At 41.7% G+C, this 60,948-nt stretch overlaps 1 protein-coding gene across 2 annotated transcripts; it reads left to right on the forward strand.

The window, feature by feature from the left end:
- Window positions 1-10,858: 10,858 nt before the first annotated feature.
- mlf1 (myeloid leukemia factor 1) lies at window positions 10,859-58,900 on the forward strand. 2 transcript variants are annotated; one of them, XM_078563746.1, is made up of 6 exons: window positions 10,859-11,002; window positions 26,853-26,939; window positions 27,099-27,227; window positions 42,555-42,714; window positions 52,729-52,840; window positions 57,563-58,900. In XM_078563746.1, exons 1-6 carry the CDS (start codon window positions 10,895-10,897, stop codon window positions 57,678-57,680), a joined length of 714 nt encoding a protein of 237 aa, XP_078419872.1. In that variant the 5' UTR covers window positions 10,859-10,894; the 3' UTR covers window positions 57,681-58,900. The 2 variants fall into 2 exon arrangements, with proteins under 2 accessions (XP_078419872.1, XP_078419873.1); XM_078563747.1 differs by lacking the exons at window positions 52,729-52,840; window positions 57,563-58,900 and adding an exon at window positions 44,546-44,999.
- The last annotated feature ends 2,048 nt before the right edge of the window (window positions 58,901-60,948 follow it).

The following is a 60,948-nucleotide window of genomic DNA, read 5'->3' on the forward strand; positions in this document are numbered from 1 at the left end:
GAGGTGTAGTGCCGAAGGAGGCTCCGTCTTTCGAGGGAGACCGTGATCTCCATCTGTCAGATGATCGGCCCTGAGATCAGCTCTAACTGTGTGGGTGGACACCCCATGCCAGTGGCGTTGAAGGTCACAGCTGCCCTCAACTTCTGTGCCTCCAGCTCTTTCCAGGGGTCGGTGGGTATTCTGTGCAGAGTCTTCCAGTCAGCTGTCCACAGCCGTGTCAAGCTCGTGACCGATGCACTGTTCAGGCATGCATTGACTTTTATTCACTACTGCTTGGATGAGGCCAGCCAGGCGGAGCGAGCCAGAGACTTCGCAGCAATTGCTGGGTTCCCCTGCGTACAGGGTGCAATTGACTGCACACATGTGGCCATCAAGTCGCCAGTGTGTGAGCCAGGTGCCTTTGTCAACAGGAAGGGCTTCCACTCCTTGAACGTGCCGATAGTGTGTGACCACAGGTTGCAGATTCTGCAAGTATGTGCAAGGTACCCAGGCAACTCCCATGACGCTTACATCCTAAGAGACTCCCAAGTGCCAAGGCTGTTCAGTGCTCCAGCCCGGCTTGATGGTTGGCTGCTGAGTGACAAGCGCTATCCCCTCAGAAGGTGGCTCATGATGCCCCTCCACCATCCAAAAATAGAGGCTGAGCAGCTGTACAATAGGAGCCACCCTCCACAAGGGCTGCGATAGAGAGAACCATCGGTCTTCTCAAGATGTGCTTCCGATGCCTGGACTGTTTAGGGGGCGCACTGCAATACCCCCCAGATCGTGTGTCACTGATAGTGCGCTCTCCACAATCTGGCGCTGGAAAGGGGAGACGCAGTGGAGGAAGAAGATGGAGAAGCAGATGCTCTGGCTACAGGCAATGAGTCCAGGAGTGAGCCCGAGGACGAGCACGGTCAGGAGAACACTGAGGGGATAGACGCTGACCTGGGCAACCTCCTTGGAGGCAGGGACACTCCGGAGGCTTTGATCCAACGATCCTTCAGCTAGCCCACAACAGATGGACCTCCAACACATGCCAGGGCTGCAGGCTCCATACTCGATACCTGAGAGCAACATCTGCCTGGTTAGGAACATTAACTATGTGCCTTGTCAATAAAGCTCAATGACAAACAAGTCACTCATAACATCATGGGTTCCCATACACCTGCAGAAATAATGAAGCACCTAGAGGCTTGTTGAGAACTAAAACATTTAATGATCGCATACTACAAACCAGAAATGAAAGTGCATTAAAAGGTGTTGAGCTGCACACCGAATGAGAAGCAACTAATACGGGGGTAACAGAAATCCATCAGTGGTAAGCCCGTGGTGTGCATCAGGTGATATACGCTTACGTTTGCAGCTGCTACACCTAAATGCTCCCCCCTCACTGGCATTGGAGACAGCCTGCTCACTCTGCTGTCCTGTTGGCCTTGATGACCTTGGTGGGCATCCTCTGGCCCGTGGAGCCTGTGCTGGCCCTGCCTGGGAGGGAGCGGGCAGTGGCACGGCTGGCATTTTCCCAGTCGCTGCAGCCTCATCGGATGCCATGGTCACTGGCAGAGGGGCGGAGGAGCTGCCGTCCTCATCCGGAGCGCCCTGAGAGGAGCCCACAGAGACGACAGCACGCTTCGGACCTCCCTACTTACCATTGATGGATGGGCACCTAGCTGGGATACTGGGTGCCCAGTTCGTCTCTCACACTGACACTGACCAGCTGAGGTCAATGCCGCTGTGAGGGCTTGCAGGTCCGAGCACATCCCCAGGAAGCCCTGATTGTTCTCCTGGAGGAGCCTCTCCATGAGAGTCACCACTCTCTCCATGGAGGAGACATTGCGCTCGGCCATGAGGGTCATTGCATTGCTGATGCTGCACATGGACTCCTCCATCACGGAGACCATGGCATGCATTGTTTCATGTATCTCCGCCAGATCCTCTCGCAGACCCTGCTGGATTTCCAGCGTCTGCTACCTCAGGGACGACCCCAGAGGCACATCATCAGCCACCGACTGAGCATGTTCCTGGTCCCCAGCAGCCCTCCAAATGCCGGCGCTGTGGGCACTCACCTCAGGCGAGTGTGAAGTGCCCTCACCACTGTGCCCCGGAACACTAGCTGACGACCTTATCCCCACTGAGGTGCTGGTATCTGAGCTGGTGCCTGCCTAGCTGAGTTGGTGCGTGTATATCTTCAGGGTCCTCAGGTGTCAGTGATCCTGGAGCCGCCATACACTCTCTCCAAGCAGCCAGGGCTGACCTCCTTGCCCAGATGCTGCCTCCATCACATTTGCCATTCACGCTGTATGACCTTCCAAAGCAAGGAGCACTACCACCTGGAAGGACAAGGGCAGCAGATGGATGGTTGACCCACCACCTGGAAGCTCCCCTCCAAGTTATTCAGCATCCTGACTTTAAAACGTTTTGGCATTCCAGCACTGCGCCTAGGTCCAGATCCTGGATGTTGCACCCAAAATAATACTGTGGGTGTAAGTGTACCACATGGAGTGGATGTAGAAGGCAGTTCAGCACCACCCTCTCAGTGGTAACTAGGCATGGGCAATAAATGCTGGCCCACCCAGCGAAGGCCACATGCCGTGAATGAATGAATGCAGAAACAAAATTCCGAGTTTGGGGGCTGGGGAGGGACAACCTAACTGCTGTGCTAAGTGATCCATGCCAACACGGTACTCACCTTTCCTGATCGCAAGAGGTTATTGAACCCAGGTGCGTCGCACCACATCGTGGGAGCTGACCCCTTCTCTCACCTCCTCCCAGGCACATTTCATCATGTGTGGAGGGGGGCCTCCTCCTCCCATCCCTTGGCATTATGATGTTGTGCCGTGCTGCCACCTCCTCGAGGAGGGCAGCAAGGCACTCATCTGAAAATGTCAGGGCACAATGCCCCACTAACCTTGCTTCCTGCCTGGCTTGCTCTCTGAGAGCGCCCTCAGACATCCTTCTGTGCGCAGCCTTTGGAAGGTTGCTTGCACCATTTTTAAACAGGCCACCGGGTCGCCATTTGACCCAGCAGTCATTGGACTCCCGCCGCCGTCCTCCCCTTCCTACTGTTCTCGGGAGGTGTGATTCATGCTAGGCAGGCCTTAATTGGCCCACCCGGGTAAAATGGCGGCACAGAGCCGATCGCGGGTAGCAATCGGCTCCGCGCCCATCGCGCCTACTCCCACCCAGCCCTCCCAACATAGGTAAGATTCTGCTGGTCTGCTTTTATGAAAGAAAACTTATTTATTCTTTTCAAACTTTATGTATACATTGTATTTTTGATACTTTATTTCATGTACTCTGATTCATTGAATTTGGCCTAGGATAGGCTACCTAATTTAATTGTCTAAAATCCGAGAACATTAGAAACTCAGCACTGCCTTTGGTACTGCGGGTGCTGGATTTTGGACATCCAACCTGTATTACTGAAATGGACACAGAAAATGCTGGAAAAACTCAGCAGACCTGACAGCATCTGTGGAGAGAAAAACAAAGCTGATGTTTCAAGTTCGTATGACCCTTCTTTAGAGCTGTATTACTGATACATGGCTTAGAAAGGGGCAGGTATGGTAGCTTAGTGTTCCTGGTTAGAGGGTTTTCAGATGAGATAGGGGATTAAAAAGGAAAGTGGGTTGGCAGCAGTTAGAAGGGGTGATATATTTGAGGGTTCATCAAATGAGGCTATATGGGTTGAACGAAGGAACACTGTTGGGAGAATGTACCACAGACCTCCTAACAGCCCAAGGGCAGTAGATAGTAGTCAAATTTCTGACATGCAAAACCAATAAGGGAGTGATAGTGGAGGATTTCAATTACCCTAATATTAACTGAGATACAGTCAAGGTAAAAAAGTACAGAGGGCACAGAATTCTTCAATTGCATTCAGGAGAACATATTTAGCCAGTATGTGGCAAGCCCAACAGAGTGGGTGTGGTGGGTGTGGCAATTCTGGCTTCAGTTTTAGGGAATTAATCAAGGATGGCGGAGGAAGGAGCATCAGTGGGAGGAGAGCACTTTTGTGGTAGTGATCATTATTCAGTTAGGCTTAGCACAGTCATGGAAAAGGACAAAGATAAAGAAGGGTTAGAAGTTCTAAATTGGGGGAAGGTCAATTTTACTAGGTGTGGAAATGATTTAGCAAAAATGAACTGGAAACAGCTACTTGAAGGTAAATCAGTTTCCAATCCTTAGGAGCTACACAAAGAGGAGATTCTAGGGGTTCAAGCTAAACATGTTCCCACAAAGGAAAAGGGTGAGCCACATCTGGAGCCTCCTGGAATTTAAGGTGCGTAGAGGGTAAGGTGAGGCAAAAAAGGGAAGCTTATATCAGACACCAAGATTAATACTGCAGAAAGCCTGGAAGTGTACAGAAAATGTAAGGATGAAATTAGAAGGGAAATTAGAAAGCCGAGAAATGGCATGAAAAAGTACTGGCAAATAAAATCAAGGAAAATCCAAAGATGGCAGGGAAAGCTAAAACAATTGAGGACCAGGTTCCAGTATACAAGCACACATAATGTTGCCCCTAACACCCCCTATCCTGGGGATGTGCAGTACAGCTAGCTTGTGGGTCAATGTTGAGGGAGATAATCCAAGTCTGAACCTGCCCTCATGATGTCATAAAAAGCAACAGGATAACTACAGAAAGAGCAGTGCCTTTTAGAGACCAAAAAGGTAACCTCTGTATGGAGGCGGAGGATGTGGGTAAGGCTTTTTATGAATACTTTAAGGCTGTCTTCCTGGAAAAGGGGCCAATAATGATGTCATAATTAAGGAGGAAAAATGTGAACTATTGGACGAGATAAACATTATAAGAAAGGAAGTATTAAAGGATTTGACTTCTTTGAAAGTAGATAAATTGACAGGCCCAGATGAAATACCTCCCTGGTTGTTAAAAGAAGCAAGGGTAGACATTCTGATGGCTTTGACCATCATTTTAAAGTCTCCCTGGCTACACGAGCAATGACAGAGGATTGGAAGTTGGCAACATTGTTGTTTTTAAAAAAGGAGGGAGGGACAATCCAAGTAATTATAAGCCAGTTATGGGGAAATTGTTGGGATCAATTCTGAGGGATAGGATAAACCTTTGTTTAGAAAGGCAAAGATTAACAAGGAAAGTCAGTATACAATTCTAGCATAATCTTCCTGCAGTTATATTCTACCACAGCTGGAGGACAGTTTATAGTTCTGGCCACCATGTAGGTTTGTTAAGGGAAGGTCATGCCTGAATAACTTGATTGAATTTTTTGAGGTGATAGCATGTAGTTTTGATGGGGGCAGTGTGGTGGATGTGGTCTACATGGCTTTCAGCAAGGTTTTAAAAAATATCCCATTGGCAAGCTGTTCAAAAGCGTGAAAGCCCTTGAAATCCAAGAGAGAATGGCAAATTGGATCCAAAATTAGTATAGTGGCAGGAAGCAAAAGGTAATGGTTGATAGGTGTTTTTGTGACTGGAAGGTTATTACCAGTGAGGTCCTGCGTTTTTGATTGTTTACATTAATGATTTGGACTCAAATGTAAGAGCATGATAAAGATATTTGTACTGATATATAAATTGGGCATGTGGGTGACAGTGAGGAAGAAATCTTTCGACCTCAGGAAAATTTAGATAGCTGGTCAATTGGACAAAAAAACTGGAAAATGGATTGCAATCTGGAGAAGTATGAAGTGATGCATTTTGGGATGTATAACAAGGCAAGGGAATACACAATAAATGGGAGGATATTGAGTGGTGTGGAGGAACAGAGGAGCCTTAGAGTGCATGTTCACAGATCCTTAAAGGTATCTGGACAGATTGATAAAGTAGTTATGAAGACATATGGTATGTTTTCCTGTATTATCCAAGGCATAGAATATAACTGCAGGAAGGTTATGCTAGGGTTGTATCCAACACTAGTTAGACCACAGCCCAAGTACTGTTTATAGTTCTGGTCACCACATTGCAGAAAAGATGTGATTGCACTGGAGAGGATGTAGAGGAGATTTACAAGGATATTGCAGGACTGGAAATGCTTAGGTATGATGAAAGATTGAACTGAATGTGGTTGTTTTCCTATAGATTGAGGAGGCTAATGGGTAACTTAATTGAGGTGTAAAATATTATGAGGGGCCTAGAGAGAGTAAATAAGGATGACCTACTTACCTCAGCAAAGGGATCAAAAACCTGGGGAAATAGATTTAAAGTAATAGCTAGAAGGATTAGTGGGGAGATGACAAAATAGTTTTTTTCACCCTGAGGGTTTTGAAACCTGAAAACTCATTGTCTGAAAGGATGGTAGAGGCAGAATCTCATCACACTTAAAAAGTATTTGGATACCTACTTGAAGATTGTTTGGTTGCATAGAACTTGAGTATTGCTGAAAAAGTGACGTGTTGAAGCTTTTCACCTTGCCTTCATTAGGACACTTCGTTTTTCACATACAAGGTGAAGGATTCCTTTACATTTGCTAAGTCCATACAGGACTTGCATATCAATAGCAATACTGTGTCCATGTGCTCATTTGACATAGCTAGCCTATTCACCATTGTTCCACTTAAGGAAGCCAAGGATATTTGAGCTGCAGCACTATATCATGGCAATCTAGACCTGCTGCCAATGTGTGAATCAGTATTCATTGAACTTATGAACTTGGCAACTCGTGCAGTTGAGTTCAGTTTTAATGATACCATGTATGCCCAAATAGATAGTGTTGCCATGGGATTGCCTCTAGGTCCAGCTCTCGCAAACACCTTTTTTGGGTACCGTGAGAAACGCGTCTTTGGTGGAATGACACCTCACCTCCTGTCCCTCGCATATTTCCGATATTTGGATGATACACTTGCAATATGTAAATCTGCAACTGCATGTAATAATCTCCTTACATGTCTTAATGGGCTCCATCTTGCGCTCAAATTCACTTTTGAAATGAAGCAGTCAAGTGAGCTCCCCTTCCTTGGTGCACTAGTTGAGAAATCTGCCAGGGGGTTCTCTCCCACAGTCTACTGTAAGCCTACCTTAACGGCAAACTTGTAAATAGGGCCTGAGCTATTTGTTCGCCATGCAAGCTTGATTCTGAAATAGGATGCATTAAAGACATCCTGTGGGATAATGGCTACCCTGATCAGATCATTTCACACTGCATATCACACAAACTCATGAATGGGCCTAAGGCCAAGCCCCCAGTCTACCTCAGATTTCCCTGGAAGGGCAAGGAATTTCAGAAATTTGAGCAACAGGTGAAGCTAGCTGTTTCACGCTGCTACTATGCAGTGGCAACATGAGTGGCTTTCGCCACTAACAGGATGCTGCCTTCAAGCCAAAAAGATGTTCTGTTTATCACACAAATGAGTAATGTGGTTAATGGATTGCAGTGCCTCGGCATGTAGGCCGTACGTCCCAAAGACTAGCACCGGATTGTATCAAACAGTGTGTCCCAGCTGCTGTTCGCAATGGGCAAGGTACAGACTTGCGCTTGCAAAACTCAAAACGCAGCGTCCAACATTAGATGTGATTCTGCGATTGGACAGCATTTGCTAAATATCCTCAGTGTGCTAAGAATTACGCTGACAAGATTGTCAGTTGGGCTCAGTGTAGTGCATTTGCCTATACTGGAAGCTACCTATATTAATACATAATGCCCTGTTCTTTGCAAACAGAAAGAACATGTACACACATTGTGCCTGTTTCAGCTAAACAAAATAAGTGACAGTCATTTGCTGACTCATTGGTCAAGGCATTGCCCTGAGGAATCAGGGTCAAGCTGCCTGGTTCAAATTTCAAACAATGCTTGGCAGTTAACTGTCGGTCGCCATCAGTGGTGCATTCTCCATGGCAACACCTCTACCAATCAGAGTCCACTTGGCAACCAGTCTGTTTTCATACAGTCTAAATTGTTGTTTTCCCCTTATATTGATATTCTTGTGAAGTGTCCTGATGGGTGCAAGAAGAAAAGCTTCGACTTGTCCCTTTTTTTCAGCAATACTTGAAGATCCATCACCTGAAAGGCTGTGGACCGACTGCATGGAGGTAGGATTAGACTGGGTAGCTCTTCCTCGACTGGTATAAACAGGATTGTAAGAAGTTCAGAGACCAGACAATAAATTACAGAAATGGAGACACTTGATGCAGTGGTGCGAGGACAATTTAATAAGCAACTAAAATTATACTTAACAAAGACTAAAGGTAACCTTGTTCAGATGTTTCTTGCTTCCCACCTACCATAGTGGCTACAGATGGCTCGTAACTCTGTCTTCCTTTCTCTCTTGAAATCTGCAACAAACTTCCTGTGCTGTTGTGTTCTGATCGTGTTATCTGTCTGTCAATACTTAGATTAACTCATCAACTGTGATTGCGACCCTTGGTCACAACCCGCAGTGTAGACCCAAACAGCATATCCTTAATGCACGAACAATCCATCCATACGCCCGGTTCTGATTAACTCGGGCCATGCAGGCAGCACTCAGTCGAACACACATCTAAAATTACTAATAATGAGAATGGGGGACTCTAATTATCTTATGATAGACTGTGATGATAATAGTGGAAAGGGCAGAGAGGTAGAAGAGTTTCTGAAGTGTGTTGAGGAGAATTTTTTTGGCCAGTATGTTTCTGGTCCTACTAGAAGGAGGTATTGTTGCGTCTGGTTCTGCAGAATGCGGGTCAAGTGTAAGTAGGAGAATATTTATGGAACAGTGGTCATAGGATGATAAATTTTAGATTAGCTTTGGAAAAGGACAAGGAGCAATCGGGAATAAAAATGCTTAATTGGAGGAAGGCCGTTTCATTGGGGCTTTGGATTGGAGGAAGGTCTGCAGTGGGGTTCCTGAGGGGTAAATATGTACATATATTAATGACTCAGACTTGGGTATACAGGGCACAATTTCAAAATTTACAGTTGACAAAAAACATGAAAATATTGTGAAGAGAATAGAGATAGACTTCAAGAGAATGTGGTGGAATATTGGACATGTGGTAGATGAAATTTAATGCAGAGAAGTGTCAAGTGACACACTTTGGTAGGAAGGATGAGGAAAGTCAATATAAACTAAAGGACATAATTCAAAAGGGTCTGCAGGAACAGAGAGACCCTGGGGGTTATGTGTGTAAATTGTTGGAGATAGCAGAGTGGGTTGAGAATTAATAAGATGTGCGGGATGCAGATCTTTATGAATAGAGGCATAGAAAATAAAAGTAAGGGAATTCAGGAACTCCAGTTATGAAGCTAGATTGGAGAAGTTGAGACTCTTTTCCTTGGAGAAGAGATTGCTGAGTGGAAAACATTTGCTAAATATCACTTCTCTGACGATTGTAATTTTCCTGAGTTCTTCCCTATCTTCCATTACCTGACTTACAGCTATTTCCGGGTTTTACTCATATCCTCTGTAGTGAAAACCGATGCAAAATACCTGTTAAATTCATCTGCCATCTCATTACTTTCCATTATTAATTCCCCAGACTCACTTTCTATAGGACCAACGTACACTTTGTTAACTCTTTTCTTATTTAAATGTCTATAGAAACTCTTACTATCCGTCTTTATATTTCCAGCTAGCTTTCTCTCATACTCTAATTTTTATCTCCTTATTAATTTTTTATCATTTGCTATTCTTTTCATCTGTCCAATTTTCTGACCTGCCACCCATCTTTATGCAATTATATGCTCTTTCTTTAAGTTTGACGCTGTCTTTAACTTCTTTAATTATGAACATGAACTCCTCATCTAGGCTACCTTTACCCATCTGATTTCTCCAGTTTACCTATAGATTAAAATTCCCCATGATTATCGCTGTACCTTTCTGACAAGCTCCCATTATCTCTTCCTTTATACTCTGTCCTACTGTATAGTTCCAGTTAGGAGACCTGCACACCACTCCCACAAGTGACTTGATTGTTTCTCGTCTCAACCACAGACATGGGGTGGAGTTTTGATGCAGCTTCTGAAGAACTTTAAATTTTTTTCTATGTTAAAGTTGCTACATCACTGCAACTTGTTGGAATGGTGCTGATGGTGTTTGGACACAAAATGGTAGAGATAACTTCGAGGAGACTGGGGGAAAATTGGAGATTTTTCTATCTTTTAAGTAAGTGAACTGATGACCTGGCAAGGCATGTTATGCAATCACAAAATGTTCAAATCTAATATTCCTAGCATACTGGCTTCCTATTGTGCATTGAAACCTCCCTTTCCCATGGACCTATTGTCATGCACAGTCCAGTATTACTTTAATTTAAGAGCACAGTGGTATCTGTCCTTCATATAGTTGCAGGTTTTCATGAGATCCAACTTGAGCAAGAACATACATATGTTTTTAGATTTAAGTTAAAGAAAAATAAAAAGCTAGCGATTAATCTAAAATGAGATATAAGCATTTTCTTTGTTCTTTAATCCAAGTTGAAATTATCATGTAGATCAATTTAGGCATGGTCATCATCAAATTCAAGACCTTATAACTAAATTGGTTGGAACTGAATTGCAGCTGCATTATTTATGATGATATGTTTCTTTTAAACAGATTGTGGCAGTGAAATTGGTCTTTGCCAGCAGCACGAAACTGGCTCAGTCATTCAGCAGCTGACTTTTCACCCTGCTAGTTTTTTTATTTTCCATTGGTTTTTCATGCAAACCAAATAAAAAGCACACAGAAACTGGGTATACAGTCTTCAAAAAAGGTTTGAACTATTGTGTGTGAGCTTTATTGGAAGGAAGATTGTGCACCGTGAAAAATTGGCTGTTGATTCGCTATGAGCCTGTTTTGTGTTGCTGGTATAGACCAGTTGCTCTCTCTGTCTATTTGCTTTACATAACTGACATGAGATATTGAATGAGGTTATTATAATTTAAAACAGTTTGTTTCCTCCCCCGAACCCCCCCCCCCCCCCCCCCGCCACTGCCATTTTAGGGAACCTTTCCATTCTCACCATGAACATCTCCGTCAGATGATGGCCAATGTCCCAAGTTTTATGGGACAGGACTTCATGTCAAATATGTCAGCTGGCAGAAACCCCGAACAGAGATCCTCATGCCAACAAGCAACAAGAAATGAGGTATTCAACTTAATATTTCCTTTGTCTAGTTGAAATACAAGGGTTTTGGATTTCAGGGAAATGATATTCATGACTTTAGCCTTAAATATCCATTAAAAAAAACATTTTGTTTTGGCATTGCCATGATAATGTAATATGTTAAAACGAAAACTTATTAAGTTGAACTGTGAACCTGGAAGTGTAAGAAATATTTGTTTAATGGATCATACATATTCTAATTAAATTGTTGTTGCTGAAATTGATCCAGCTTAAAGATGTTTAAAATTCTTTTTTGTGCTGTCTTCATATCAGCAAGGCTGAGGCTCCAGGCCTTGGCTGAAAGTAACTAGCAGGTTGCAGTTTTAAGACCCTTGTTAACACCTAGTACAAGTGGACCTTTATTCATATGCAAGCCTAGATGGTGTTTGGTTAGCATTGATTCCTTCATAGTCTGTGTGATATGTATTATCCACTCCTCATATTGCTCATTTACATCCTGCTCTTTGGTGACTTGATCCACACCGTGCTGTCAGGAAGGTATAAATAATTCTCATAATGTTATTGGAATTTATCGTAGAGTAAAAGTGGGGCCTGTGTCTATGGGTCTATGTCTGTATGTGACTTAATTGAATTAAAGGCAGCTGGTCTGAAGGCTTTGATGTATTAGACAATCTAGGTTTGAAATGTTAAGTTGGTAAACATAGGGGTAAAGGGAGCTGGGAGTTAGATTAATTAGGGGGTGTAGAAGTTATCATAGTAGTAATTTGTAGATCTATTAATGTATTTAAAATCATTTCTTCTATTAATAAAGGTTTAATTTAGTTTTATAAGACTTGATGGTCTTATTACTACTGAACTGAAGTGGGGAGATGTTTACATTTGTACAAGCTCTTCAAAATTTTGAGGAAAGAGATGTGGAAACATTCTTTATTTCATCTGAGAAGATAGCTAAACAGATGAAATGGCCACAGGAAAACTGGACATTGTCGTTACAATCTAAATTGGTGGGTAGAGCACATGGGGGAGAATTTTCTCCCCTTCGGGGGGTTGGGCAGGAGCGGGTGGGTGCACAGCCGATCGCCACCCGCGATCGGCTGTGTGCCACCATTTTACGTAGGTGGGCCAATTAAGGCCCACCCAGCGTGACGTGCACCCGGAAGCACTGACAGCTCCCTGTGCGGGTTAAGTTGGGGCCTGCACGCTTTCACACATGCGCGCGAAAGAGCGTAGAAATCTCCCTGAGGCACAGAGCTGCCTGAGGGAGATTAGTTTGAATTTGAAAATTTTAAATAAAGAAAAAGAATTTTAAGACGTGTCCCCTTATGTGACAGTGTCCATGACTTTTATTAAAAATTTTTGTTAAATTTTAAAAACCTTCGTGAAACCTCATCCCGCCCATGGATGAGGTTTCATGGTAAATGTGAAGACCACCTGGGCTCTTCGCCTGCCCGCCAACCTTAAGGTTGGACGGGCAGCTCCGTTAATTAGTTAATTAATAGGCCTTTGACAGGTTGGCGGGTGTGCAGCCGACTCTGGTGCGTGCCCGCTGAACTGAGGATCAGAATGACGCGCGGTGACATCAGGGTGCACGCCCGACATCACCATGTGTCATTTTACACGTCGGAGGGCAGGGCCCACCTCTGCACACCGACCCGAAGATTCTGGCCATGAGATTAATGCTTCACTGTCAGAAGAAGTATCAATGAACTATGATGTGAAAAAACAGGCTATTTTGAGTGCATATGAGTTGCTTCCTGAGTTATACAGGCAGAAATTTAGGTATTTGAGAAAACAGCCTGGGCAAACTTATATTGAGTTTGAAAAAGTAAAACAAAGTAATTTTGACTGGAGGATACAGGAATTTAAAGATAAAGGCAACATATGCAGCTCTTAGGTAATTCTTTTGGAAAAATTTAAAGATTCAATTCCTTTGGTAGTGAGAACTCATTTGGAGGAACAGAAGGTTCAAACGGTAAGACAAGCAGCAGAGATAGCTGATGATTATGAGTTAGTTCATAGAGCTAAACCTTTTTTCATCACCCTTTAAAATGAGAAAAAGATAGAAAGTTTGAAGGTGAAAGGAAGGTGGGTCGTCAGGAAAGAGGAGTAGGTGGAAATTTGCAGGAAGTTTTTTCTCAGAATAAAAAGGTGCTGAGGGTGGCAGTGACGTTCGAAAATTGAGGTGTTTTCATTGTAATAAAGTTGGACATACGAAATCTGTGTGCTGCAGATTGCAGGGAAAATCTGTAGGAATTATAGGGGTGCAGAATAGTTCTGGAAGTAAGAGTACTATGGGTTCTGAGGTTCAGGCACAGGAAAAACCAGTTGTTTGTGGTACAGGTAAAACAGGAAGAATCCGTGATAGGTAAAGAAGTGGGAATGTGTTCGCAATTTACCCAAGAGAATTCTGAGGAGCAAGTTGCAGAAATGTTTAAAGATTTTGTATGTGAAGGGAAAGCCTTTCCATGTGTACAGGGTGGAGTAGTTAAAGATGTTAAAATTTTAAGAGATGCAGGGGTTAGTTAATCCTTAATGCTGTGGGATAGTGACATTTGTTGTTCAGAAGGAGTATCACAGGAACAGATGATAATAAGTGGGGTTCGTGGAGATGGTGAACCTATTCAATTGTGGAAGGTAAAGTTTAGAGCAAATGGAAAGGTGAGGTGATTGTTGGAATAGTGGAAAGATTGCCCCTTGCATGTGAGTTGGCTAGGAAACATTTAAAGATATCACAGCAAGTGATGAAAATGAAAGCAGACAGGAAAGTTACAGCTCGTAGTTTTGTCGCTGGGGAGAAAGTGTTAGTTCTGTTCCCAGTACTTGGTGACTCATTAAAGGCAACGTTTAATGGGCCTTACAGGATTGAAAAGTAGCTGGGTGAAGTAAATTATTTAGTAAATATTCCAGGTAGAAGAAAGAAGCAGAGTGTGTCATGTAAATATGCTTAAAAAGTACTTTGACAGGGAAGAGGACCAAAAGGAGGTATTATTGGTGGTAGATAATGAGAAAGAAGTAGAAATGCAGGATTCTGAAATTGATTTTCCTCCAATCAAACTGGATAATGAGGGAGTACTTGAAAATTTAAATGTAATATTGAGTTACCTTCCAGACAAGTGTCAAAGTGATTTGGAGAAGCTATTGCAGTCACACAAATCTATTTGTGGAAGTAAGTCGGGGAGGGCAAATTTAACCGTACATGATGTGTCTGTAAAAGTTTCACCTTCACTAAGGATTAAATCCAGCAAAGTTATCACAAGTACAGAAAGAAATTGAATTCATGCTTCAAAATGATATCATTGAGTCTAGTTGCAGTAACTGGAGTTCGCCTATTGTGCTGGTACCGAAACCGGATGGGATACAAAGAATGTGTGTGGACTATTGAAAGGTGAATGCAGTGACAAAAGCGAATTCATATCCTATACCACTGTTGGAATGTTGTATTGAGAAAGTGGGACGATCAAAATTTATCACAAATATTGACTTACTGAAAGGATATTGGCAAGTACCTTTATCAGAGACAGCAAAGGAGAATCGGCTTTTATGACGTGAGATGGACTATATCAGTTTAAAATCATGCCGTTTGGTATGAAAAATGCACCTGCAACATTTCAAAGAATGACAAACAAAGTAATTGCAGGCCTGGGCAATTGAGCTGTTTATATTGACAACTTGATAGTTTTCAGTCAGAAGTGGCAGGAGCATTTACAACATCTGGAAGAATTATTTACTTGGTTACAGGAAGCTAATTTGGTGATGAACTTTATTTAAAGTGAATTTGCAGAAGCGGCAAGTTAGGCCATACCATTGGACATGGTAAGGTGGCTCCAAGAGATATGAAAGTCAAGGCTATCATGGATTTCCCTGTGCCTACAACAAAACAAGAAGTTTTGAGATTTCTGGGCATGAGTGGGTTTTATCGGAAATTTGTACCACATTTTAGCAGTGTGGTTGATCCGTTGACTGAACTGTTAAAAAAGAACAGGAAGCTTTAATGGACACAGGAATGTCAGAAGGCATTTGACAGTTTGAAAACTGTGTTGGCTACGACACTAGCTTTGGCCATACCCAATTATGCCAAGCAATTTAAGTTGGCCAATGACGCAAGTGATATAGGCATTGGGCCCATACTGTTACAAGATAATGATGCTGGAATTGAAAAACCGATAGGATATTTTTCACAGAATTTGAATGTGCAGTAGAGAAGATATTCAAAGATCGAAAAGGAGACTTTGGGTTTGGTGTTAGCAGTGCAGCATTTTGAGATTTATATTGCAAACAATTCATCAGAAACAATTGTTTATACAGATCACAATCCTTTAAAGTTTCTGGACAAATTTCAATACAAAAATGGAAGGCTATTCAGATGGAGTTTATTCCTGCAACCATTTGATCTAGAGATACATGTAGTGGAACAAGAAAATAGATTGCAGATGCATTGTCAAGAGTTTGAAGCTTAAAGTGAAAATTGGACATTTAAAATCTGGACACTGGATTAGAATGATTTCTGTTGATACCATTGACTTTTGTATATATTTTTATGTTAATGCACACATCTGGTAATGTAATAGTGTAATAAGTTTAGGAGGTAATAATGTAAGATGAGTTCAGAAAATGAAGCTGTCTTTTTAAATTATGAAGGGTATTTTTTTATAAGGAGGGGGATGTCACGAAGATATATTAATTCTCATAATGTTATTGGAATTTATTGTAAAGTAGAGTAATAGTGGGGTCTGTGTCTATGGGTCTATGTCTGTGTGTGGGTGTGTGTGTCGTAATTGAATTAAAGGCAGCTGGTCTGAAGGCTTTGTTATATTAGAAGATAAGCTGGGTTTGAAATGTTAAGTAGGTAAACATAGGGGTAAAGGGAACATTTACATTTTTAAGTATACCAGGCTGGATTGATTTCAAAGGAAGGGGTGAAATGTGTCACCTAGTCAGGAGAAGTTAAGAAACAGCGTGTTTATTTTTCCCAAAGATTACTGTTAAAATTTGTACTATGAGAGATTTTTATTATCAGAGAGATAAAACCCGAAGACATAGTGAAACAATGGGAATTTGCATTCAAAGGGGAAAATATGTATCAAGGAGTGAAGGCTGTGTGTAAGGGTAAGAATTCTAAGATCTAACAAGTGAGAAACCCTCCAGCATCTAAGCTTCAAGTTGCTGTCTACAAAGAACTGAAGTTAAGAAAACTCACTTTGAATTGGATTGTTCGGGCTATCATGTTTCTTTGCCTGGGTCTTTTAAAATCTGTGTGTCTTACTGTTGCCTTAACGAAAGTGTAACTGGGAGTTAGATTAATTAGGGGATTTTGAAGGTATAGTAGTAATTTGTAGATCTATGTATTTAAAATCATTTCTTCTATTAATAAAGGTTTAATTTAGTTTTGTAAGAAACCTATAAGACTTGGTGGTCTTACTACTGAATTCAAGGCACGCACCTCAAAATTTATACAAATTGCAAAACAAGTTGTGGCAGTTGTTTCAAGTTTCCATCTGGGATTTGAGCAGCTCAGCATTTACCATCGGCTGTGCCATAACAGTTCATGTAAGAACTCAGATAGACTCTTCCATATTCCCATACCTCTGAGCGTTTCTTGGACTCCACAGTACCCCAATAGGCTGGTTGACGTCTGTTTCCCTCCCCACTGCTGCAGCATTCTCTTCTGGCACTTTTCCTTTGGCCACTGCCAACAAGGCAAGTGGCCAGATATTTACTTGTTTGAATGGGTATGCTGCCTGTAAAGACACAACAGAAGCTAGGTCACATTTGATTAATATTAATGAAACACAATGGATGACAATGAATTTCTACCCCAAGGTTTACAGTTTACCTCAAACTGTTGACAGTTGAAGAAGTATTACTGGATGCATTTTGAGATATGATGTGAAATAAAGCAGCATATAAGATGCCAGCTGATGTTCAGGAAACAAATGCTGCACCAGCTCTAGCTTTCTTCTTTTCTGAGTGCTGACAAAATGATTTGAAGCTGCCTGATTTAACAGCTGATCTGGAATTAAATAAGCCAAGAAGATATATTGGTACCTATAATCTCCACAAATAGTTGAAATAGCTTCTTCAGTTCTGTTTATTATGTTTAGGTCTACCACTACTCTCATTTCACGTCTGGCATTTATAATGAGAGTAGGTAGCAGTTCTGGCAAATATTTGAGTACATTTCATAAAATGGTGCTAACATGCTTGATATCTCCAACATCTGTTGAACCTAATATATCACAACTATTTTTATCTTTCATAACCCATTTGCTTTGGGTCTATTTGATGAATATTGTTAGTTGTCTTGCTATACCAAATCTATTAGGGAAAGAAGCGTTCATTTTTTTTTATTAACTAGAACTTATTTACTCCTCTATGATTTTACTCTGCTCTAACCTCATTCAATGCGTGACTGAATAATCAATTGTCTTCACTTCCACTCATGAAAGATTGAATTAGCAACCATGTGGCTTTTGTTGATATTGTTTAATCAGTAGCTTTATTGATAATAACCTGCAGTTGAAACAAAGTATATTTTCTCTCTTGGAAATATATTTTCTCTTTTATTGGATATGTACCTTGCCTCCATTTGGTGCTGCAGCTGCTGAACAATGAAATTATTTTTTTGACCAAAACCAGTGACTATGATGGAAAAGGAAGCCAGGTCGTCTGCTTAAAGGCTGATCTGCTGCCAACTGTTATGTGCCTCACCAAAGAATATCATCCCGTTGTTTATTTTGTGAAAGGAGGAATGCCTCTATTCCCTAGTTTTGATTGAGGCTCGTTTAATTTTATGCATACACCTTTTCCCTCACTTGAAATTCATGTTAAATGGTAAATCAAACTCTCAGTGAGACTCTCAAAACTGAACTGTACTTGAACCTAGAATCATCCTTCTCTGAGCGTTGTCTAGTATACTTATGTTCCTCTAAAGCTTTGTAATGCCAGTAACTACCCATGATGTTGCAAAAGTGGTCTCACCAATGATCAGGATAACTTGTTTTGACACCCAAACTGATTACATTAGAACATTGATAACTTTATACTTTTAGTTCTTATGTTCATTAACTCTTATGTTTAATTAATTGATTAGCTGACATGAATTTACTGACTTCTCTTAAAAACTTGGTATCATCAGCAACCTTGGCAACATTTCTATACAAGAAGACAAAAGCAAAACACTGCAGATCCTGAAAATCTAAAATAAAAACAGAAAATGCTGGAAGTACTCCAGGTCAGGCGGCATTTGGATAGGAAGAAAAGAGTTAATGTTTCACGTCATCAGGACAAGAAAAACCCATCTCTCTGAAACTTTGTTCCCCCAAGGGTTACTGATAATATAAAGTGACAACATGAAAGTTTTTATGTTATGAGGGAGATACAGTCTCAAAGACTTATGAAACAATAAAATTAACAAATTAAGAAGAGAGAAATGTTTATAAAGGAGAATGAGGCTATGTGTCAGGAGGAGGCATTGTGAGATCTAACAGAAGTGTGTGAAGCAGCCTTAATGATGCCTCTAGCATGTGTGCATAAGCCTGCTGTCTATAGAAACTAAAGCTGGAGGAGAAAACCATTTGGAATTCCACTGTTCAGGGTATTGTATTAATTTGCTGGATCTTTCTAAAACCTAAAATCTATTTTTGGACTGTTGCCTTTAAGGGGGTTTAACTGGGAGTCAGGTTAATTAGGAATTTTAGGAGTTACTGTAGTAGTAATGTGTAGCCCTATGTATGTGCTCGAAATGTTTTCTTTTGTTAATGAATATTTTAGTGTAGTTTTTCAAAAACTCTCTAAAAGTCTTGACGGACTTATTACTTCTAAATTCAGTGCATGTATCTTGAAATAAATACAAATTGCAAAACCATTGTAATAGCACGATCAAGTTTCCCTCATGGATTTGATCCACCTGGCACTCATCGTCTGCTGCATCATAACAAATTGGGGGCTCTTTGTGGGATATTTGAAATTCCGTGATTAGTTTGGAGTTGATGAATCATAACGTTACAAGTACGAAAATTACTTTGAATTCAGGAGTTGGTGTGAGGGATTTTAAAGTGGTGAGACTGCAAAAATGGCTGTATTCATGGCTAAAGCTCTTTTGGGAGTAGAAGATATAACTCTGGGTTACAAATATTATCTAAGGGTAAGTTAACAGAGCTGGAGGATAAGTTGCAGTTGAGATTACCTGCGGGGCAAAGAAAGCAAACATAATTGAAGTGATAGCATAGCATTTGAAGTTGGAAGTGATACCTGACACCAGCAAGTCACAGTTGGATAGGTAGTGAGATTTCAGTTACAAATGAAGGAGTTTGAATTTGAACAAGTAACGGAAATGAAAAAAACTTGAACTGTAAGCAGCATAAAAAGAAAAGGCAGAAAGAGAAAAAGAGAGTATTTCAAAGAAAATTGAAAATGCGAAAACTTGATCTCCAGAGGGAGAAGTCAGCAATGGAAGAGAGGGAGAAGGAAAGTGACAAAGAGTACCAACATAAAAGGCTAGACTTTAAAAAAGAGACCTCAGATGCTGAGGAAGGTTCTGATGATGAAAACACCTTCAACCTAAAACCCAGTGGGGTGATGTTTAAATTAGTGCTAGCTCTTTTGAAGTTTGAAGAAAGAGATGTGGAGGCATTCTTTATTTCATTTGAGAAGATAGCTAAACAGATGAAATGGTCACAAGAAAACAGGACATTGCTTTTACTGTCGAGGTTAGTGGGTAGAGCTCATGAGATTTAAGCTTCACTGTCAGAAGATGTGTTGGTGGATTATGATGCAGTGAAAAAGGCTATTTTGAGTGCATATGAGTTGGTCTGTCTAGGAATATAAGGAAACTGCCTGGGCAAACTTATATTGAGTTTGAGAGGGTAAAACAAAGTAATTTTGACTGCTGGATAAGGGCATTAAAGGTAGAGACAACATATGCAACTGTTAGAGAAGTAATTCTTTTGGAAGAATTTAAAGATTCAATTCCTTCAGTAGTGAGAACTTGTGTGGAGGAACAGAAGGTCAAAACGGTAGAGATAGCTAATGATTATGAGTTAGTTCATAGATCTAAACCTTTTTTTCATCACCCTTTTAAATCAGAGAAAGATAGGAAGTGGAAAAGTGAAAGGAAGGTAAGTAGCCAGGTAAGAGAAGGAGTAGGTGGAAATTCCCAATAAGTTTTTTCTCAGACTAAAAAGAAAGGTGCCGAGGGTAGAAGTGATACTTCAAAATTGAAGTGTTTTCATTGTAATAAAGTTGGGCACACAAAGTCAATGTGTTGGAAACTACAGGGAAAATCTGTTGCAATTATTGGAATGCAGAAAAGTTCTTGAAGTGAAAGTACTGTGGGTTCTGAGGTTCAGGCACAGGAAAAACCAGTGTTAAAACACAGTGTGTACAAGTTAAACAGGAAGAATCAGTGATAGGCAAAGAAGTGGGAATGTGTTCACAATTTGCCCAAGGGAGTTCTGAGGAGCAAGTTGCAGAAATGTTTAAAGATTTTGTATGTGAAGGAGAGGTCTTTCCATGTGTACAGGTGGATCAGGTAAAACAAAATATTAAAAATTTAAGAGACGCAGGGGCTAGTCAAGCATTAATATTATGGGAAAGTGATATTTGTTGTTCAGAGTGAGTATTGCAGGAACAGGTGATAATAAGTGGGGTTCATGGAGATGCTAAACCTATTCAATTGTGGATGGTAAATTTAAAGAGTAAGTGGAAAACAGGTGAGGTGATTGTTGGAGTAGTGGAAAAAATGCTCATTGCTGGGGTTTTGTTTATTTTAAGTAATGATATAGCTGAGTCACAGATGTAGGTGATGCCTACAGTAGTTGAGCAGCCTGTAGAGGTGTTTTCAACAGAAGTGTTAAAGAAAGAGTATCCTGGATTGTTTCCAGATTGCGTGGGAACGAGATCACAAGCTCACAGGTTGAAATAGGAAGAAGTGGAAGTTAAAAGTCAGGGAAAATGTGTTTTGAAGTTCAATTCGCTGACACTGTCTTTGATAAGATTGTTCAGGGAGAGAGAATGGAAGGAAATGCAGCTAAAGTGTTTAGCTCAAGGTAGTTGGTAGAGTTGCAGTAAAACGATCCACAAATAAAACGGTTATAGCAGACAGCGTACTCAGAAACAGAAGCAGGATGTATTCCATTACCTTAAGGGTAATGTGTTACTGAGAAATTGGCGACCATGTCCGGTTTCAGCAGATGGAAAATGGATGGAAGTGCAGTATAGAAATGAGATACTGAGAAAAGCTCATGAAATTCCAATGGGAGGATATTTAGGAACTAGAAAGACACAGGCGAAAATACAAAAACATTTTAATTGACCTGGATTGCATAGAGGTGCTGTCAAATCCTATAGCACATGTCACACATGTCAGGTGGTAGGGAAAGCAGTGATTAAGCTGGCATCTTTAATTCAAATTCAAGCATTTGAGGGACCTTTTACTAGGGTCATGATTGATTGAGTAGGACCCCTCCCTAAAACTAAAAGTGGAAATCAGTTCTTGCTGACAATAATGGATGTGTCTACAAGGTTTCCTGAAGCATTTATGAAACAATAGAATTTAAATATTAAGAAGAAAGAAACATTCATAAATGAGAATGACGCTATGTGTCAGGAGAAGGCGTTGTAAGACCTAACAGAAGTGTGTGAAGTACCCTTAATGAAGCCTCCAGCATTTGTGCATAAGCCTGCTGTCTACAGAAACTGAAGCTGGAGGGGAAAGCCATTTGGAACTCCACTGTGCAGGGTATTGTATTAATTTGCTGGATCTTTCTAAAATCTATTTTTGGACTGTTGCCTGAACAATACCTTTGAGAAATATTACAGCAAAGAGAATTGTGGAAGAGTTGACTAAATATTTCACAAGATATGGTTTACCAAAAGTACTACAATCAGATCAGAGTTCAAATTTCATGTCACAGCTGTTTAAGGAAATAATGAACAGTTTGGGAATAAAACAGTTTAAGTCAACAGCTTACCAGCCTGAATCACAATGGGCTTTGGAAATATGGCATCAAACTTTAAAAATCATGATGAGGGCGTATAGTCAGGACTATCCACAGGATTGTGATAGGAGAATTCCTTCTTGATGTTTGCTATTAGGGATGCTCCTTAACTGGATTTAGTCCTTTTGAATTAGCCTATGGTCATGAGGTAAGGTTGTCTAAAGCTGGTTTATGAGAAATTGGTGGGTCAAAATTCAGAAACTACTCTCCTGGATTATGTATCAAACTTCAGAGAAAGATTGAACAGACTATGTGAGTTAGCTAGGGAACATTTAAAGATATCACAGCAAGTGATGAAAGTGAAAGTATAAAGGAGAGCCACAACTCGTAGTTTTGTTGCTGGGGAAAAAGTGTTAGTTCTGTTACCAGTATTTAGTGACTTGTTAAAGATAAGGTTTAGTGGGTCTTAGAGAATTGAAAAGAAACTGAGTGAAATAAATTATTTAATAAATAATCCAGACAGAAGAAAGAAGCAGAGGGTGTGTCAGGTAAATATGCTTAAAAAGTACTTTGACAGGGAAGAGGAACAAAAGGAGGTATTAGTGGTGGTAGACAAGGAGAAAGAGGCAGACATGAAGGATTCTGAAATTGATTTTCCTCTAATAAAATTGGATAATGAGGGGGTACTTAAAAATTTGAATGTAATATTGAGTTACCTTCCACACAAGTGTCCAAGTAATTTGAAAGTGCTATTGCTGTCACACAAAGCTATTTGTGGGAATAAGGTGGGGAGGACAAATTTAGTTACACAGGATGTGAGTGTACAAGATTCATTTTCAATAAGGCAACATTCTTATAGACAAAGTCCAGCAAAGTTATCATAAATATAGAAAGAAATTGAATTAATGTTTCAAAATTATATAATTGAGTCTATTTGCAGTAACTGGAGTTCGCCTATTGTGCTGGTACCGAAACTGGATGGTACACAAAGACTTGTGTGTGGACTATTGAAAGGTGAATGCAGTGATGAAAGCGGATTCATATCCGACACTACAGTTGGGAGATTGCACTGAGAAAGTGGGACAATCATAGTTTATCACAAAGATTGACTGGTTGAGAGGATATTGGTAAGCACCATTATTGGAGAGAGCAAAGGAGATATCGGCTTTTGTGACGCCAGATGGACTATATCAGTTTAAAGTCATACCATTTGGTATGAAAAATGCACCAGCAACATTTCAAAGACCGGCAAACGAAGTAATTGCAGGACTGAGCTGTTTATATTGATGTCAAGAAGATATAATAATTCTCATAATATTATTGGGATTTATTATAAAATAGAGTAAATAGTGGGATGTGTCTATATTTGTCTGTGTGCGCGTGTAAGACTTAATTGAATTAGTCTGAGTGCTTTGATCTAAGAAGAGAGGTTAGGTTTGAAATGCTAATTAGATAAATATGGGAAGTTTAGAAACATAGGTATCAAGGGAACATTTGCATTTTGAAATAAACCAGACTAGATTGTTCTCAAAGGAGGGCTGAAATGTGTCACCTCACCAGGTGAAGTTTAGAAACAGTGTGTTTATTTTACCCAAAGATTACTGATAAAACTTAGTGCTATGAGAGGGTTTTATTATCAGGGAGATAAAGTCCAAAGACATAGTTAAACGTTGGGTATTTGCATTCAATGGGGAAAATATGTATAAAGGAACAAAGGATACGTGTCAGGGAGAGCATTTTTAAGATCTTACAAGTGTGTGAGAAGCCTTCAGCATCTATGCCTCAGGTTGCTGTACTCAAAGGACTGAAGTTTAGAAAACTCACTTGGAACTCAACCTTTCAGGGTATCATGTTTCTTTGCCTAGGCCTTTTAAAAATCTATGTACCTTACTGCTGCCTTAACGAAAGGTTGATTAGGGGGTTTAGAAGTTATCATAGTAGTAATTTGTAGATCTATGTATGTATTTAAAATCATTTGTCTTATCAATAAATGTTTAATCTAGTTGTATAAAAACCTATAGGACTTGGTGGCCTTATTACTACTGAATTCAAGGCACGCGTCTCGAAATTTATATAAATTAAAACTTAGTTGTGACAGTTGTTTCAGGCTTCCTTTTGGATTTGAGCAGCTCAGCATTTAATTGACATAACAATTGACAACTTGATAGTTTTCAGTCAGACGTGGGAGGAGCATTTACAACATTTACAATTATTTAATTGACTTCAAGAAGCTAATTTGGTGATGAACTTGGCTAAAAGTGAATTTGCAAAAGTGCAAGTTACATATCTAGGCGATACCATTGGACATGTTAAGGTGGCTCCGAGAGATGTGAAAGTGAAAGCTATTGTGAATTTCCCCATTCCTACAACAAAATGAGAAGTTTTGAGATTTATGGGCATGAGTGGGCTTTACCGGAAATTTATACCAAATTTTAGAAGTGTGGTTGCTCCATTGATTGAACTATTAAAAAAGAACAAGGAGTTTCAATGGAAGTTTCAAAGGCATTTGGTAGTTTAAAAACTATATTGACTACGATACCAGTTTTGGCAGTACCCAATTATGCCAAGCAATTTAAGTTGGCTATTGATGCGAGTGATGTAGGTAGGCATTGGGGCTCTACTGTTACAAGAAGATGAAACTGGAATCGAGAAACCGATCGGGTATTTTTCATGGAAATTGAATGTACAACAGAGGAAATATTCAACAATTGAAAAGAGACTCTGGGCCTGGTGTTAGTATTGCAGCATTTTGAGTTTTATGTTGCAACCAATTCATCACAAACGATTGTTTATACAGACCACAATCCTTTAAAATTTCTGGACAGATTTCAAGACCAAAGTACAAGGCAGTTCAGTTGGAGTTTATTACTGCAACCATTTAATCTACAGATTATGTGGGTGGCTGGAAGAGAAAATCTAATAGCAGATGCATTATTGAGAGTTTAAAGCTCAAAGTGAAATTGGACATTTAAAACATGGACACTGGACTGAAATGATCTCTGTTGATACCAAGGATTTATGTGCGTGTATGTGTGGGTGTATAGATAAGTATTGTAGGTATTGTAAGATGGGTTAAAAAAATGAAGCCGTCTTTTTAAGTTATGATGGTCCATTTTCTCATAAGGAGGGAAGTGTCATGAAAGTATAATGATTTTCATAATATTTTTCTGGTTTATTTTAAAGTAGGTTTATGGAGGTAAGTAGTTGGGTCTGTCTGTTTGTGTGATTTAATTACATTTGAAGTCAGGTAGACTGTAGGCTTTGACTCATCAAAAGAAGCTAGGTGCTTGACTTGCGAATGACTAAACATGGTTGCTGGCTTAGCATGTAAGATGTGAAGGGAATTTGCGTTTTTAGATATATGAAAGGGATTTTAGTTTGTTTACAGATAACCAGACATGCAAACTAAGGAATGTGTTTATTTTTCCCAAGGGTTACTGACAATTTATAGTGACAACATGAAAGTTTTTATGTTATGAGGGAGATACAGTCTCAAAGACTTATGAAACAATAAAATTTACATATTAAGAAGAGAGAAATGTTTATAAAGGAGAACAAGGCTGTGTGTTAGGAGAAGGCATTGTGAGATCTAACAGAATTGTGTGAAGTAGCCTTAATGAAGCCTCCAGCATTTGTGCATAAGCCTGCTGTCTACAGAAACTGAAGCTGGAGGAGAAAGCCATTTGGAATTCCACTGTCCAGGGTATTGTGTTAATTTGCTGGATCTTTCTAAAATCTATTTTTGGACTGTTGCCTTTAAGGGGGTGTAACTGGGAGTCAGGTTAATTAGGAATTTTAGGAGTTATTATTGTAGTAATGTGTAGTCCTATGTATGTGCTTGAAATCTTTTAATAAATATTTAATGTAATTTTTTTAAAAACTAAACGTCTTGGTGGACTTATTACTTCTAAATTCAGTGCACGCATCTTGAAATAAATACAAATTGCAAAACCATTGTGATAGCGTGATCAAGTTTCCCTCATGGATTTGATCCGCCTGGCACAAATCATCTGCCATGTCATAACAATCCTGGTGAACAGTGTACAAAGGTGGGGGTGGGGGGGGGGGGGGGGGGGCGCTGGGGGGCGTCACATGGGTTGTTATGGCTCTGAAAATAAACATGCCTGGAACTGTGTTTTGAAAAGTGGGTTTTGGTTTTGCCTTGAGAAGAAAGACAGCAGACTTGTTTGCAGTCCAGACTCATTTGGGACTCCACTTGTCACATCCTGCCAATTAGACAAAGACCCATTTATGCATACCCTCTCTTTTCTGCCAGCCAGCCAATCTTCTATCCATGCTAATATATCAGCCACCTGCACCATGAGTTTTTATTTCCTGCAATAACCTTTGATGTGGCACCTTATCAAATGCCTTCTGAAAATCCATGTACAGTACGCCTACAGGCTGCCCTTTATCCACAGCACATGTTACTCCTTCAAAGAGCTCTACTCAATTGGTTAAACATGATTTCCCTTTCACATAACCACGCTGACTCTTCCCAAATACCAGGAGTTTCTCTAAGTGCCCAGCTATAACCCACTTCATGATGGATTCTAACGCCTTCCCTACGACAGACAGCAAGCTAACTGGCCTATAGTTTCCTGTTTTCTGCCTCCCTCCTTGAATAGAGGGGTTAGATTTGCTACTTTCCAGCCTGATGGAACTTTTCCAGAATCTAAGGAATTTTGGAAAATTAACACCAACACATCTACTACCTCATATAAAATATAGTAGGTAGTAAAATATAGAATACAAAAAAAGGGCAGCACTTTTAGAAAGTTGTAGCCAATTACAGTTACTGATACCTTAAAATATAAACTTGAACTACATACAATTCATAACTTAATTTTGGTGTTGCCAGTATGTTGTTTTTATTTAGAAAAGGTATGGTTTCTATGTTTAATTTCTGATTTTCTTTTGCTATACTATGATAGGCTTCTTCCTTGGCAGATCCCTTCAATCGCATGAGCACCATAATGGAAGAACTCAGAAAAGAAATGCTTGGCATGCAAAGTAAACATGTAAGTGTAATGTGGACACAGCCAAATTTTCCACAATTATAGCAGGGTTTTTTTCATATTGCAGAAACATTAAACCTATTGGCTAGGCTTCCAGAATTTTCTAAAGTGCTTTGCCAAACTGCAGCAGTTTTTTTTAAAAAGTGTGTATTTTTCCAATAGGGAAGCCAACCTTCAGATTCCAGTGGCCACTCTATGAACAGCTCCAGTGTAATGACCTATGCAAAAGTGGGGAGTGAACCTCCCAAAATATTCCAAGCTTCCAGTCATGTACACAATGTTCCTGGTGGAGTAAGTATTCTAAATTCTTAATCAGCCTGAAGTATTCTGTCATAATAGGCATATACATGAACATGAGTATTTTCTTGTTTCTTATATCTAGATCATAAGATAAAACCAAGATTTTGGGATTCCCTAATATAAATAGAAAATGCTGGAAAAACTTAGATCTGGCAGCATCTGTAGTGAGAGAAACAGAGTTAACGTTTTGAGCCCATATGACTCTTCTCTTTTGGGATGCCATGTGGCTTTGGGCAGCCATAATATATGCATTGTAAATTTTTTTCAGATAACCCCTTGGGAGAAGAATAGCTACCACCATTTGTGTTCAACAGAACTACTTTCATTTTATATAGCAACATTAACATTAAAAAATCCCAAAATACTTCGCAAATGGAAATAGATAGAGGGACAGATGCCAAGACATGGGGAAGAGATTAGAGGGTGTGATTGAAAACTCGACAAAAAAGATGGTAATAAAGCTTTAAAGGGGAAAGGAGAAGTACAGAAGTGGAGGAATTTAAAGGGAGCGTTCCAGAGGGAAGGCCCAAAACTGAAGACAATGGTGGGACAAAGACAGAAGGAGATTGCAAAAAACCTGGTGTGACACAACTGAAGGGTGCAGCAGTAGGTTGGAAAAGGTTCCAGAGATAGGGTGGGGCAAGGACGGCATTTGAGGAGATCAGGATTAGTTTAATTTAACATGCTGGGGATAGGAGCAAGATGAGAATCTTGGTGGTGGTGGGTCAGCCTGCCTTAGGATGCACGCAGCTACGTTTTGGATAAGTAAGAGTATGTAGGGTATTACAGATTGTGCTGCAGATATCCGCTTGCTTTCAGTGGTGTCAGTTCTCTCTATCATCCTTCATCTTTACCTGTTTCAAATATTTATCCACTACTATTTTAAAAGATGTAACGGTCTCAGCCTGAACTATTCCTTTTAGCAATGCATTCATGCACCAACAATTGTTTGTGCAACAAAACTTGTTATAACTTCTGTCCTCATTATCTCAGCGACCATTGTGACTGGTGAGTCATTGCTACAAACTACCCAACCACAGGAAATAAGGTAACCAAAAACATTTAATCATAAATGTGGCAAAAAAGTGCTAAAGTGAATTGGCAAATTAGGTTAAGGGATAGGTCAATACAGATGCAGTGGCTAATATTTAAGGGGACATTTCAGAATGCACAGAACTGATACATTTCAACGAGTAAGAAAAAGTCCAAGGGACGGACATACCATCTGTAGTTAACTGGAAAGGTTAAAGATAGTATCAAACTTAAAGAAAAAGCATATAATTATCCAAAGACAAGTGGCAGGTCAGAAGATTGGACAGACTAATAAGGAAGGAAAAATTAAAGTATGAGAGAAAGCTAGCCAGAAATATAAAGACAGATTGTGAGCTTTTATAAATATTTTAAAAAGAAACGAATTAACAAAGTGAGCATTGGTCCTATAGAAAGTCAGCCTGGAAAATGGATAATGGAAAACCAGGAGATGGCAGACGAATTGAACAGGTGTTTTGCATCAGTTTTTACTATAGAGGATACAAGTAACATCCCAGAAGCAGCTATAAACCAGGAAATGGAAGTGGGTGAGGCAGTCAGAAAAATTACAGTCACCAGAGAAGTGGTAATGAGTAAATTGTTGGAGCTGACAAGAGCCCAGGTCCTGATGGACTTCATCTGAAGGTCTTAAAAGAAGTATCCAGTGAGATAATTGATGCATTGGTTTTAATTTTCCAAAACTCCCTAGATTCGGGGAAGGTCCCATTAGATTGGAAGATAGCAATTATAACTCCATTATTCAAAAAGGACGGGAAACAGAAAACAGGAAACTATAGGCCAGTTAGCTTAACATCTATCCTAAGGAAAATGTTAGAAGCTATTATTAAATAAGTTATAGCAGGGCACTTGGATAAGCTCAAGGTCATCAGGCAGAGTCAGCATGGTTTTGTGAAAGGAAAATTGTGTTCAACCAACTTATTGAGTTTTTTGAGGAAGTAACATATCCTGTGGATAAAGGGGAACTGGTGGATATACTGTACTTAGATTTCCAGAAGGCATTTGATAAAGTGCCACATCAAAGGTTATTGCGGAAAATAAAAGCTCATGGTATGGGGGTAACATATTGGCATGGATAGAAGATTGGCCAGCTAACAGGAAGCAGAGAGTAGACATAAAGGGGTCTTTTTCAGGTTGGCAAGATGTAATGAGTGGTGTGTCACAGGGATCAATGCTGGAACCTCAACTGTTTACAATTTATATAAATGACTTGAATGAAGGGATGGTTGCCAAATTTGCTGATGACACAAAGATAAGTGGAAAAGTAAGTTGTGAAGAGGACATAAGGAGGCTACAAAAAGATATAGATAGGTTAAGCGAGTGGGCAAGGATCTGGCAAATGGAGTATAATGTGGGAAAATGTGAAATTGTCAATTTTGGCAGGAAGAATAAGAGAGAAGCATATTATCTAAATGTTAAGAGATTGCAAAGCGCTGACGTGCAAAGGGATCTGGGTGTCCTAGTGCATGAATCACAAAAGGCTGGTATGCAGGTACAGCAAGTAATTGGGAAAGCTAATAGAATGTTATTTATTGCAAGGGAAATTGAATACAAAAGTCGGGAGGTTATGCTTCAGTTGTCCAGTGAGACCACGTTTGGAGTACTTTGTACAGTATTGATCACCTTATTTAAAAAAGGATGTAAATGCGTTGGAAGCAGTTCAGAGAAGGTTTACCAGACTAATACCTGGAATGGGTGGGTTGTCTTATGAGGAAACGTTGGACAGACTAGGCTTGTATCTGCTGGAGTTTAGAAGAGTAAGAGGCAACTTGATTGAAACATATAAGATCCTGAGGGGTCTTGACAGGGTGGATGTGGGAGGATGTTTCCTCTTGTGGGAGAACCTAGAACTAGGGGTCACTGTTTAAAAAATAAGGGATCACCCATTTAAAAGAGAGATGAGGTGAAATTTTTTCACTCAGAGGGTCGTGTGTCTTTGGAACTCTTCCAGAAAAGGTGATGGAAACAGAGTCTTTGAATATTTTTAAGGCAGAGGTAGATAGATTCTTGGTAAGCCAGAGGGTGATAGGTTATCGGGGGTAGGTGGGATGCAGATTTCAGGTTTCTATCAGATCAGCCATGATTTTAATAAATGGCGGAGCAGGCCCGAGGGGCTGAATGGCCTACTCCTGCTCCTTGTTTGTATGTTCATATTGACAGCATTTCATTCTAGTTTTCACAAAACTGTACTATTGCCTTAAACATAAAAAAGTAATAACTAGAAAAGAAATTCATTGTTTGAAGATGATGTGATTGGCTCATATAATGCAATTTCTAATTGCACCATTGGGCTGAATTTTATGTCCCCTGGGGCAAGTTGGTAAGCAGGTGGGCTGGCATAAAATTGGTGCCATTCTTGGACCCTATCCAACCATTTCTGCATAATCTTATGCGTAGCAGGTGAGGTGTTAATGGTCACTTAAGGTCTTTTTCCCTCCCTGCTGCAATTTTTCCCCCGGTAGGGGAATGGCTGAAGCCAAGTGGAAAGTCCGTTAGCTTTCACTGCATGGGCTTTGGGCAGACAAAGGTGACAATACCTCCACCTTGGGCTCACTGGACCCTTCAGAAGGACTGCCCTATTTCCCTGCGCCACCCGCCCTCCCCACCACCTCCCAACCCCTGCCAGCCTGTCCACCCTTGCCACCCCTGGATTCTCACCAGGCCTGAAAGCCTGGCCCAAACGATATCCCCTCCCATCCCACTTACCTCAGTGCCTGGCTTCACTAACAATCTCCGTTTGGGACTGAATGCAGTCCAATCAGTGGCTATCTTCCCATTGGCACTGTTGGGACCAGAGAGCTGGCAGCCATTTGATTGCTTGGCAGCTCTTGAAGGCAGGACTTCCTCCCCAGATTCTTCCAATGTATCAACCAATCTAACACCTTATCATGGAGAGCAGAACTTCCTAGATTCAGTCACTATCTATGCTGAGTTGATCTTAACCTGAAAAGCATTTGGTGTGTTGCAATTGGCCATCTCTGATTTCTATCCAGTGATTTTCGCTAGGTTCACGGATATGAACCTAAGGTGAGTCGATCATTCTTGATTGTGATGGTGTCCATCGTTAAATATTAAATTGTTTTAAATCATTACTTGACTCTTATGCTTCGTTGATATTCCAATCTACTCCACCACGCAAAAGCAAAATGAAAACTCCAGAACGTAGAACGCTTCTAAAATAAAAATTGAGCAAGATTTGGAGGACAATTTTCATTTCAATGCCATCTGGTTTTAGACACAAATGGGGCAGTAGCATTGGGAAAATTAAAAAGAACTCACTGACTTAGCCCTGAGGTTCACCTATTCCAATGTATGGACAGACCTCAATATACACAGCCTGCAGCGATCTCATTAACATATTGAAATTGGGGTCAAATAATTCAGTTAGGACATCAATGCAATTGTGGTGCCAATCTGCATTGCCACAATTGCTTTCTCAACCTGCCCACAACCCATGCAGGTTGAGTTATGGCCATTTACATAACAACTGAAAGGGATCTTAAACTGTAGTGGAGTAAAGCTGGAAGCAGGTCTGACAAGTGCATTAAATATAACTCCTTGCTGCTGATATCCATATATCTTTACATATCCATATAACTTTAAATTTGCTATTCTCCTGACCCAGCCAACTTTAACATTTAATTCTGATTACTGAATTTGATCCACATGCACAAAACGGCTATTGCCCTACCCAAATTCCCTTGCTTTCCCACTTTCCTTTGCCTTCCCACTTTCCTCCTCCCTGTCTTTCTCTGTCACACTTGGCTCCTGTTTCTCCTTAATGGCCAAAATTTGCATCACTATTCCAACTTGAACGTCAGCTATCTTGCAGATCAAGGCAAACTTCTCCAATTTAGCCAGCATATTGGTAACTTTAATCCCCCTGGAGGACGGGGGAGGAGGTGGGTGAGGAGGTTACAAACCTTAAAATGAAAAACCTGCATGTATGTGAATACATGGGGTGTGGTATATAAGATTGGTGGGTTGCAAGAAATATGATGTTGTGGCAATAATGGAATCCTGTCTCAAAAAAGTGCAGGACTGGATAGTGAACATTAATGGATGCGAGGTGTTCAGGAAAATAGAGAAAGGAGGGGAAGAAGTACTGATTAAGGAGATGTAAATGCTTTAGAGGTGGTTCGGAGAAGGTTCACTCGACTAATACCAGGAATGGGCTGGTTGTCTCAGAAGGAAAGCATGGACAGGTTAAGCTCGTATCCACTGGAGTTTAGAAGAGTAAGAGGTGACTTGGTTGAAATCTTTAAGATCCTGAGGGGTCTTAACAGATTGGATGTGGAGAGGATGTTTCCTATTGTGGGAGAATCTAGAACTAGGGGTCACGGTTTAAAAATAAGGGGTCACTCATTTAAGATAGAGATGAGGAGAAATTTTTTCTCTTGAGAGCATTGTGAGTCTTTGGGACTCTCGTCCTCAAAAAGCAATGGATGCAGGGTGTTTGAATATTTTTAAGGCAGAGCTAGATAGATTTTTGATTAACAACGGGTGAAGGTTATCCGGGGGTAGGCGGGAGGTTACAATCAGATCAGCTGTGACCTTATTGAATGGTGGAACAGGCTTGAGGGGCCGAATGGCCTACTCATTCTCCTTGTTCGTATGAAAGCGTGTCTCCTGCCAACGCAAGATGGCTGCCAAAACACGTCTACACGTGCACACTTGTCTGTGTATGCACAGAAAACTAATGATCTAATTTGCAGGAGAGATAGTGCCAGCTGGATCTTACTCAGATCCTGAAGTCATTCACCCAGCTTCTGAACACCACAGTGGGCAGGCAGTTCGGGCACAGCCTCTTTGCCATTTCCAGGGAGCGGGATGGGGAGGAAGGGGAAGTTTATGATCCACTGGATACTGCAAAGGCTATGGGCGCTGACAATATTCCAGCAACAGTACTGAAGACCTGTGCTCCAGAACTTGCCATGCCCTTAGCCAAGCTGTTTCAGTACACTACAACACTGGCATCCACCTGGCAATATGGAAAATTGCCCAGGTATGCCCTGTACACAAAAATCAGAATAAATCCAACCTGGCCAGTTCCCGCCCAATTCAGTCTACTCTCGATCATCAGCAGAGTGATGGAAGGGGTCATCAACAGTGCTATCAAGCGGCACTTGCTCAGCAATAACCTACTCACTGATGCTTAGTTTGAGTTCCAACAGGGCCACTCAGCTTCTGACCTTATTACAGCCTTGGTTCAAACATGGACAGAAATGCTGAACTCCAGAGGTGAGGTGTGAGTGACTGCCCTTGACATGAAGGCAGCATTTGATCGAGTGTGGCATCAAGGAGCCCTGGCAAAACTGGAGTCAATGGGAATCGGGGAAACTCGCCACTGGTTGAAGTCATAACTAGCAGAAAGGAGGGTGGTTGTAGTTGTTGGAGGTCAATCATCTCAGTTCCAGGAGTCACTTCAGGAGTTCCTCAGGGCAGTGTCCTAGGCCCAACAATCTTCAACTGCTTCATTAATGACCTTTTCATCATAAGCTCAGAAGTGGGGATGTTCGCTGATGATTGCACAATGTTCAGCACCATTCGTGACTCCTCAGACGCTGAAGCAGTCCATGTCCAAATGCAGCAAGACTTGGACAATATCCAGGCTTGGGCTGACAAGTTGCAATTAACATTCATGCCACACAAGTGCCAGGCAATGACCATCTCCAACAATATAGAATCTAACCATCGCCCCTTGACATTCAATGGCGTTACCATCACTGAATCCCCCACTATCAAAATCCTAGGGATTCCTATTGACAAAAAACTAAATTGGACTAGCCATACAAATACTGTGGCTATAACGGCAGGTCAGAGGCTAGGAATCCTGCAGCGAGTAACCCACCACCTGACTCCACAAAGCCTGTTCACCATCTACAAGACACAAGTCAGGCGTGTGATGGAATATTCTCCACTTGCATGGATGAGTGCAGCTCCAACAACACTGGAAAAGCTTGACACCATCCAGGACAAAGCAGCCCACTTGATTGGCACCATTTCCACAAATATTCACTCCCTCCAACCAATGAACAGTGGCAGCAGTGTGTACCATCTACAAGATGCGCTGCAGGAACTCACCACGGCTCTTAGGCAGCACCTTCCAAATCCACGACTGCTACCATCTGGAAGGACAAGGGCAGCAGATACATGGGAACACCACCACCTGGAAGTTCCCCTCCAAGCCACTCACCTCCCTGACTTGAAAACATATCACTGTTCCTTCACTGTCACTGGGTCAAAATCCTGGAACTCCCTCCCTGACAGCACTGTGGGTGTACCTACACCACAGGGACTGCAGCGGTTCAAGAAAGCAGCTCATCACCGCCGCTTTCTCAAGGACAATCAGGTTTGGGCAATAAATACTTTCCTAGCCGGTGATGCCCACATCCCGTAAATGAATAAAAATAACCTGATGACGGCCACAATTCCAGATTACAACCTCTTTTTCCCACGTTTGCAGCTCTGGGGCTTCCTCCCGGCGACGGGCCCAGGTTAAGGAGATGATGCTCCAGAGCAGCAGATTCAGAAACTGAGGGGAGGCCACACCCCAACTACCTGCCTGCCTGCCGTGGGGCTCAGGAACTGGGTGAATAGCTTCAGGATCTGAATGAGATCCAACTGAAAGAAGCCCCAGATCTGCAAATGCAGGATATGGAAGTTGTAATCTGGAATTGCTGCCGTCACTAGGTTGATCAGAAGCCTGCCCTGCCTCCCCATCATGATTCCCTGCTCCATTGCTCCCCTCTGCCCCACCAACTGTGAGAAGGTGAAACTTTTTTAATCACTGTCTTTAATAACTGTTTGATAAGCATCTTTGCCCCTGAATGCTGCCTACTCCGTCACTTGCAACTACATCACGGAGTAAAACAGTCCAACTAAGCATGCAGCCTTTGTGAAATGTGTTCAGGAAAATTTTCTACATCAGTATGTTTTTAGTTCAACGCGGAAGGATGAATTGCTGGATCTGGTTCTGGGAAATGAAGTGGGACAAATGGATCAAGTGTTCGAGGGGGAACATTTAGGAGACAATGATCATAGCATTATAAGGTTTATGTTAGCTATGGAAAAAGACAAGGAGCAATCCAGAGTAAAAATAATTAACTGGGGGAGAGCCAACTTCAATGGAGGTGTCCTTGGAAAATTGAAATCAAAGATTGGCAGGCAAAACTGTAACCAAACTATAGGCTGCCTTTAAAGAGGAGATAGTTTGCCTACAGTCAAGATATATTCACATGATGAGGAAAGGTAGAGAAAACAAATCCGGAGCTCCCTAGTTGATGGAAGAGATAGCAAAGTGAAGCAGCGAAAAGGTGCATATGATAGAAACATATAGAAACTAGGAGCAAGAGTATGCCATTTGGCCCTTCAAGGCTGCTCTGTCATTCAGCATGATCATGGCTGATCCTCTATCTCAACGCCATATTCCCACTTTCTCTCCGTACCCCTTGATGCCCCTAATATCCAAAAAATTATCAATTTCTTTCTTGAATATACCCAGTGACCTGGCCTCCACAGCCTTCTGTGGTAGAGATTTCCACAGGTTGACCAGTGAAGAAATTTTTCCTCATCTCAGTCCTTAATGGCTTGCCCCGTATCCTGAGACTGTGGCCCATGGTTCTAGACTCCCCAACCAGGAGAAACATCCGCCCTGCATCTAGCCTGCCTAGCCCTGTTAGAATTTTATACATTTCAATTAGATTCCCTCTCATTCTTCTAAACTCTCATGAATACAGGCCCAGTTGAACCAATCTTTCCTCATACAACAGTCCTGCCATCCCCGGTATCAGCCTAGTGAACCTTTGCTGCACTCCCTCTGTGGCAAGTATATCCTTTCTTAGATAGGGAGACCAAAACTGCATGCAATACTCCAAGTGTTGCCTCACCAAGGCCTTGTATAACTGCAGTAAGACTTCCGTACTTCTGAACTCAAATCCTCTTGTAGTGAAGGCCAACATACCATTTGCCTTCCTAATTGCTTGCTGCACCTGCCTGTTTACTTTCATTAACTGGTGTACAAGGACATCCAGATCCATTTCCCAATATATCACTATTTAAATAACACCCTGCCTTTTTGTTTTTCACACCAAAGCATGTAACTTCACATTTACCCGCATTATACTGCATCTGCCATGTGTTTCCCACACACAAAACTTTGTCCAAATAGCCCTGAAGCCTCCTTGCATCCTCTTCACAACCCCACCCAGTTTTGTGTCATCAGCAAACTTGGAAATATTGCATTTCGCTTCCTCATCCAAGCCATTTATATATATATCGTGAATAGCTGGGGCCCAAGTACTGATCCCTGCAGTACACCACTAGTCACTGCCTGCCATCCAGAAAAAGACCCATTCATTCCCACTCTCTGTTTCCGGTCTGTCAACCAATTCTCAATTCATGCCAGTATATTACTCCCAATCCCATGTGCTTTAATTTTTCCCACTGGCCTCTTATGTGGGACCTCATCAAAAGCCTTGTTGAAATCCAAACACACCACATCCACTTGTTCTCCCTTATCTATTCTCCTTGTTACATCCTCAAAAAAACTCCAGTGGATTAGTTAAGCATGATTTCCCTTTCATAAACCCATGCTGACTTTGTCTAATCCCGTTAATGCTTTCCAAGTGTTCTGTTACCACATCTTTTATAACAGACTCTAGCATTTTCCCCACTACTGATATTAGGCTAACTGGTCTGTAATTCTCTGTTTTTTCTCTCCCTCCTTTTTTAAATAATGGGGTTACATTTGCCACCCTCCAATCTGTAGGAACTGCTCCAGAGTCTATAGAATTTTGGAAGATGACAACCAATGCATCGAATATTTCCGGGGCCACTTCCTTTAATAGTCTGGGGTGTAGATCATCAGGCCCTGCGGACCTTTCAGCCTTTAACCCCATTAATTTCTCTAACACCATTTTTTTACTAATACTGATTTTCTTCAGTTCCTCTCTCTCACTAGACCCCTGGTTCCCTAACATTATGGGAAATTATTTGTGTCCTCTTTTGTGAAAACAGAACCAAAATATATGTTCAATTCTTCTGCCATTTCTTTGTTCCCCATTATAATTTCCCCTGTTTCTGACTGTAAGAGACCTACATTTGTCTTTGCTAATCTTTTTCTCTTCATATATTTATAGAAGCTTTCACAGTCAGTTTTTCATGTTCCCTGCGAGTTTACTCACATACTCCATTTTCCCCTACTTGATCAATCTTTTTACCCACTTTTGCTGAATTCTAAACTGCTCCCAATCCTCAGGCTTGCTGCTTTTTCTGACAATTTTATATGTTTCCTCTTTGGATCTGATACTATCCCTAATTTCTTTTGTAATCCATGGTTGAGCCACTTTTCCTGTTTTATTTTTGCGCCAGACAGGAATGAATAATTGTTGTAATTCATGTATAAATTCCTTAAATATTAGCCATTGCCTATCCACTGTCAACCGTTTTCATAAGGTTCCCCAATCCATCATTGCCAATTCACGTCTCATACCCTCGTAGTTCCCTTTATTTAGATTCGGGACCCCAGATTCAGATTCAACTTCTTCATTCTCCATTTTAATGGACAATTCTATCATTTTATGGTCGCTCTTCCCCAAGGGACCCTGCACAACAGGATTGTTAATTAATCCTTTCTCGTTGCACAATACCCAGTCTAGGATAGCCTGCTCTCTAGTTGGTTCCTCAATATATTGGTCTAAAAAAACCATCACGTATACACTCCAGGAAATTCTCCTCCACAGTATTACTGCTAGTTTGGTTTGTCCAATCTATATGTAGATTAAAGTCACCCATGATTACAGTTGCACCCTTATTGCATGCATCTCTAATTTCCTGTTTAATGCCTTCCCTTACATCTCCATTACGGTTACATACTCCGTTATAGACAACCCACCAACATTTTCTGCCCCTTGGTGTTTCTTATCTCCACCCAAACAGATTCCACATCATGATTTTCCGAGCCAATATCCTTCCTCGCTGTTATTTACTAACAGTGCGACCCCACCTCCTTTCCCTATTCGTCAGTCCTTCCTAAATATTGAATACCCCTGAATGTTCAGTTCCCATCTTTGGTCACGCTGCAGCCATGTCTCCGTAATTGCAATTATATCATAACCGTTTATTTGTATTTGCACTGTTAATTCATCTACTTTATTGTGAATGCTCCATACATTAAGATACAATGCCTTTAGACTTGTCTTTTTAACCTTGTTAGTCATCTTAGCTTTATTTTGCACTATGACCCCATTTGTTTTTTGTCCTTGTTTTTTCTGTCTTCCCCTTTTGCTTCTTACTTTTCTGTCTTTCGTTTTTATCCTTGTTTCCCCCTCCTCTGTCTCCCTGCTCAGGTTCCCATCCTCCTGCCATTCTAGTTTAAACCCTTCCTGACAGCACTAGCAAACACTCCCCTGAGGACATTGGTCCCGATCCTGCCCAGATGCAACCTGTCCTGTTTGTACTGGTCCCACCTTCCCCAAACCAGTCCCAATGTCCCAGGAATCTGAATCCCTCTTCTCTACACTATTTCTTCAGCTACGTATTCATCCGATATATCCTGTTATTTCATACCCTCACTAGCACATGGCATTGGTAGTAATCCTGAGATTACTACCTTTGAGGTCCTACTTTTTAATTTATGTCCTTACTCCCTATATTCAGCTTGTAGGACCTCATCCTTTTTTTTAACCTTTGTCGCTGGTACCAATGTGTACCATGACCACTGGCTGTTTGCCCTCCCTGTTCAGAATGCCCTGCAGCCTCTCCGAGACATCCTTGACCCTGGCACCAAGGAGGCAACATACCATCCTGGAGTCTCTTTTGTGGCTGCAGAAACACCTGTCTGTTCTCCTTACTATTGAATCCCCAATTGCTATAGCCCTGCCCCTCTTCTTGCTCCCCTCTTGTGCAGCAGAGCCATGGACTAGGCTCCTGCTGCTTTCCCCTGAGAATCCAAAACGGTATATCTGTTAGAGAGGGGGATGGCCACAGGGGACTCCTGCACTGCCTGCCTTCCTCTACTCTGCCTGGTGGTCACCCATCCTGTTCAGTCTTTACCTGTGGTGTGACCACCTCACTGAACGTGCTGTCCACAACAATATCAGCATCGCGGATACTCCACAGTGAATCCACCCGCAGCTCTAGCTCCGAAATGCAGTTGGCCAGCAGTTGCAGCTGGACACACTTTCTGCACACATTGTCGCCAGGGACAATGGAAGTATCCATGACTTCCCACAGGAGGAGCATATAACGGGTGTGAGCTCTGCTGCCATGACTTCCCTTTAGATTAAGCTCGTTCGTTACTCCCCTTAAAAAATACTAACTACCCTAGGGGCCTTATTCCGCTGCAAACACTCCCACTACAGTTCAAAGTCCTCACCTTATTTTGTTTAAGCTAATGGACGACAGCAGTTTAATTAGTAGAAAAAGTAGAAGTACTCACCTGACCCCACTTATCAATCAGCTGCCTCCCCTGCATCGTGTCACTTTTTGAATTGTGATGTACTTTGAACTCCACCGCCTGAATGTCCTAAGGGTACGCCTCTCCTTTCCGGTCTTGGTCTCTGTTTTTCACACCATTTTATATAGCTCTCGCTGGCCTCTCCTTTCCAGTCTAAAACTCACCTTCTTCCAACCCTAACAGCAACTTTTAGTTAATTGCTAAATTAAAGAAAGACTAGACTTTAGATGGAATTTAACACTAAATTTAGCCCATAAACCCCCTCAGTCACCAATCTCCAACTGAAGCTCTCTACTTCAGCCGAACACAGCACTCCTATGCAGACAAAGTCAGCACTATAAGATAGCCAACTTGCATACTCTCTGAACCTAGCCTCTGAAAAGCTGATTAAGCCAGCTATCTAATTTACTAGTTACAGTTGCAAGCAGAGCCTCTATAAGCCCTGTTTTCAGGCTGAACTAAAACTCACCTTCCAATCTGAACAGCAACTTTTAGTTAAGTGCTAAATTAAAGAAAGGCTGGTCTTTAGATAGAATTTAACCCTTAAACCCCCTCAGTCACCAATCTCCAACTAAAGTTCTCTACTGCAACCAAACACAGCACTCCTGTGCAGACAATGTCAGGTGAGTAGTACAAGTGAGAACCAGGCTGAGTATAGAGGGTTCAGAGGGCAAGTGATAAAAAATAGGAGAAGCAAAGAGACAATATACTGAGAAGAGACTGGTGGCTAATGCAAAAAGGATGGTAAAATGAGGACTGGCGCTGACTATGGATCTAAAAGAGGATTTACACATGGAGGCAAGGGGCATGACTGAGATACTAAATGTCTTTACCAAGGAAGAAGATGCTGCCTAAGTTGTAGTGAAAGAGGCATTAGTTGAGACAGTGGTTGGGTTAAAAATTGATGAAGAGGAGGTATTAGATAGGCTGGTTGTACTTGAAGTTTCTCAGTCACTAGGACTGGACGATATGCATCCAAGGATACTGAGAGAAGTAAGGGTGGAAATTGTGGATGCACTGGCCATGATCTTCCAATACTACTTAGATGCAGGGGTGGTTCCTGAGGATTGGAGAATTGCAAGTGTTGCACCCTTGTTCAAGAAGACGAGGAATGAATCCAGCAATTACAGACCTGTCAGTTTAACCTTGGTTGTGGGAGAGCTTTCAGAAATGATAATTTGGGAAAAAGCAGTCACTTAGACAAATGTGGATTAATTAAGGAAAGCCAGCATTTATGTTATGGACAAAATGTGTTTAACTAACATGCTTGAATTTTTGATGAAGTAACAGGGAGGGTTGATGTAGTGTAAATGGGTTTCCAAAAGGCATTTGCTAAAGCGCTACATAACAGGCTTGTCAGCAAAGTTAGTACCCAGGGAATAAAAGGGCCAGTAGCAGCATGAATATGAAATTTACTGAAGGACAGGAAACAGAGTAGCGATGGTAACTGGAGGAAGATATACAATGGGGTTCCCTAGGAGTCAGTGCTAGGAACCAGCACTGTATATAAATACCTAGACTTGGGTGTACAGGGCACAATTTCAAAATTTACAGATGACACAAAATTTGGAAGTATTGTAAACTATGAGGAGAATGGTTATAAACTTCAAGAGGACGTATACAGGCTGGTGAATGGGCAGACACCTGGCAGATGAAATTTAATGCAGAGAAGTGTGATGTGATTCATTTTTCCAGGAAGAGTGATGAGAAGCAATATAAAATAAAGGATACAAGTCAAAAGATGGTGCAGGAGGAGAGTAACCTGAGTTATGTATGCACAAATTATTTAAGGTTACAGGGCAAGTTGAGAACGTGGTTAACAAAGCATGTGGGATTTTGGACTTTATGTGCAGGGCCTGAACTGAAATAATGTGTCCAAATCTTGGCGTAACACTTTAGGAAGGATGTGAAGGCATTAGAGAGATGCAGAAAAAATTCACAAGAATGAAGTTCCTCATCCTTGAACCAGTTACATGGATAAATTGGAGAACTTTTCTCCTTGGAGAATAGAAGATTAGTAGGAGTTTCTTTCGAGGTTTTCAAAAGCAAGAAGGGTCTGGAAAGTGTAGATAGGGAGAACCTGTTTCCATTTGTGGAAGGTTCATAATTCAGAGGGATTTAAGGTGATTGACAAAAGAAGCAATATGGCGGCATGATGAAAACCTTTCTTACACAGCAGTTGGTTAGTATCTAGAATGCACTGCCTGAGTGTTTTGTGGAGGCAGATTCAGTTGTGCCAATCAAAAGAGCATTGGACGATTCTGAAGAGATAACATTTGCAGGGCTACAAGGAAAAGACTGGGGGTGTGCAATTAGGTGAGTTGCTCTTGCACAGAGCAAACATGGGTGCAATGGGATGAATGGCCTCCTGTTCTGTAATCATTCTATAATTTTATAACTCCCCATGCGCACTCTGCACTTGCTTGGCTCTGAATTATTATCGGGCCCAAGTGTTGGATTATTGCATGTAGAATATTTAATAGAATTCTGTGTTGCTTTAACAAAACCAAAATAGAGTAGCAGTAGTACATTGTAGTGTAACTTAGGTTACACATTGAAGCATTCTATTTAAAATTTTGTGGATGGAAATACGCATTTTAGCGTAACTTCAGCATACAGTACAGAACCAGGGGTCCCAATGTTTGTTCCTTACCAATATGATTGGAAATATCAGTAACTTACATATTAATGACAAAACTTGCTTACAATTTACAGTACAAAGATTTTTTTTACTGGTCATTGTTAAATGTTAAGTTGTTTTGTAGGTAGGTTACTTTGTAGGTAAAACTAGTTAACAATTTATGAATTTACAGATCAAAGAGACAAGACGGGCAGTAAAAGATTCTGAAAGTGGAGTTGAAAAGATGTCAATTGGTCATCACATTCAAGACCGTGCTCATGTCATTCAGAAATACAGAAACCAGAGAACAGGTGATGAAGAAATTGATCAAGAATTTATCAACCTAAATGAAGGTGAGGCAACCATATTATGGTTAGGTCTATTTCAAAAGATGCCATTAAATAAAATGAAGATTTCAGCATATATGCATAGGAATAAATTCTTCATTCTTTGCATACTCAGATTATTTTCAGAAGCCAGGATCTTTATGCCAGGATCTATATATATCCTATTTTTTTATTTTTAATGTGCATATGAATTGCCTTATTGTGCCAGGGTGAGATAGATACTTGCAACTCCATGGAGACCAAACATGGCAATTATGTGTGGCATCAGAGTCCCATTGTGAGACTCTGCTGCTAAGCCCACCACTGTTTCCAGGGTCAACAGCATTGGCCAGGGGGAGTAGGCTTTCAACAATTTGGGAGTGCAAATGGGACAGCTTCAAAACCTTGATCCCCACATGTATTCTTAGATCTCAACTGAGAAATCACATTGCTGCACCCAACCCAATTCTGTGTCTCAACTGAGGCTGGAATGAGGGAACCAAACATTCAAGCTCTTACCCTTCACATCACAGGCCTTGTAAAGAAAAGTCAAAGATTCGAGCAATTAATAAGCCTGATCAGAAAACTTTGCACTTAGCCGGAACCTGACACATCAGAGCCCTGGCTGAGTTTGTGACCATTTTGTAAGACCCTCAACAAAGTTATGGTAGAAATCTTCTGCTATTTGGAACCTTGTTCAGTGACCAGTACTTAAGTAGAAAATTTGTCATTTGCAGCTCAAGTTCTGTAACTTTGCTGATTGGTCATGAAGTAGGTGCCAGTTGTTTAATTTTACCAGCAGATCTCTTGTGACATTGCTTATCCTGAGTCAAAGGATGAACTGTTGTATAATAATAGCTGTATTACTGTCATGTAATACGTACATTAGGTCACTAATATTATGTGCTACAGGGCATTTGTATAAAATGGTATTCAGAGAATTTCGCTGGTGTTTTCAGGGTCATAAAGGAATGTCCTTATTTCTTTGCCTGAAATGTATTTATTCATTGTATGTTAACAGTTTTTAACTTGACTGTATACATTAAGATGATATTCAAGGCCGGGAAAGCCGGCTGTACAACACTCAATCTATGTGAAAATTATTATAGCATCGTAAAATGCGGTTTGAAACTGTCCCAGTGGTGCTTGGGTCCCACCACCAGCTGCTACAGTGAGAACTGAATGGTATGTGACTGCTGTCCCAACTGTTGCTGCTGTCAACCCCTCCAGCAGGAGTCACTTGGTTCGCATCTGTGTGTATCTGTCTGATCTATCTAGAGCATGGTGACCATCCCCATTTGAATCCCTCCAGTAGCTGAAAATGTATTTTCAAACTTTCTTCCTACTATCAATAGTATGTTTTATATTGCACTTTCATGTTTCTAAGATGCAAGTGTCGTGCCCAGTACAGGCATGAAGATATTACAAATTTTAAAGCTATATTTTAAAAAGTGAACACAAAAGCTGTTAAAATGATTGCAGCGTACCATATGACTTTTGGTATTTGAACTGTGGACAGCAGAGTCAGCGGCCAATACCTGATTAAATGTGGACCTGAATGAAGGATGCTCACAATCATTTGTGAGATTCATGCATCTCATTGTTTAAGGATGGACCAAAACCGACACATCATGGGGTTTGCAGTCAACTCATCTCCATGCTTCACGAGGGACAAAAGCGACATCAAAGCTCAGTGGGTGTTAGATGAAAGTGAAGCTGATCCCATCGACCTTTCATTGTATTGCGATGGCCCCTCACACAAACACCCCTCAAACTGTCAAAGTGTGAGAAGCCATAACACAGGATGTTTATTGACCTAACACTCCACCTTATTTAGAGAAGCACTTTGGACTCGCAGCAGGTTACATGGGTAAGACAGCCATGTATGTTGGTATGTTGCCTGCTTTTAAAACAACAGAAACTCTTCTGAGACTGAGAAACCAGCAGAAAGCCATCGAACCAGCTGCAGTCAACTCAGCAGCCAAGGTAATTTACGATCATACCTTGAAAGTGGGAGAAGGACTCTCTCCAACCTATTCCAAATGCAAGATCACCTGATAACCAACCTCCTAGCAATTCAACTGCAAAAAGCCTCACAGCTTACTGCAAAGCCTCTACTTTTCAAGACCTTCACTCCAGCTAAAGCCACATCCACAGGCATGCTACAAAAGATACTGAAATAATACCAGGATGTAATTATATTGTTTTTTCTTCTTTATTTTTCACACGAAGAATAGTTATAAACAGTGTGTGTGAGTCATGTGAGTGAGACATCGCCTTATATTAAATTGGGCAAGTGGGGGATAATAAATAAATTCATTTTTAAATTCACCAAAGTTTGTTGCTGGAATTATTCAAAATTGGGACAACCATTCTGCAGGTAAGCAAATACATATACCTCACATTCATAAAACTTTGATCACAGATAATAAAAAAACACAAATTCTGTCCGTGACTTAAGCCTCAAAATTATTTAAGTCATGGTGTCTTGATTTAGGAGTGGGAATCAACTGGTTTCCAATAAAATCAAAGATAAATACGCATTTATCGGGCATGGTGTGGGGCTGGAAGATGGGCCATTTAAACCACAGCAGCAGTAAGACATAGGACAGATTGGAGAGTGGGAGGGATGGCCAGTTGTCGTGGAATGATAGGCTGTGATGGGCAGAGGATTTGCTTAAGGAGCTGGGAAGAGCTCTCCTGCACGTCTTGGCTTACAAACAATACTACTATAAATATTACAACAAGACGCACCAACTCACCAAGCTTCTGGAAAAATGGCAACAGACGTATGTAACAGGTTTGAGGAATGTTAGGAATTTTTAGCCTTCAACACCATCCTCTCATCATTGTTGAGGGGTTAATTTTTTTTAATTCATTCATGGGATTGGGGCTTTGCTGGCTGGGCTAGTATTTATTGCCCACCCCAAATTGCCCTTGAGAAGGTGATGGTGAGCTGCCTTCTTGAACTGCTGCTGTCCATGTGGTGTAGGTACACCTTCAGTGCTGTTAGGAAGGGAGTTCCAGGATTTTGACCCAACAACAGCAAAGGAACAGCAATATATTTCCAAGTTAGGATGGTGAGTGACTTGGAAGGGAACTTCCAGGTGGTGGTGTTCCCATCTATCTGCTGCTCATGTCCTTCTAGATAGTAGTGGTCATGGGTTTGGAAGGTGCTGCCAAAGGAGCCTTGGTGAATTCCTGCAGTGCATCTTATAGATGGTACACGTTGCTGCTACTGTGTGTCAATGGTGGAGGGAGCAAATGTTTGTGAATGTGGTACTAATCAAGCGGGCTGCTTTGTCCTGGATGGTGTCAAGCTTCTTGAGTGTTGTGGGAGCTGCATTCATCCAGGCAAATGGGGAGTATTCCATCACACTCCTGACTTGTGCCTTGTAGATGGTGGACAGGCTTTGGGGAGTCAGGAGGTAAGTTACTCGTCGCAGGATTCCTAATCTCTGACCTGCTCTTGTAGCCACGGTATTATATGCCTAGTCTAGTTTGGTTTCTGGTCAATGGTAACCCCCAGGATGTTGATGGTGGGGGATTCAGTGATGGTAATGATTGACCCATTATAGCCTAACGGCAGTGTAGAGGAAGATGCGGGCACCACCCTGACAGCTTAGTGGGGATGTGCGGGTCTGGGAACGCTGTTTTACAAATTTACACCTTAGAAAAACATTATGGATGAGAAATTGGATCAGTCGCACCCATTTTTTTGGGGGGTGGCAACAAACGTTCTTCAAGTTGCAAAATGGTGTTTGCAATGATTATGTATACTTGGGATGCAAACTGCACTGGACACCAACCGAGTGCAGATGTTCAAGTGAACGCACAGTGAACGTACTCTAGAAGAATGCAAATCAACACATCACATTAATTTGACATCGATGCTGCCAATTTGGAGCTCACTAAATCAGTCAAAATCTCTCTAAAGCTCGCACAGCTGAACATGCAGGGAGAAACCCCCAACAGCACTATTTGAAGGGATCGTCCATTACTTCTGCCTTCTTGCAGTTTGATTTCTTCTGGCTGTTGCTAAATTCAACACGTTTTTGATGCTTTCCATAGTTGTATGTTTCAAAGGCCTACAGGGATATGTGCGATAGGTGCTGAAGCATTCTTTGCTGCCTTCAAGATTCCTACACAAAGCAAGAAGCGGGTGCACTAGTAGGCTTTTCTCTTGGAAAAGAGCATAATCTGCAGAATGAACAGAAGTCCCACATAATGGGACAAGCTGCTGGAAAAAGGGTGAGAGGTGAAGGACTCTTAATAGTAGACCATATCTGTACAGGCTGTAAGCAATTCTTTCACCTGTACCTCAATGGGGAGCAATTTGTGAGATATTGATGCTTCACTAAGGAGGTTCACAGCAAAATCTGCCAACTGATGTTGTTGCAGCTTCAACCTCAGCAGGGCAAGACTACATTGACAGTGGCTATGAGGCAACTGGTTCCTTTCACGTTGCTGCTGTAGATATTAGCAACATCTCGCGGTTTGACGTCCACTGTTGCTAACTTAATTTCGTTCCCTCATGCCAGACGGGCAAGCAGAGCGGGCATAAGGGTTTGTTCAGATTGCAGGCTTCCCCGTGATGCAAGATTCCATTGACTGCATGCACATTCTTTGCAGGCGTTGCATGTCAATTCTTTCATGTACCGGAACCTAAAAGGATTCCATTCCCTGAGCATTCAGCTGGTGTGTAACCATAGGCAGCAAATCATATAGGTCAATGTCAGGTATTCTGGCAGCTATCATGATGCCTTCATTCTGCGGCAGTTTACTGTGCCAGATGTTCAGTTACCACAGCAACCCAAAGTATGGCTACTGCACAACAAGAGCTATTTGCTGACAACGTGGCTAATGACTCACAAACCCTGCACATAGTTGCAGCATGCATACAGTGAGAGCGATGCTGCCTCAAGAAATATGATGGAGCAAACCATTAGCATAATGAAGCAACCTTAACCCTAATTCCTCATGCAGCAACAGTCCCATACTCCTTACTTTCGTACTGCTACTGACCATCACAACATCTTGATCACAGTGCAGAAATAAAAGCCACCACAACATAAACATTCCAAACCAATTTTATAAATTATATCATACCCTATTGAATACAAACAAATTATCCTTGTATATTCTCTTTCTATCTATCATTCTTGTGCCTTTGCTTGTCCAAACACTCACTCACAGTGCTACCCCAGTGTTGGCATAGCTGGCGAAAGGCTGCTGACTCAGTGGAGGAGAGTGGCGATGGCCTTGGAGGATGACTTTGAGCAGCTCTGGGTCAAGAAAGCCTGGCTTCAAGCTGCACCGCCTTGACATGGGTGGCAGCAGCCTGGGCTGGCATTCTGACAGGCAACAGCAGGGGCAGTGACAAAGTAATAGTGGTGAGATCACAAGTGCTGTCATCCTGGGAGAGGACAGCAGGTTCATGCTCTGTGGAGTCACTGCCACTCCCCTAAAATTGCACCATTGCAGTCCTAGTAATTATTGGAAGACACATTGCTGAACTCCTGTGACACCCTGCAAGCCCCTTTGTACCCTGGTATCCACAGCCATGATGGCAGCCGCCTGTGCTTGCATGGCAGCAAGCTTAGCTTGCATTACTTCAGTCTGAATTTCCACTGCAGCACTCTGACTTTCGATGGAGGCTGCTGCCCACAAGTGCATCTCCAGGTGACTGATGCCATATTTGCCAAGGCCACCACTTATGTGCACTTTGACATGGATGAGGCTAGTCATACACAGAGGGCTTTTACATATGCTACAGCTGCTGGATTCCCACAGGTGTACAAAGTCATTGACTACACACTTGTGGCAATCAGCATGCCGTCAATCAACCAGCAGCCTTTGGTAATTGAAAAGGATTCCATTCTCTCAATGTTCAGTTCATATGCAACCAGCGGAAAGTTTTAACGTATGTCTGTGCAAGATATCCTGTAAACTGCCATGATGCCTTCATTTTGTGCAGTCTCATCTCCAATGGATTTTCACACCTCCACACAGTGAACAAGTGGCTCCTGAGAGATAAGGGCTACCCTCTGAGGACCTGGACATGACAGCCTTACCACTGATGCAGAGAAGAGAGACAACAAGATTCACATGACCACAAGTGCTATGAGCAAGCCGTTGGATTGCTGAAGTTGCAATTTCAGTGCTTGGACAGATGTTGAGGGTGTATGTACCAGCAAGGGTCACCAGAATGCTTGTGGTCTCCTGCGCCTTGCACAATATAAGCTGTTGAAGGGAGAAAGGTGCAGAGCACTTGGCAGCATTCTCCTTAAAGGAGGAGCCAGATGTGGCAATGACAACTAGAGTCGGCATTCACCTGATAGAGAAGCCCGCAATGGCCTCAGCTAATCTGAGTGTGTGAAGCCATAAAAAAGTACAATCATAAATCCTGTGCTCTCCTGCCCACCCCACCCCACCCCTCTACATTTGGAATGTAGAATACCACAAAATAGATGACAAGATAATGAATAGTTCAAATAAAATGTTTGATTCATTAAATGAACATATGCATAACACCATGAACGTTGTTATACACACAGAAGTGAATCCCCTTGTGCTAAGATGTCTTCCTATTACACCTATGTGGTGCAACCCTTGTGTCTTCATCAGAACTCGGGGCAGGCTGCTTGCTTCCCTGCTCTAAAAGATTAGATGTCCCTGGCTGATGTCCTCTGGAGGCAGCGTGTGGAGCTCCGTTTCAGGAACTCGTCAATGCTGTCACTGTCTCCTGCACCTTCTCCTGCTCACATGATGTACACATCGCCATGTGACAACCTAGCTATCTCCACTGAAGTTCCCTTGGAGATATATATCTGCTCTGGTGGAAAGTGAGTACAGTCCTGTGATGGTGCATCCACGGAATGCTCATCCTCCTTTGAGGGCTCCTTAGTCTCCTGCTGCTGCTGCTGCTCTTCCATCATCTTAGAAGGATCTATGAGAGATAAAAGATATGAATTATTGCTGACATGTGCATATCGTGATATTTCACTTAGTGGTGATTTCAGTTCATCCTGAGTGAATGCAGAATGTCCTTAGCCTGTGTGGTAGCAATCTTAAGTATTCAGCAATGATACAAAGAGTAACACAACCACCACTCATTCCAGAGACAAAGGATATCTTCTTCAAACCTAGTTCATGCCACATACGAGAAGCCCCACCAGTGAGCTGCATGACCTCAGGGTATGTCATCAAGCAGAATATGGAGGATGCACTTCAGGTGCATAGATAGGTCTGGAGGCCCCATTCAGTACTTGCCAGTCAGGATGTCCAGAATCAAGGTGGTGTATCTGCAACCACCACTTATTCCATGGCTGACTGCACACTGTCAATCCATGCACAAGAACACCATGCATGCAGGTTATAGAGTCCTTTGTAGTTACCAACTTGTAACACTTCTAAGCAAGTTCCTCAAAAACTCCAAACAATCCCTCATTCTTGGAAAGCATGGTTTTTTAAAAGCTGGACCCTGGTTACCGGTATCCCTGCTGTTCATGACCCTGAATGGAAGGAACCTTTCCCTCTGATGAAGTGCTTGCAATTTCTCCAGGTCCATCTCCTTTTGCTTCTATATATTTCCGTGTTCTGTTGATTATATAATGCACTGCCATCAAACTGATTTCAATTTGTTACAGCTAAATCAATCTGTGCTTATGCTGGGCAGATCAGAGGAATATTAACCTTCAAGAATGATGAGTTGGGGTCTGGTTGGAAGTAAAAATTGTGAAAAAATTAAAACATGACTGCACCCCAGCTCCATTACGCTTACTTCCAAGTTTACAGGAGGAATGTTTAGCTGCCTACAAGTAACCAGCTCACGGTAACCAGCTGGATCATCAGGACAGAGGTGGGTTGGCAAGTAGCACAGCCATTAATATTATTAGCATGGGTTTCCCAGGGTTAAACTGCCAAAGTCAACACTGCCCTCAATTCCTTTGCTCTGGCTCTTTCCAGTATGCCACCAGAAACATCTGGTATCTCTTGGCTGGGTACCCATGAATTTATTCAACAGGATACAGATAAGTTGTTTGTCAGGCCATAAGCTTCTGTCAACTTTCCTTGTGATGACTGTAGCCAGATTGAGTGGGCCCTATTGTTTGTTTCTCTGCCTGCCTTCTCATGGTTACAGGGCACGATTGATTGCATAGGAATGTACTCACAGCTCAAAGGTTCAGTTAGCTATCCTGAAACTTGAAAGGACTTGATAACAAGTAAAAGCCGCCGCTGCCAATAATCCGCTAACAGCCTCCAACCCCACCCCCTTGCACAAAACAGTCTTCAACCAGGCATATGCCCAATGCACAGTGGGTTCTGTCATGTTTCGCATTCAGCTTGAAGTAAAAGGGTGAGTTTGCACTCATGACTCAATAATAAGCAAGACCTGGAAGTGATGCTCTTTGCTGTTTAAAAAGAAACTTAATGATGGATCACTGTGCCACGCACTAATGTGCATGCACTTGCTGAATTACAATTATTTTAACTTATGTGATACATCCCATGCAACTTCAGCAGAGGTATAGGCAAGCTACTCAGATCCCTGCCCTGACTGCTTTTGGTCTGTCACCTCTGGATTTCAGAGCCCTGGAGAGCTCAATAAAACTCTCCACCTGCATGAATGCAGGGCCATACACAACCATTGGGAGACAAGGCAGCATGCCAGATACTCGCTGAGGTGGAGAAAAGGGAAGCGGAGTGATAGACGCAATGTCAGCAGGTGAGAAGTACTTTGAGTGGAATTCCCACTTCAATGTCCTCTTTTGTTATCATCCCTCTTTTGAGCCAGCACCACATCACTCCTGTCATTCTGCTGGTGAGCAGCTTAGTGAAGGTTAGTGACACCTTGCAAAGTCACATAACATGTAACTGTCATCCTGATTAATGAGGCAGACACTTCAGCATCCAGTCTGCACAGCTGTGGTCAAGGCTTACATAGACTATTTCAGAGCCAGGCTTGAAGCTCCAGGGAGGCAGCAATTCTCTCCATGGCGGACAATCTCACAATTCCCTGCTCTATCAATTATTTAGTACTGGAGTTGGACTCTTCCTCCTCTCTGCTATGGTGGAGTGTGTATGTGGCACATCTGTCAGTACCTCAGAGTTACTCTCGTACCTCTATCATTCTCCTTTTCAACAATGGTCCCCTGGGTTTTGCATCTGCCTCCAACTGGGCAGTTTGGAGAGGATTGCACCCAATAATGCTGATTCTCTGCAGCTGTCCCTGCCACCAGTGCCTGCTTTTGAATCACCAGATGGAATCTAAATAACACACAACTGGGCCCACCAAAGTGATGTTATTTACCCTGGTGCATTGCTTTACATTCTGTGACAGTACACCACCAGAAGCAATGACGTCCTCTGAGGATTTGTCCTCATGTAATTCCTAGGTGCTCGCACAAGGAGTTGACATTGGGTAGTCCTATGTGTCCTTCTCCCAAGGGAGGTGGCTACTCAGATATGGCTCTGTAAACTGAACAGTGCAGTTTAATGAGCACCCATGGGAAGAGGGTGCTTTAAGTGAAGAGACACATGGTTGGGAATGGACAGTTCATTATAATAATAGTTGATATATTGCATAAATGTGTTTTGATATTGTAGTCCTTACCATTTGGCAAGGTCATTAAATTTCTTGCAACACTGCAGTTGTTATCCACTGAACAGAGCTGCTTTGTGTACTGTTTCTTTCCAAGTTCTGCATCTCATGGTCCATATTTCGGAAAGAGTACATCCTTCTTGAACTACACTTCCTACAGCAAGATTTTTATTGTCCCACTTTTCTCCGGACTACTGTCAGGCATGTCTTCAGCCCATACTCAAATCAGCAATTTTAATTTTATTCCCTTGCCCATCGTGCATAATATGCAAGCTATGAATCCAAACCAGAAAATGCAAGTGGCTTCAGATGCACTCTATAATTTGGCTAAATGTGTGTATATCTTGGATTGGTGGTCTGAGGTGTGAGGGGTGGGGGTGGAGATTCTGTGTATTTTGTAACGAACCTTGTTATTTCGTTTTCTTATAACTTAACAGATGATGCAATAGGTTTTGACCAAGAATGGAAGAATAAGGTGTCAAAGTTTATGCCTCCTGGAAAACATCCATATGGTATTCAGGATGTAAGAAAAATCTTGGAAGGACAAAGGTACATCAGTCTCTTATTTTTTAACAGGATTATTTTTGAAAAGTAAAATAGCTTAATACTTGAGGTGAAATTTAAAATATGTTAAGAGTTTTAACTGCATGAATAAGAGTATTAGTGTTAGGCAGTGAGACATTTTTGCTTCTCAAGAATTGAATTTATCAATCTGAATAAACAAAACCAAGGATCAAGAAAAATTGTCACCCTCTTCCATGAAAATTTTACCATATTTCATTTCCTGTCTTGAAAACTGTTCAGACTGATGCTCCCGCGCATTTATTTTGCTGGCTAAATGTACACTTGTTTTGCATACTTAAAACTGGTACAGGTACAAAAAAATAAATAAAGGACCAGAAGATAAAGCGGAAGAAGTTTTGCTGCAACTACACAAAGCTGTGGTTAGGCCACATCTGGAGTACTGTGTATAATTCTGGGCACTCCACCTTAGAAAGGATATGTTGGACCTGGGAGGGATGCAAGCACAGATAAAGCAGAATGTTGGCAGGCAAGTTAGGTTAAGAGGAGAGATTACATAAACAAGGCTTGTTTTATCTGGAATATAGGAGGTTAGGGGTGATTGAGATTTTTAGGATTTTGAAATGCACTTGCTGTTGGTGTTCTACATTTGGGAATAACTGATCCCATTGAGAGAAAACCCATTGTGCCTGGCTTAATGTTTTACCTTCTACTGCTTCAAACCAATCTTGTGCAGGTGCCCTTTGAAATAGATTTCTTTAAAAGCAGGTTGAGCAAGCACGGGAAGCTTCAGACATTGCCATTTGAACCTTAGGCCTGTTATTTGGGACAGTGCCAGCCAATTATTTTGTTGCTTTTGCTTTTTTGGGCCCTTGGACTGAATTTTATGCGGAGGATGGTGGCCCCGCCCTGCTCTGGCATAAAAGTTGGTGTGGGGGGTGGGGGCAAGCCTGCCTCCCCATACCAGATCATCCAGCAGCCATTAAATTGCCGCCGGGCTGTTAACCCCGTCGGGATTGGTGGCCACTGCTGCGAATGCCATCAGTTCACAAAGAAGAGGAACTTATGGAACCCAGTAAAGGTGTTTCACTGGGCTAGGCTGGCAAAGCCCAGAGAGCTAGGAGGCCAGGGTCGACAGGGTGGTGGTGGGGGAAAGAACACAGTTGGGTGGGGGGGGGTGGAGTGAATACTTTTGGGGGGAGCCTCTGTTGGGCACATGGTGCCCTAACAGAAAGCACTCTCCTGTAGCTCTGCAACAAGGTGGCCAGATGGCACTTGGTGCCAGCCCTCCTATCACGGGTAAAATCACATTAGCAATGGGAAGAGGCCCTTAAGTGGCTATTAATTTGCCACTTAAGGGCCTCAATTGGCCCATGGACAAGTGGGCTGCCCAATACCTCCCATACTGCAGGTAAAATACCTATGGGCAGGCGACAGGTGCGCACTGCCACCATGACACCCAATTTTACCCCATCCAGCCCCTGCCACCTGCCAATTCACCCAAGAGGGGGAGTTCAAAATTCCAGTGCTTATATCAATAACTATTGCAAACCAGAGTCCACCCACCTAAAGGATTTCATCAGAATCTCCTCAAGCTCCACTGCCTTGATATCCCTATAACAGTCCCTGTTACCTATTTGGGTACCTTCTTATTCAAATGTCAAATTAGGATAGGTCACATTTTGTATAAGTGATGGAAACACACTGAGACTAATGAAACAACATTGGTGTCCACTTGCAGAGTTCTGTCTCTGTTTGTCCTTGGGAAGGGCAATGGCAACTCCAAACTCCTGCAGTGCCACTGACTTGGGTGTGCTCATATAAGGAACACAGAAAGTTAGCATGCAGGTGCAGCAGCAATTAGCAAGGCAAATGGCATTTTGGCCTTTATTGCAAGGGGATTGGAGCACAAGAATAAAGAAGTCTTGCTACAGTTGTGAGACTACATCTGGAGTACTGTGTGCAGTTTTGATCTCCACATTTAAGAAAGGATATACTAGCATTCGAGGTGGTACAGTGAAGTAGGTCCCTTGGATGAGGAGGGTTTTCCTGTGATGAGAGGTTGAGTAAATTGGGCATATATTCTCTGGAGTTTAGAAGAATGAGGTGATCTCATTGAAACCTACAAAACTCTGAAGGGGCTTGATAGGGTGGGTGCTGAGACATTGTTTCCGCTGGTCGGGGAGACATGGGGGCTCAGTCTCAGGATAAGGGGTCAATCATTTAGGACTGAGGTAAGGAGAAATTATTTCACTCAAAGGGTTGTGAATCTTTGGAATTCTCTACCTCAGAGGTTTGTGGACACTCCATCATTGAAAACATTTAAGGCTAGGATAGACAGATTTTTGGTCTCTCGGGGAATTAAGGGGTATGGGGAGCTGGCAGGAAAATGGAGTTGAAGCCCAAGACCAGCCATGATCCAATTGAATGGCGGAGCAGGCTTGATGGGCTGTGTGGTCTACTCCAGCTCCTATTTCTTGTGTTCTTGTGACTATCTCCTTTCCCCCGCACCCTCCTTACTTACCTCTGACTTTACATGTGAGAAGCTCATGGACTTCGTTTCCTAAATCCAGTTGTCTCTCCTTCCTTCATTACAGTCTGCAGCTTTCTCCATCTTGCCCTCCCTCATTAAACTCAATTTCTTCTTGAAATCCACCATCTAACATACCCTTCTTAGGCATATGATTGTCATCTCCCTACCTTTCATTATTGTTTCTCTTCTTTCAAAATGATAGTCCTCACCAATATCCTGAAAGCACCCACCCTTTATCCTCACAAATTTACTGTTCTTTCTCTGCAACGTACTTCAATATGTTGCTTTCAACCACATTTTTCTCATCACTGTGTTCGGTATCCTTTTTATTTGTTCATAAGAAGTAGGCATCGCTGGCACTGCCAGCAGTTATCGCCCAATTTAATCACCCTTGAGAAGGTGGTGGCAAATCATCTTCTTTCAGTGTATGTAGTATAGGTTCACTCACAGTGCTGTTAGGAAGGGAGTTCCAGGATTTTGACCCAGCAACAGTGAAAGAATAGCAATATATTTCCAAGTCAGGATGGTGTGTGACTTGAAGCAGAGCTCACAGGTCAGGGTGTTTCCATGCACCTGCTACCCTGGTCCTTCTAGGTGGGAGAGATTGCGGGTTTGGAAAGTGCTGTCAAAGGAGCCTTGGCATGTGGCTGAAGTGCATCTTGTAGATTGTATGCATTGCTGCCACTATCCTTCAGTTTTGGAGGGATCAAATGTTTAATGTGGTGGATGGGATGCCAATAAAGTGGGCTGCTTTGTCCTGGATAGTGGCGAGCTTCTTGAGTGTTATTGGAAGTGCACTCATCCAGGCAAATGAAGAGTATTCCATCCCAATCCTGACTTGTGCTTTGTCAATGGGGGACAGGCTTTGGATAGTCAGAAGGTGGGTTACTTGCTGCAGAATTCCAAGCCTTTGACTTGCTCTTGTAAGTAATCCAATTAAGCATCTGGTCACTGGTGGCCCCAGGATGTTGAGGATGAATTCAACAATGACAATTCTGTTGAATATCATGGGGAGATAGATCTTTTATTGATGGAGATGACCACTGCCATGCACTAGTGTGGCGCTAATGTTACTGGCCACTTATGAGTCCAAGCCTGAATGTTGTGCAGCTCTTTCTGTATGCCGGCACGACTGCTTCATTATTAGAGGAGTTATGTATGGAATTGAACATTTAGCAATCATCAGTGAGCAACCCCCACTTTTGACCTTATTATGGAGGCAAGGCCATTGATGAAACAGCTGAAGATGGTTGGGCCAGGACACTACCCCTGAGGAACTCCGCCAGCAATGTCCTGGGGCTGAAATGTTTGGCCTTCAAAAACCACAAGCATCTTCCTTTATGGCATGTATGACCCCAGCCATTGGAGAGTTTTACACCTGATTCCGATTGACTTCAATTTTAGTAGAGCTCCTTGACGCCAGACTTGGTTAAATGCTACTTTGATACCAAGGGCAGTCACTCTTGCCTCTTCTCTGGAATACTGCTTTCTTGTCCATGTTTGGACCAAAGCTACAATGATGTCTGGACATTAGTGGTCCTGACAGAACTCAAAATAAGCATTGTTAAGCAGATCATTGGTGAGTTAAGTACCACTTGATAGCATTGCCAGTGACACCTTCCATCATTTTGCTGATGATTGAGATTTTAAAGAATATATTTTTTTAAAGTTTGTATTCTGATATTTACGGTTTTCCCTTGTCCCAATCTTTATTTTGCTTTTCTGTATGATTTCAGTGAAATTCATGTTCTGTCCTTTTTTGTTCCTGCATTGCTATCTGTAATAATTCTCCAATCTGATTGGCAGATCACTTTGCTTGATGATCTCACTATTGTCAAAAGTCACAAATCCCCTGTATAGGGTGCCAAATTCAAAGCGACATCCAAATAGAGGAAGTCTGTGCACTAGAGACGATCAAAAATTTATAGGCAACTTTTCTGTGGTCACCATTCCTTCACCGCTGTCTGCAGATTCTATGTTAATATTGAATATCCATGAGTCCTAGAGAACAATCACCTACTCTGATTGAAAATATACAGAATAGAATCATCTAAGTTTCAATCTTCTGGACTGTAAATTAATAAACTCTTGCCATAAGTTTCTGACAACTGAAGAAAATGAGTTATCCTTGTCAGTATTGTTCAAAAACTGGAAAGCAATGTCCACCATTAATGTAAGAGTGTAAGTAACAATATTATGGATCTTTTGCATTTTAGGAAAATGTGTAAGAGACCAACTGCTCTGCCTCCTGCTCCCACCCCTGGTGGTTGTGGCTGTCCTGCGAAAAACAAAGGCTTTAACGGACATCATGAGATGAAACCTGGAAAGAGATGAAAGTTTTGCTGAAACTACCTGGTTCTTCATTATGTGTCTCAGGCCATCTCTGTTTATTAAGACCAAGGCTGTGCTTTTTAAGCTCTAGTTTAGTTCATGCAAAATACTCCAGTTCATTTTTAGCATTTGGCTAAAGCTCCATAACCAGCATTTCATTTTTGTCAACAGCAATATGCAAGAAATAAAGGGAATGCATTTTATAGAAGTTTATAGTAAATATCTACTTAGTCAAGATAGACACCCGGTAAAATAGGGTTCAGAAATACACGTGAAGAATTTGATTTAATACAGTGACATTGGTGGGAGGCACAACATTTTTTTGAGGGAGTGCACGGGGGATATAGCTAGATTTAAAAATGTGCAGCCAGTTGCCAGCATTAAGTGCTGCTTATTGCATTTGGGATTTGGGAAGGTGGAAAATCCAGTAGGCTTACTCCTTTTTGAAGTGAGAATGGAATTGGATCAGTAGTGTGAGGGAAAAGTCTTTATGAAGCAGCAGGCTCCAGAGCATCCTGATTTTCTGATACAAAAGCAAAATATTGCAAATGCTGGAAAACTGAAATAAAAACAAAGCGTTGGAAAAACTCAGCAGGTCTGGCGGGATCTGTGCAGAGAGAAACAGAGTTAATGTTTCAAGACCAATGTGATTTCTTTGGAATTCTAGGGGCAAAACTCCCCTCCATGTTTCACAAACTAATGTGGGCTAGAGAGTGAATAAAGGTGACTCTTGACTACCTTTATATGCTTTCTGTCACCCTGTTTACTTTTTCCCTTTTTAAAATTTATTCCTTAATAGATTAAAAAATTGGACAATAATAGTATTTGCAGAAAAGCTTATATACACCTTGTTAGGAGACCATTGTATAACGACTAGATACAACTTCCTCCCGGAAACAATAACACTGTCATCATAGTATAATGAAGATACCAGTAAGCTTTCTAAAACATGAATTTCAGACTTCTGCCTAGCTGTGACTACGATCTTAGTGTGATGAATTCTCATTTTATCTTGTTTCAAGAAAAGTAAAGTGATTTAATTTGACCAGGTGAAACTATGTGGTCAGTGGCAAAGCCACACGAGTAAGCAATCTAGGACTTAATTTTACTGTAGTAAAATGATCAGCAATGTGACAATATTTCTAAGTAACAGCATGCTTCACTGATATTGCAGTTTTACTAAGATTTTTCTACAAATGCTTACATAAACTGCAAAGTATGAATTGTCTTCATTGTGTAATTTATTTTTTCCCTTAGATTTTAATAACTTTTTGCAGACACCTTTTCAGAAATGTGATATTTTAAACAAGTTGCATGTATATGGCACCTTTAATGTAGAAAGACATCATAGGGTGCTTCACAGAAGTGTAATCAGACAAGCCATAGAGCTATTATGAGATGTAACTAAAGGTTTGGTCAAAAAGGTGGGCCTTCAGGAAGATCTTAAAGAAGGAAAGAGAAGTTTAGGGAAGGAATACCAGAGCTTAGGGCCTAAATATTGAAAAGAATGGCTGTCAAATGCCACAGTTGGAGGACAGATTTTTTGGAGGGTTGTAGAGCTAGAGATATAGAAGGGCTGAAGCATGAAGATGTTTGAACACCAGCATGAGAATTTTAAATTGGAAGTATTTGGGGAACTGGAAGCCAATGTAGGTCTGTGAATACATAAATAATGGGTGAGCCGGATTCAGTGCAGGTTAGAATACAGGAGCAGAATTTTGGATTAACTTGTGTTAATGGAGAAGTAGGCTAGCCAAAAGAGCATTGGAATAGTCTAGTCTGGGGGTGACAACGGGATAGATGACGGTTTTGGCAGGAGATGGGCTGAGGTTGGGCCAGGACTAGAGAGTCCTCTATCCATCTCAGCAATACAGTGAAAGAAATTTGAAAGGCTATGCAGCCCATGCCAGTAGTAGTTCAGGAAAGTATATGGTAGTTCAGGAGAGATTTCTCGTTGTAAAGCCTCAGGAAGAGGACCCAAGGATAGTTGTAGCTTCTAGAAAGGCAGTGACAACTGTTTTCATGCGAGATGCCAAAAAAGCATCATAGTAGAGGGTTTCAAAAATTTATTTGGAACCAATCAGTCTGCTCCCTCAGTGACTGAGTCCAAATGAGCCATTTCTCAATATCTCAAGCTTTCAAGTGTGGTATCTTGAAAGTGCTGTTGTTTCTAAGGATAGTGCCTTAGCAGTTTCCTCCTTGGAGCCCCTTCTCAAGTAAGCACATGTAGGGGCTCTCTGCCAAGGCCAGGTAACTTTACAAATGGAAGTAAGATGCAGCTCGAAGCAGGTCTTTCAAAGACTTGAGCTTCACTGCGACAAGTGTCACCTCAGTCCTCCAAGGTTTCAATGGAACAGACCCAATCACCCATGTCTTAACCTGGTGGTATTCAAAGATCACTACAGGAATAAATTTTAATTTTAATTCCGGGTGTAAATTAGACAGGTGAGTAATGGGGTGAATTAGAAGCCCCCTTCGTGTCAGCAGCCTAAAGCCCAGGGAATTTTAATGGCTGGCTGATGGGATGGTATCCTGATTGTGCCAGGAAATATATGTCCTTCTCTCTTTCTGCATGCAATTTCTGGTGGGTCTGAAAGAGTATGGAGTTGAGCACCTTTGTTTCCACATTCAGCTGAATTTCTGCTGCTATTTCATAACTTGGCAGTATGTACAACATAGATGGTCTACAGAAGTAAATTGTAAGTGGTAGATTGTAAAAAGGAATCAATTTGCATGCAGCAGAGAATATTTGTAATCAAACTGAGAAATTGGAAAATTAAGTACGATTTCATGGTACAGGGCCACTGGAACACTTGTCCTTCTTGACCTCATAAAGTATTTAACTGCATTCAATAATCATTCAGCTGCCAATTTACATCTATTTCCAATACAGTTTATCTCCAGAAATTTGAGAAATATGTGTGGTTACCTCACCTCCATTCCAATCTAGGTTACTATTTCTGCCTCAATTCAAAATTATGGGCATGAATTTCATTCCTAGTGACTGAATGCTCCTGAAGCCAACCCATCTTGAGAAGTGCACTGATGCGTGCCCCGGAGGAAGCTAAAATGGTGTGTCTCTAGAGGCTGATGTGGAGCCCATTGCCCAAATTTCTATATAGGGAGAGTGGCCACTAGATGAATTAGCCATTGCAGAGAGCTGGCATAGGCACAACGGACTGAATCGGCCCCTGGCCATTAAGTCCCAACTTGGGTTTTGATGATAAATGTTAAGACTGTCAGTCCTTTTCTTAGTGATTGCCAATTTATT

This window comes from Cetorhinus maximus, chromosome 19, assembly GCF_964194155.1.
Source record: "Cetorhinus maximus chromosome 19, sCetMax3.hap1.1, whole genome shotgun sequence".
NCBI lineage: Eukaryota > Metazoa > Chordata > Chondrichthyes > Lamniformes > Cetorhinidae > Cetorhinus > Cetorhinus maximus.

Bases quoted from the DNA above. Each gene is read 5' to 3' on its own strand.
- mlf1 (XM_078563746.1), top strand. From the start codon at position 10,895: ATGATGGCCAATGTCCCAAGTTTTATGGGACAGGACTTCATGTCAAAT. The intron at 11,003-26,852 runs GTATTCAACTTA...ATACTATGATAG, and splicing joins AACAAGCAACAAGAAATGAG to GCTTCTTCCTTGGCAGATCC. The intron at 42,715-52,728 runs GTGAGGCAACCA...ATAACTTAACAG, and splicing joins ATTTATCAACCTAAATGAAG to ATGATGCAATAGGTTTTGAC.